Genomic DNA, 71,236 nt, shown 5'->3' on the forward strand with positions numbered 1-71,236 from the left:
TGCTTATATATAATAATTAAGATTTATGTATAGAAAAAATAAGGTTAAGTAAAAAGAAATGAAGTTTTGAGTAAGTAAAGTATTGAATAAGAAAAAAGGAAAAAAAATAGAAAGAGAATAAGAATAATAGGAAATCAGATGATTAACAAGGGGGAGGGGAGGGAAAGAAGTATTAGTAGGAAGAAGAGTTAAGAATGTGTTGTGTTGTTTAGAAGATTTATAAGAGGCTGGTAGTTAACTGAGGAACTGTACAGAATCAAGATGGAGGGATAAAAGTAATGGTTTGGGTGGTGAGGGTATTTGAGATATTTACAAGCCAGTCTCAACACAGTTTTCGTGGAGGTAATACATTGAGGGTAAGTGGGGCACGATGATGTGATGAGCCTGTTTTCCCGACCCGTTTAGTGCTTTCCCTGTCAGCGCTGCGATCTGGAAAATAAACAAAAAACGCACCGGAAGCAGTGGTAGGATACTCTCCATATTTACACAAAAAAAGACGTAAAACATCGAATTATCCCTCAGGATCGGGTGTGCGGAACACACCAATGGGCTTTCTTGAGCCTCCCTAGGAGTAAGGCGCTGCTGTGCCTTTTTTGTGAATCAGCTGGGTGTTGGGGAACCAGGACAAGTCCTCCGATATGCACTAGATCCGAGGACTTTTAGCTGGAGACGCGCTCCACCTCAGTCCCGTTGATATGGATGGCGGTATGACTGCCTCCTCTGGTCTGCCTGAAGTCGACAATAATCTCCTTCGTCTTTTTGGAGTTGAGGATGAGGTTATTGTCGGCACACCAGGTGGTCAGGTGTTGGATCTCATCCCTGTAGGCTGACTCATCGTTGTCGCTGATCAGTCCTACTACCGTGGTATCGTCAGCAAACTTAATAATGGCGTTGGATCCGTACTTTGGGATGCAGTGCGTCGGGTGAAGAGGGAGTAGAGGAGAGGGGGAGAGCACACAGCCCTGTGGCCTCCGGTGTTCAGTGTTATAGTGGAGGAGGTGAGGTTATTGACCCTAACAGACTGTGGTCTGTTAGTGAGGAAGTCCAATGTCCAGTTGCAGAGGGAGGTGGAGATGCCAAGTCCACTGAGTTTGGTGATCAAGCTGGCTGGGATGACGGTGTTAAAGGCAGAGCTGAAATCAATGAACAGCAGCCTGATGTAGGAGTTGTTGTAGTCCAGGTGGGTCAGGGCAGAGTGTAGGGCCGCCGATATGGCGTCCTCTGTAGACCTGTTGGTCCGGTAGGCAAACTGGTGGGGGTCCAGTGTGGGGGGGAGGCAGGCTTTGAGGTGAGCCAAGATCAGCCGCTCAAAGCACTTTGCAATGACAGGGGTGAGTGCCACTGGGCGGAAATCGTTGAGACTCCCTGTGGAGTACACATATATATAAACAGATAAAGTGCAATAGGCTGTTATTGTTCAGAATTTGGAGTTTGGTGGTAAACGCTTCACCACCTCCAGTTTAAATTGCATTTAGAATATTTTGGAGGACCAGGAAACCAAGAAGCAAGAGTTACTCCAGGGATTTACTCCAGGGATTTACTCCAGCTCCAGGGAGTGATTCCGTGTTGGTTTTCAGCGGTCGCGGCAAGGCAGCGACGGGACTCCAATGGCGGCCAGATCTCCCACAATGCAAAGGGAGGGAGAAAGTGCCCGGAGCCGACCAGTTGCCATGGCAGTGCGCATGTGCAAGGCGGCTGGCCGTGCCAGCGGATGAGGAACAGTCGGAGACGCGAGACCTGGCCAAAGATCATAGAGTAGAGCCCGGCGGCCCGGGCACAGATGGTGGGCTGAGACGGAGAGTGACAGAGAGAGATAGAGAGGGAGCCCGCTCAGTTGAACGGCAGGTGTCTCGGTTGCTTGCCAAGCCGGGCAAAATGGCACCGCTTTTAGGTTGCCCGGCAGGACTTTAGGTGGCCATTGGCACCCAGGCAACCGTTAATTTCGAGCCCTGTCCTTTCCCCTACCTTCAGTCACTCCCTCCCTCCCTTCATAAAAAGCAGCATCATTCCCATTGTCCTGACAATTGGACCAGTTTGCATCGTGTGTGTGTGTGTGTGTGTGTGTGTGTGTGTGTGTGTGTGTGTGTGTGTGTGAGATACTTAAACTCCGCGCAAACTGCTCGGCCACCCTGCAACCCGACTCTCAGAGAGGAGTTTGTGAGTGAGGCAGGAGAGGCCGCGGTGCAGGAAGGGGCGTCGCCGTCCTGGCCATGGTGTTGACTGACAGGAGAAGAGACCAATCTGCGCATGTGCAGTTTTTAAGATTTTTAAACTTTAATAACTTTTACAATATACCATCGATCGGAACAAAACGTGTTGCACTTGCAGCACAGGAGAATGGTGAGTAAGGTGGTGAAATATCAGTGCTATCGTGTACCGTTTTTGCTCAAATAGAAAAAAACACGCAACCTGGAAGAGCACAAGATCAGAGTTTTAGTTATGTACATATGGAAGGATAGAAGGAAGATAGATAGATAGATAGATAGATAGATAGATAGATAGATAGATAGATAGATAGATAGACAGATAGATATAGATAGAATTCATAGAAGATAAAATAGAAGATAAATATAGAAGATAGAATTGTAGATGGAAGATGGATATAGAAAGATATAGATAGATATACAGAAGATACATAGATATAGATAGATAGATAGATAGATAGATAGATAGATAGATAGATAGATAGATAGATAGATAGATAGATAGATAGATAGATAAATAGAATAGCAGATAGAAGTTCGTTCATTACATTTATTATCACATGCACCAATTGGTACAATGAGATTTGGGTCACCATACAGCCATATGAATAATAAGAACACAATACAATTTCACAGTGGAATTTAACATGAACATCCCCTCACAGCAAAACAGGGCTCGAAATTAATGAATTGAATTGAATTGAATTGAATTGAATCCTTTATTTGTCATTCAGACCTTTCGGTCTGAACGAAATGTTGTTGCCTGCAGCCATACATGCAATAATAACAACACACAATAAACATAAATTAAAATCCACCACAGTGAGTTCACCAAGCACCTCCTCACTGTGATGGAGGCAAAAGTCTTAGTTACTGTCTCTTCCCTCCTCTTCTCCCTCTGCGCTGAGGCGATACCCCACCGGGCGACGGTAAGTCAGTCCCGCGGTTCAAACACCGCGGCCCGGGGTTGGTCGAAGCTGCCGCCCTCCAGTCCAGCGGACGCAGTTGTTGCCATGGGAGCTCCGGAATACAGGCGTCAATCTGTGACCCGCGAGCTCCCAACGATGCCCGGGTGCCAATGGCCAGCACATCATCGGCCATGGTTGTGCGCATGTGCCGCCCTGCACATGTGCAACGTCACGGAAACTGGTCGGCACCGGGCACTTTCTCCCTCACTTTGCATTGTGGGAGATCTGGCCGCCATTGCTGTCCGGTCGCCGCCTCGCCGCGACCGCTGAAAACCAACACAGAATCACTCCCTGGAGCTGCAGTAACTCCCTGGAGTAACTCTTGCTTCTTGGTTTCCTGGTCCTCCAAAAATATTCCAAATGGAATTTAAACTGGAGTGGACCCTCCACCACCAAACTCCAAACTCTGCAAAATAACAGCTTTATCTGTTTATTTATTGTGTATATATATATGGTCAATAGTATATAGACACACTGAACTTTTAGCTCCTGTTCTGTATTATGTTTACATATTCTGTTGCGCTGCAGCAAGCAAGAATTTCATTGTCCTATCTGGGACACATGACAATAAAACTCTTGACTTGACTTGGACTTAAGCAAAAAAGGCTTCTTGGGGAAAAAAGAGCTACCTTAAATGTAGTTGCGTCTGGTTGGGTAACTATGGTAGGGTGAAGACTATTCCATGCTTTAATTGTGCGGGGGTAACTCCATGGAGCAGCCAGCATCTCTGGATAGAAGAAATTGGGTGACGTTTCGGGTAGAGACCCTTCTTTAGATTTCCTCTGGCTTTAGTGTTTTTAGTTTAATTTAAAGATACAGCCTGATCCTACAGCAGCAAAGGATGCAGTCAGTCTAGCTCTTGCCATCGGCATGTTCCCGCTGATGGGCCTCGTGTACAGTGTTGGACAGAATAATGGCATCAGAGGCTCTCACTTTGTCTCGGTGCAGGTGACAGTAATATGAAGGGGAGAGAGGCAGCCTGGTGGCGGACTGGCGCTGTCCGATGGGCTAGCACGGCCTCACGTCCACCAGGCGATGACCCGGAAGTGCCGGTGCCCCCGGAAGTACTACCGCTCGGGGCAAGATGGCGGAGGACGAGGAGGAGGAGGAGGACTTCACCTACTTCGGGTCGGCGCTGGAGCCGCTGGAGGAGGGTGGGTACCGGGGGCCGGAGACCCCGACACTGAGGCCTGGCCCGGTCGTTGTGCAGCTTCACCGCCGCCGTAGTGGGCCCCGGTCCCACAGCCCGGCCTGTCTGTCTCCCGGCAACGGGGCCCGGGCACCGCTCAAGGCCGGGGATGGGGGGGGGGGGGGGGTGACATGGGACGGGACGGGTGGGAGAGAGGAATGATGTGCAGGGAAGGGAGGGATGGGGCGGGGAGAGGATGAGTGTTATGGTGATGGGGGAGGGGAGCGTATGTGGGGCTCGGGAGAGTGGTTTGACGGAGGGTTGGGGGTGGGAGGATCCTGTTTCCTGGATCCAGAGGGCTGGTAACATAGACAGGAGGATTGAGAGGGTATAAATGCTCCATGAAGCTGGTTTAAAATCATCAATCTGCAGAGCATGAGTATCTGGGATGAAAACAAAACATTGGAAGACTCAGTGCGTCGGTCAGCGTTGGTGGGGATGGAAAGGGTCATCATTTCCTGATGATCTCACATCAGTGCCTTGATCCTAGTCCTCTCCCACACGCCGCCCGACCAGCTGAGCCCAGCACGTGCTTCCTGGACTTGGGGATTTGTGGCCTGGGCTCAGCCTCGGTGACACTGACAGAGATTGGGAGGAGGTGCGGGCAGCTGACCCTGAGGGTGAGGAGAGCAGTTCACAGTGGGTGGGGATTTTGTCTGATAACAAGGACACAATTAGATAACAGCAGGAGGAGACCACTCGGCCCCTCCAGCCGGTTCCATCATTCAATATCATGGCCCATCCTCACTGGATGGACACATCCTGTGATAGTTCCCCATATCCCTCAATTCCTGGATATTTCAAATATTTCTCTCCATCATCAGTGATCCGGCCTCCATCACCCTGAGGAGCAGAACTCCAGAATTCTCCACCGTCTGAGACATTTCTAGGCAGCACAGTTTTAGATTCTTGCTCCAATGTTGTAGCCATGTCCCCTTGTCCCTGTCGCTCCTGGTAATGAAAATGTCCCAATGTCTACCGCCCCTTAGGATCTTGTACGTTTTAGGAAGGTTTCTCATCTAAACGCCAAGGAATATAGGCCCACGCAGTGTTTCCTCTCTGGATGGGACCGCCCTCTCACCCAGGAGTGAGCTTGGAGAAGCTTCTCTGCGCTGCCCCTATAACTGTGCTGTGTTTTTTCAGGGCAGACGACTGTGAAGAAACCAGTTCCGCTGCAGGAGCAGACAGTGAAGGATGAGAGGGGACGGTATCAGCGCTTCCATGGTGCATTCACCGGCGGCTTCTCCGCAGGGTACTTCAACTCCGTGGGATCAAAGGAAGGTGAGGAAATTCCAGTCACATTCCCCAGGGACAGGGGCTGAATTGACCCAATGTGGACGGGTGTTCAGCGGTTAGGAGCAGCTGCCAACTCGTCCCTGGGGCTGCCCTCGCTCTTCCTCATTCATTTACCAGCTGTGGGAGTCGGGTAGTTATTACCCACACCCTCCATCCATGAGAAGGTGGGGCTGAGCTGCCTTTGTGAAATACTGGTGAGGGTGGGCTCCGTGGGAGGGAGAAAGTCTGACTGGTTCTGATTCTGTGGAGGTGATGGGGAGGCCCTCCCCTCCTCCCCCCTCCCCTCCTGCCCACTCCCCTCCCCCCCACCTTCCCACATCCCTCCCCCCACTACCCTCCCCTCCCCTCCCCCCCCCCCACTCTACCCTCCCCTCCCCTCCTCCCTACTCCCCTCCCCTCCTCCCCCCTCCCCCTCCCCTCCTTCCCACATCCTTCCCCTCCTTCCCCCACATCCCTCCTCCCCACCCTCCCCACCCCACCTCCTGCCCTGCCCACTCCCCCACCCCTCCTGCCCATTCCCCCACCCCCTCCTGCCCACTCCCCCCACCCCCTCCTTGCCCCCCCTCCTGCTGACCATGTCCCCCAACTCTGTACCCAGTACCCATGATGGGCGCCATCAACGTTTGTGTCCGCGTCGCGGCAACAGAAGGCGGACAAGCAGATGTTTGCCCCCGAGCACTTCATGGACGAGGAGGTACGTGGGAGGGGGGGTGGGGTGTGGTTGAGCTCGGAGAGGGAACGTGGGTTGGGGGTGGAGAGGAGGCGGGTGGAGAGGGAGGGGAGTGCTGGGGTGGGGTAGGAAGAAGGAACTGGGTGAGATGGTAATTGGGGGAGGGGACATAGGATCTGGAGGGGAAGTGTGGTGGAGGAAAAGAGTGCAGGTGCGGCAGGGATGGAGCGGAAGGGGAGGTGGGGTGAGGAGGGGTACTGGAAGGGGGAAGCAAGGTGGAGGAAAGTGCGGGAAGGGGTTAAGTGGACGCGGTTGTTAGATATGGGATGTGATGGATGGACTGGTCAGATGCGAGAGGGTTGAGAGGGGGCAGGGGGAGGGCATTGTAGGAGGTGGTAGTTGAGGGTGTGGGGGCCGGTGGTGGGTAGGGGGTTGTGTGAGGGGGTGTTGGGAGGTGGGGAGGGGAGGGTGGGAGTGGGCAGGTGAGAGGAGCATCAGGGTGGGATAACTCGGCTGCGTCTGGCTGTTACAGGATCAGGAGGAGCACGGGATAGCGCCGCGAGGGATCGTGACGAGGAGCAGCTTTGCGTCCAAGGCAACGGACGCGGTGCAGGAGAGGGCGCGAGCGCTGGCTAGCGTTGCCGGGCCCATCCCTGGAGCCAGCGCCCTCGGGGACCTCATCACCCTGGCAACGTGAGATTGGTTCTCGTGTGGGGGGGGGGGGGGAATCTTGGAGGTGCCCTCGTCCAGGCAAGGCCCTGGTGTGGTGCCTGTCTGTTGGCGTGTGGTGCCCGGCTGTTGGCGTGGGTGCCCGGCTGTTGGCGTGTGGTGCCCGGCTGTTGGCGTGTGGTGCCCGGCTGTTGGCGTGTGGTGCCCGGCTGTTGGCGTGTGGTGCCCGGCTGTTGGCGTGTGGTGCCCGGCTGTTGGCGTGTGGGTGCCCCGGCTGTTGGCTGTGTGGTGCCCGGAGTCTGTTGGCGTGTGGTGCCCGGCTGTTGGCGTGGTGGTGCCCGGCTGTTGCTGCAGCGTGTGGTGCCATGCTGTTGGCTGAGTGCCCGGCTGTTGGCGTGTGGTGCCAAAAACAATGCTGTTGTCCAGTGCGTCTTGCCCGGCTGTTGGCGTGTGGTGCTGGCACGTCCGGCTGTAACTGAACGTTTCCCAGGAGCGCCGGCCGGCAGGAGGCTGTGGCTGAGCCTCCCGGGAGTCTCTCCTCATAACTAATGACCTCCAATGCAGGCAGTTTCCTGGTGAAGCACCTCCACGCACCCTCAAGCTGCCAGCGACTGTGGTGCAGGGGTGCCTGAGCTGCACTAATCCCCTCCTGTAGCCCCAAAACAATTCACCACTGTCCAGCAAACAGTCCTTATTGCTTGTTTCCCCCACCCCCCTGTACTCCCCCCTGATGGCTAGGTGCTCACACCCCTCCCCCCCACCACCCCCCAGCCCCCCTCACCCCTCCCCCCTCCCTCCCCCCCCTCTCCCCTCCCCCCCCCCCCCCCCCCCCCCCTCCGCACCGTCTCCCCCCCCCCCCCCCCCCCCCCTTTCCCCTCCCCCCCTCCCCCCCCCCCTCCCCCCCCCCCTCACCCCCCCCCCCCCCCCCCCCCCCCCCCCCCCCCCCCCCCCCCTTTCCCCCCCCCCCCCCCCCCCCCCCCCCCCCCCCCCCCCCCCCCCCCCCCCCCCCCCCCCCCCTCCCCCCCCCCCCCCCCCCCCCCCCCCCCCTCCCCCCCCCCCTCCCCCCCCCCCCACCCCCACCTTCATCCCCCCCCCTCACTACCCCTCATCCCCCTCTCCCCCCCCCCCCTCTTCCCTCTCTCTCCCCCCCCCTCTTCCCTCTCCCCCCCCCCCCCCTCTTCGCCAGACCCCACCCCCCCCGTCCTTCTCTCCCCCACCTCCCCCCCCTCCCCCCCTCTTCCCCCCCTCCCCCCCCCCCCCTCCGCCCCTCCCCCCCGCTTCGCCCCTTCTTCTCCCCCCCCTCTCCCCCCCTCTTCCCCCCCCCACCTCTTCTCCCCCCTCTTTCACCCCTCTCTCCCCCCCCCCACCTCTTCCCCCCCCTCTCCCCCCCCACTCCCCCCCCCCCCCTCTTCCCCCCTCTTCCCCCCTCCCCCCCTTCCCCCCTCTTCCCCCCTTTCCCTCTACCCCCCCCCTCTCCCCCTCCCCTCCCCCCCCTCTTCCCCCCCCCACTCTGGCCCCCCCTCCCCCCCCCCCCACCCCCCCTCTCCCCCCCCCCCCCCCCCCCCCCCCCCTCCCCCCCCCCTCTTCCCCCCCCCCCCCCCCCCCCCCCTCCCCCCCCCCTCCCCTTCCCCCCCCCTCCCCCCCCCCCCCCCCCCTCCTTTTTTTCCGGTGCCATGGCTGAGGTGGGAACGTGAAGCCCGTGAGGGAGAGGGTCGAGGACACTGGCCGGCGGCGCTGTGTCACTACAGGGGCACGGTTGAATGTGTGTGCTCCTTCCTGCAGGGTAACGGTGGGTGTACGCCTGCTCCGGCTGATGGGCTGGAAGGAAGGCCAGGGGCTGGGGCCCCGCGTGAAGAGGAAAGCCCAGCGGCAGTACATTGGTGAGGAGCCCATCACCCACCCTGCCGACACCCACCCACCACCCGCCCATCCACCGACCCCCCTACCGCCCGACACCCAACCTATCATCCACCTACCTGACACCCACCCACCCACCGCCCGACGTCCCACCCACCCGACCCCACCCCACCACCCCCCCCACTCTCAGAGAGCAAAGCCCACACACTGACGCTTAGTGTTTGACCTTTCTGTGCACCGGGACACTGCAGCACGGTGAACATTGTTGGTATGAACTGCAGACCTACTCTCGCTAACTCTGCCATCGTTTGCCACACAGAGCCAGCAGTGAGAGTGTACGGCTGTTCCCTGCCAGATGAAGAGCTGCAGCAGCCACAGGTAAGCTGCCATTCTCCATTCTGGTTCTCCCTGTGTAGCCTGGTGCCTGCGCAAAACACAGCTTCAGAAAACGGGACTGGACCGCCCTCGCGGCACGACCCGCACCGGGGCCTAGTGTAGAGGGAAGAGAAACCGTGTACTGTACGTGAGGGGTGGAACCATGTGAGGTGGGGGTGATGGGAAGATGGAGTCAGGGAAGTGGGATGGAGGTGGAACCAGGTCAAAGGGGCAGGACGGCGAGAGTCACACTGCGGAGGGGCAGGACATGCTGATAATTTTTACAAATGTATATTGAAAGATCTTGTGCTCTCTTAACCACAGAGGGGCACAGGGCTCAAATACAGTCATTTAAAGCTGTGGAAAAATACAATGACAGAAAGACAAAAGGGGCTGGAGTAAAGGGGACGTGGATACCCTTGGTAAGCAGTGACAGGATTGGTCAGTCAGCATGGATTTATGAAAGGTAAATCATGCTTGACTCATTTTCTGGAATTTTGTGAAGATGTAACAAGTAGAATGGATAAGGGAGAGCCAGTGGATGTGGTGTATCTGTACTTTCAAAATGCCTTTGACAAGAGATGTTACATTTAATTCCCTCTAAATCGTTAATATATATTGTAAATAACTGGGGTCCCAGCACTGGGCCTTGCTGCACCCACTAGTCACTGACTGACATTCTGAAAAGGACCCGTTAATTCCTACTCTTTGCTTCCTGTCTGCCAACCAGTTCTCTATCCATGTTAATACACTACCCCAATACATGTGCTCTAATTTTGCACACTTTGATGGTAAGAACAGGAAGGCAGATTATTATCTGAATGGTGTCAAATTAGGAAAAGGGGAGGTGCAACGAGACCTGAGTGTCCTTGTACATCAGTCACTGAAGGTAAGCATGCAGGTACAGCAGGTAGTGAAGAAAGCTAATGGCATGTTGGCCTTCATTGTGAGAAGATTTGAGTTTAGGAGCAAGGACGTCCTACTGCTATTGTACAGGGCCCTGGTGAGACCACACCTGGAGTATTGTGTGCAGTTTTGGTCTCCTAATTTGAGGCAGGCCGTTCTTGCTATTGAGGGAGTGTAGCATAGGTTCACCAGGTTAAATCCCGGGATGGTGGGACTGACAACATATGATGAAAGAATGGGTCGAGTGGGCTTGAATTTACTGGAATTTAGTATAAGAGGGGATCTTATAGAAACAAAAACATCTTAAGGGATTGGGCAGGCTAGTTGCATGGAAAATGTTCCCCGTGTTGGGGGAGTCCTGAACCTGGGGTCACAGTTTATGAATACGGAGTAGGCCATTTAGGACTGAGATGAGGAAAATCTTTTTCACCCAGTGAGTTGTGAATCTGTGGAATTCTCTGCCACAGAAGGCTGTGGAGGCCAATTCACTGGATGTTTTCAAGAGTTATATTTAGCTCTTAGGGCTAAAGGAATCAAGGGATATGGGAAAAAAGCAGAACGGTACTGATTTTAGATGATCAGCCATGAAGAGCCGAATGGCCTACTCCTGCACCTATGTTTCTATACCCCAGATGTAGAAGTAACTACTCCATCCAGGGGGGGGGGGGGGGGGGAAGGGGGGGGAGGGAGGGGGGAAGGGGGGGTCCATTCTATGCTACATATGCGTTAACATTTACATTTGCCACAAGCTTCTAATTAATATTAGCAACCTATAATTAGGTTCTTGTAGAGTGCACATGTTTCTTTCTGAATCATTAGGAGAAATTAGCCATAAAACGAAGAAATATTGTACCCGTGTAGTCTTTTCTGGATGAGCATGTACATAAATTAATGTAAAACGGCAACATTTGAACAAAATTATTTGTGTGGGCGGGGGGGGGGGGTGGGGGGTTGTGTGGGCCGCGGGGGGGAGGGTTGTGGGGGGGAGGGGGTTGTGGGGGGGGGGGGGAGAGTGAACTCAGAGAAAAGATGGGGAAGAGCCATGGGGGAGAGGGGGGATCACGGGGAGTTGGGGGTCACGGGGGTGGGGGGAGGAGCCAGCAAGGGGGACCAGAGGGGTAGTGGCTGGAATTGGCGCTGGAGCGATCAGCGGACTCACAGCGGGCGCTTGTCATTGGTCGTTCTCCGCTGGGATCAGAGTCTCCGCTTTCCATTTGTCGAAAGGATCGGCACCATCTCCGACTCCAGCAGGGGGCTGGGTTGGGAGGAGACTTTGAGTGCTGGGCTGGCTGCTTGGGGACTGGGGCGCTGCTTGGGTTCTCCGCTGGGCTGCTGTCTCCGCTTTCCATTTGTCGACATCGGCACCATCTCCGGACTGGGCTGGGTCTCCCACACTGGGCTGGGTTGGGTCTTTGACGCTGGGCTGCTGCTTGGGGCTGGGCTGCTGCTTGGGGCTGGGCTGCTAGTTGGGGCTGGGCTGCTAGTTGGGGCTGGGCTGGGCTGCTTCGGGTCCCTCAAAGTCCGGTTGGAAACCTCTGCCGGCTACCCTCAGCTCCAATAAAGACGCAATGGCGCAGGAAGGGGTGGACCATCCCAGGGAGTGTCAGGGGAAGAGACTAATCCACGCGGCGCTGACTGGCAGGAGAAGAGATCGATCTGTGCACTTATGGTTTTAAGATTTTTAAACCTTGCTAACTTCTACGACATTCAGCCGATCGGAACGAAACTTGGTGCACTTGCAGCAAAGGAGAACGGCGAGTGAATTGGCAAAAAATCATAGCGCTATTGCAAACTGTTTTTGTGCAAATAGAAAGACCGCAGAACCGGAAGATAAGATTTTTAGTTAAGTATAGATAGATATGATACTAGATCAAGTGGGACCCAATGGGTCCCTGTCACATGGCAGGCCTGGTCCCCCACGCAACCTGTTCCACAACGCAATATTGAACCACTAACCCGTAGCCCCCACGGGAGGCATGGTTCCCCAACTCAACCCATTCCTGAATGTAAGATTCCAGCACTCACTCCCCTGCCTTACTCAGCAGTGGACTTAAAAAAAATTCCAATTGCACTTACTCTGCATGCCGCAACAGTTCCAATTGCGACACCATTTTGCCCGCCCCTTCCTGTTGAAGCACTTGCTGTGATATCACATTGAGGTGAAAAGTTCAGAGTGTTCCTGTCTTGCAACTTTGTATTGAAGTGTGTTGGAAGCTGGCAGGAAGGATTTTAACAGTAAAAATCATGTTAAATTTGGCTTTTTTAAAGCTTTAATCATCAATAATGTGAAATGTAGCATCAAATCTGATTATGGCGTGGAGGGCAAAAATATGAGTCAGAATATGTTAACATTTAAACACTAGCATGTAGCGTTTTGAGGAAGATACAAAACATACAGAGACACACATACAAGATGAAACTTTTAGTATATAGATAGAAGATGGTAAAATAGGTGAATGAGGATGTAGATTTGAATTGAATGAATTTTATTAATAATAATAATAATAATGGATGGGATTTATATAGCGCCTTTCTAGATACTCAAGGCACTCTACATCGCATTATTCATTCACTCCTCAGTCACACTCGGTGGTGGTGAGCTACTTCTGTAGCCACAGCTGCCCTGGGGCAGACTGACGGAAGCGTGGCAGCTAATCTGCGCCTACGGCCCTCCGACCACCACCAATCACTCACACACATTCACACGCAGGCAAAGGTGGGTGAAGTGTCTTGCCCAAGGACACAACAACAGTATGCACTCCAAGCGGGATTCGAACCGGCTACCTTCCGGTTGCCAGCCGAACACTTGGCCCATTGCGCCACCTGTCGCCCTATTAACCCAGTATGTATATATACAAGGAATTTGCCGGTGCTTTGCTCGCAAGTAACAACACGATATATAGTAGACAATTAAAAATAAAACATAATTTAAACATGTGAAGAATGAAATAATGAAATTTGTTACGACTTTATAAACTAACGGAAGCAACATGAGGAATATTTTGTGCAGTTGTGGCGGTGCGTGGAGTGGGCTGCCTCTGTTGGTGGAGGCAGAGTTATGGTGGTGTGTAAGGAACATTCAGGGGGAGATGGATATGAATGCAGGCAGATAGGGTGAGTTCGACTGCCGGTTTGGTTGGTCCGGGCATGATGGGCTGACGGCCATCTTCCTGTTCCATGTGCTGCCAGTCCCGGATTGATGCGTGTTCACAGTGTGAGTGGAGCATGTGTTGTGTCGCGTGTGAGTGGGTCATGGACTACCCGTGTTGTGTGTCGCGTGTGGGAAGGTCATGGACTACCCGTGTTGTATGTCGCGTGTGGGAAGGTCATGGACTACCCGTGTTGTATGTCGCGTGTGGGAAGGTCATGGAAACTAGAAATTAGGTGCAGGAGTAGTGTTCGTCGCGTGTGGGACCGTCCATGGACTATGATCATGTGTTGTATGTCTCAGTATCCCGTACCTGCCTCATGGACTACCCCGTGTTGTATGTCGCCACAAGGGTCACATCTAACCCCCGTTGTTAATGTAGCCAATGGGAAGGTCATGGACTACCCTCTGTGGCAGAGAGTGAGTCGTGTGTGCGAGAAAAATGGACTTCTCATCTCGGTTTGTAAAGTGTGTGGGGAGGGTCATGGACTACCCGTGTTGTATTGTCGTGTGTGGGAAACATCATGGACAATCTTCCTGTGTCTAGTATGTCCGCGTGTAAGAATTTTGTAAGTTTCTATAAGACTACCCATGTTGTAAATTCTAGAGAGTACAGGTCATGGACTCCCCGTTGTTGTGTGACCCATGTAGGAGTGTGAGTGTGAGGGAGAGGCCTACCTGCCAGAAGGCCTGACCTTTGCCCCCAGGGACGTGGTGCCCATGGACTTCACCCTGAAGGACGATCGTCACGGACTGGGCTACAGCGGCATCGATCCTCGCCGGGCACTGTGCGGCTCTGCCAGCCTGGACCCAGACACCCTGGTCCCCAACCCTGCCCACCGTCTGTTGGAGCAGGCCCCGGTCACTGGACACACCAGGCCCGGCATCACTGGACAGGTGGGTTGAGGGGACGGCCACACAGTCAGCTGGTGGGATCACTGGCAGCACGGCTGTCTCTGGAGGGCGGGCAGCCACTGGAGGAGGGGGTGGGGGTGCTGGGGTGGAGAAGCGTTTGGGGGAGGGGGTTGGTTGGGGGTGGAGAAGGGTTTTTGTGAAGTGTTGGAGAAGCGTGTTGGGTGAGGGGGTGGAGAAGCGTTTGGGGGGGGGGGGTGCTGGGGTGGAGTGGGTGGGGGGTTCAGGGTTGGGCACTGACCTGTATCCATTGCTGTGCCAGGCGTTTGGTGTGGGTGCGCTGGAGGAGGAGGATGACGACATCTATAGCAGGGACTCGATGTCACGCTACGACTCTGTGCTCAACGAGGAGGAGCCGGGGGATGGGCTGTATGGCTGGACCGCCCCAACCCCCACGCCACGCGGCAGGGGCAGAGGTGAGGGGTGGGCATGGGGAGCGGGGGACAAGGGGAGGGGTGGGCATGGGGAGGGGTGGTCATGGGGAAGGGTGGGCAAGGTGAGGGGTGGGCATAGGGAGGGGTGGGAAAGGTGGGTGGGCATGGGTAGGGGTGGTCATGAGGAGGGGGGACAAGGCATGGGGTGGGCATGGGGAGGGGGGGCAAAGCGTGGGTGGGGCATGATGATGGGTGGGCAAAGAGATGGGTGGGCAAGGGGAGGGTGTGTTGGGGAGGGTAGGCGAGGGTGAGTTCCACGGAGAGGGAGGCTCCAGTGAGGGCAAGGAGAGGGGGTGGTTCTGGTGGGGAGGGGGCGAGACAATGTAGCTCCACTGCTGGATCAGCTCCATGGTTCCAGCGTTCATCACAGCAGGCTATGTTGTTGCAGGTGCCTGTCTCCAGCAGGGATACGTGGGCAAAGAGATGGAAGGCTTCACTCTGAGAGCGGCCACCACCAAGTCCATCACGGTATCTACTCCTTCCCTCCTGTAGCCTGGCGCGGGCAGTAATCAGCTCCTCACAGTGCAGGGATACACCCACTCACTGGCCACCCCTCCTCCACAGACCCCTTTCCCCCACGGACCCCCCTCCGCAGCATCACCCCTTCCCCATGGACAGCCCCTCCCTCAGTGTTACCCCTCCCCCAGCCCCACCCTTCCCCCATGGACAGACTCTCCCCCGTGGACAGCCCCTCCCCCAGCATCACCCCTCCCCCACGGACCCCCATCCACCAGCATCACCTTTCCCCCACGGACCCCCCCCCTCCTCCCCACGTCACCCCCCCCAACCCCCTCCCCCATGCGTCCATGGACCCCCCTTCCCCAGACGGATCCCCCAAGCGTCACCCCTTCCCCCTGAATCCACCCCTACGCTGCCCCTGCCCGCCCGCCCCTCCCCTCCCCTGGGACGAGTGTTGACAGTGGATCACTGGCCCAGTGGGAGACAGACAGTGGGTTACTGGCCAGTGGGTGCTGGCCTGCTGTCCGTGTAATGAGAGACTTGAAGTACGGATGGTGGAGGTCAAGTTCTCACCCATGTTGCTCCCCCAGGTGTATCCTCCCCCCGAGCTGCCCAGGGATTACAGGCCTGTCCACCACTTTGGCCCAGCGGTCACCGTGGGCACTGCCAGCATCGCCCTGGCTGCAGGCTCTCGACCAGTCGGCAGGACAGCTCAACGCCCCCGCCGCAACCCACGGTCGGCACCAGCTCAACGCAACGCAGCGCAGAGAGCTGCTCGGGGAGAGCGCGCTGGCAGGTACCATGGCACTGAGCCAGGGTGGGGGGTCGCGGTCAAGCCAGGCCATCAGGGTCTAGGGGGCTGCAGGGGCATTGAACTGGGGGATCGTGGGAGTGTTGGCATGGGGGCAACATGGGAACAGCCCTGCTGAGCGCGGGAGTAAAGGACATAAAATGCTGAAGTAACTCAGTGGGCAAGCGGCATCTCTGGAGATGATGGAGAGGTGACCCTACACCCGGAGTTACTCCAGCCCTCTGAACTGTTCTGGAGTGTCCTTTTTAGTTTAGAAGTACTGCGTGGAAACAAGTCCTTTGGCCCTCTCAGTTTGCGCTGACCAGTGATCCCCGCACACTAACACTATGCTACACACACCAGGGACAATTAAAAGTTATACCAAGCTGATTAACTTACAAACCTGCATGTCTTTGTAGTGTGGGGGGGAAACCGGAGAAAATCCAGGCAATTCACGGTGAGAACGTACAAACTCCTTACAGACAGCGCCCGTAGTCAGGATTGGACCTGGGCCTCTGGTGCTGTGAGGCAGCAACTCTACCACTGCGCCAGCGTTGCCGCCCCATTAGTGGATCTATTGCATAAAGCAGCGCCTGCAGGTGGGTGTGGAGCGGGAGGGGAGCGATGGGGTCACGGTGGATTCGGGAGGAGAGAGGAGGAAGGTCTATTTAGACTCATCTCTGTATATGTAAGTTCATGGTTGGTTTGTTGCTGATTACGGCGGGGCTGGTGCGTTGTGTGGGGTCTGGGGCCCAGAGCTCCCGCTGATGTGAGCCTGATCTCTGTATCCACAGGTCCTCGCTCGGTGTTTGATCTCCTCACTGTGGAAGACAAGGAGAGGCTCCAGGAAGCACAGCGCGCAGCGGGTCGCCTGACCAGCCCACATCCCTGCCAGCAGCAGACCCTCCCTCTAGCCCTGCCACCTAGCAGTGGCCCGGGGCAGGAGCCCAGTGGGTTCAAACCCTTCCTGAAGGACCCACCGAAGCAGCAGCGCTACGAGCAGTTCGTGCAGAGCCTGAGGGCTGGGCAGAGCGGTGAGATGGCATGCACGGGCACACTGGATCAGGCCATCCACTCCCCCCCGCCCAACCCCTCTAACCCAGCCCCTCTCTCCCAGCCCCAGCCCCAACCCCTCTAACCCATCCCCAGCCCCACCCCCTCTCCCCCACCCCACCCCCCAGCCCCACCCCCTCTAACCCAGCCCCCCTCCCCCATCCCCAGCCCACCCCCTCTCCCCCATCCCCACCCCCTGCCCCCCCCCTCTAACCCAGCCCCTCTCCCCCCAACCCCTCTAACCCAGTCCTCTCCCCACATCCCCGCCCCAACCCCTCTAACCCAGCCCCTCTCCCCCATCCCCACCCCCAGCCCCTCTAACCCAGCCCCTCCCCCCACCCCTCTAACCCAGCCCCTCCGCCCCCCCCCACCCCACCCCCTCTAACCCAGCCCCTCTCCCCACATCCTCACCCCACCCCCTCTATCCCATCCCCTCTCTCCCCTGACCCCCCCCCCCTCTACCCAGCCCCTCTCCTCCCCACCCCCACCCCCCCCTAACCCAGTCTCAACACCCCCAACCCCACCCCCTCTAACCCACCCCCTCTAAACCCAACGCCACTACCCCCGCCCCTCTCTCCCCGGGCCTCCTCTCCTCCCCCCGCCCCTACCCACCCCCACCTCTCTCCCCCCCCGCCCTCTGTCCCATCTCCCCACTGTCACACTGGGCTGTCCCTGGCAGTGCAGGCCCCCACCCCCGCTATGGTTTGGGGCTGCTGTGGACACCGCCTCCATGCCGGGGGAGGGTGACCTGTGGGGCTGGCTGCTGCAGGGTCAGAGCTACTGTGGTGTTCGTACTGGACCTGACCCGTGGGGCATGGGATGTGGGGGGAAACGGGGGGCGGGGGGGGGGGGGTTTGAGCCGCTGTCCCGGCCCTTACCCTGAACTGTTCTCTCTCCAGAGGCACTGGCCGGCTGCCTGGACCCCTGCATGACGGAGTGGGAGCAGGGCCGTGAGCGTGAGGAGTTCGGCCTGGCGGCAGTGCTGTACCGACCCCACAGCACCTCACTGGCCTCCCGCTTCACCCACGCCAAGCTGTCCGACCACACGGACCACGTGGAGGTTCCCCAGCAACAGGAGGTAGAACAGCCGCCACCTTTGCCCTGTGTGTGGGGCATCAGTATCATCCCTCCCTCGTGCTCAAGGGGGCAACCGGGACAACACTAACACCAGCCTGCAGGCGGCGGGCGTGATGGACACAGTCTTGTGGGACCAGACTGGCCTCACCCCTCCCTACTCAGAAAACATTCGGGGCCGGTGTGGGTAACACTCACGTACAGGGCAGCCCAGCCCGGCCCTCTCACCCATAACAATAGGTGCAGTAGTAGGCCATTCGGCCCTTCGAGCCAGCACCGCCATTCACTGTGATCATGGCTGATCATCCACATTCAGTACCCCATTCCTGCCTTCTCACCATATCCCCTGACTCCGCTATCTTTAAGAGCTCTATCTAATTCTCTCTTGAAAGCATCCAGAAAATTGGCCTCTGAGGCAGAGGATTCCACAGATTCACAATTCTCTGGATGAAAACGTTTTTCCTCATCTCCGTTCTATATGGCTTATCCCTTATTCTGAAACCGTGGCCCTTGGTTCTGAACTCTCCCAACATCGGGAACATGTTTCCTGCCTCTAGCGTGTCCAATCCCTTAATAATCTTTAATCTCTTATCCTTCTAAATTCCAGAGTATACAAGCCCAGCCGCGCCATTCTATCAACATATGACAGTCCCGCCATCCCGGGAATTAACCTTGTAAACCTACGCTGCACTCCCTCAATAGCAAGAATGTCCTTCCTCAAATTTGGAGACCAAAACTGCACACAATACTCCAGGTGTGGCCTCACTAGGGCCCTGTACAAATGCAGAAGGACCTCTTTGCTCCCATACTCAACTCCTCTTGTTATGAAGGCCAACATACCATTAGCTTTCTTCATTGCCTGCTGTACCTGCATGCTTACTTTCAGTGAGTGATGAGCAAGGACCCCCAGATCTCGTTGTACTTCCCCATTTCCCAACCTGATCATTCAGATAATAATCTGCCTTCCTGTTTTTGCCACCAAAGTGGATAACCTCACATTTATCCACATTAAACTTCACCTGCCCACTCACCCAACCTATCCAAGTCACCCTGCATCATCATAGCATCTGCAAATTTGCTAATGTTACTTTGAATCCCTTCATCTAAATCATTGATGTATATTGTAAATAGCTGCGGTCCCAGCACTGAGCCTTGCGGTACCCCACTAGTCACTGCCTGCCATTATGAAAGGGACCCGTTAACCCCTACTCTTTGTTGCCTGTCTGCCAACCAATTTTCTATCCATGTCAGCACTCTACCCCTAATACCATATGCCCTAATTTTGCCCACTAATCTCCTATGTGGGACCTTATCAAATGCTTTCTGAAAGTCCAGGTATACTACATCCACTGGCTCTCCCTTGTCCATTTTCCTAGTTATATCCTCAAAATATTCCAGAAGATTTGTCGAGCCTGATTTCCATTTCATAAATCCATGCTGACTCACACCGATCCTGTTACTGCTATCCAAATGTGCGGCTATTTAATCTTTTACAATTGACTCCAGCATCTTCCCCACCACCGATGTCAGGCTAACTGGTCTATAATTCCCTGTTTTCTCTCTCCCACCTTTCTGAAAAAGTGGGATAACATTAGCTACCCTCCAATCCACAGGAACTGATCTTGTATCTATAGAACATTGGAAAATTATCACCAATGCGTCCACGATTTCTAGAGCCACTTCCTTAAGTACCCTGGGATGCAGACCATCAGGCCCTGGGGATTTATCAGCCTTCAATCCCATCAGTCACAGCCCGGGCAACAGGCCCTTCCGCCCAACACACCCACACTGACCAAGGCATCATTTATGTTCACCCTGACCCCCCTCCACTGACCATTCGTACTCCCACCCACATGGACACCCCCTACCCCACTCCGCTGCCCTCTCTCCCCCACCCCCTCCTCCATTGCCCCCTACCCTTGCTCACCGTCCACCGCCCCTTCCTCGTTGCCCCCTCGCCCCCTGGGCTGCTACCCCCCTTCTCTCTCTGCCCCGTCCCCCGCTGTCCGGCAGTGCCCTCATCCTGCCGCCCCCACACTCCCCCCCACACCCCCCCCCCGCCCCCCCATTGCCCCCTCCCCCCCCCTCCCCCACAGTGCCCCCCTCCCCCACAGTGCCCCCTCCCCCACAGTGCCCCCCCTCCCCCACAGTGCCCCCTCCCCCACAGTGCCCCCCTCCCCCACAGTGCCCCCTCCCCCACAGTGCCCCCTCCCCCACAGTGCCCCCTGCCCCCCTCCCCCGCAGTGCCCCCTCCCCCACAGTGCCCCCTCCCCCACAGTGCCCCCTCCCCCACAGTGCCCCCCTCCCCCACAGTGCCCCCCCCCCACAGTGCCCCCCCCCACAGTGCCCCTCCCCCACAGTGCCCGCAGTGCCCCCTTACCCACAGTGCCCCCTCCCCCACAGTGCCCCCTCCCCCACAGTGCCCCCTCCCCCACAGTGCCCCCTCCCCCACAGTGCCCCCTCCCCCACAGTGCCCCCCTCCCCCACAGTGCCCCCCAGTCCCCCCCCCCACAGTGCCCCCAGTGCCCCTCCCCTCCCCCACAGTGCCCCCTCCCCCCACAGTGCCCCCTCCCCCACAGTGCCCCCTCCCCCACAGTGCCCACAGTGCCCCTCCCCCACAGTGCCCCCTCCCCCACAGTGCCCCCTCCCCCACAGTGCCCCTCCCCCACAGTGCCCCACAGTTGCCCCTCCCCCACAGTGCCCCCTCCCCCACAGTGCCCCCAGTGCCCCCCCCCACAGTGCCCAGTGCCCCCCCCCACAGTGCCCCCTCCCCCACAGTGCCCCCTCCCCCACAGTGCCCCCTCCCCCACAGTGCCCCCTCCCCCCCCAGTGCCCCCTCCCCCCCAGTGCCCCCCCCCCCACAGTGCCCGCCCCCCCCCCCCGCAGTTGCCCCCCCCCCCCCCAGTGCCCCCCCTCCCCCCACAGTGCCCCCTCCCCCACAGTGCCCCTCCCCCACAGTGCCCCTCCCCCCACAGTGCCCCCTCCCCCACAGTGCCCCCTCCCCCCAGTGCCCCCCTCCCCCACAGTGCCCCCTCCCCCCAGTGCCCCCCCCCCCCACAGTGCCCCCTCCCCCAGTGCCCCCCTCCCCCACAGTGCCCCCTCCCCCCACAGTTCCCCCCTCCCCCACAGTGCCCCCTCCCCCCCGCAGTGCCCCCTCCCCCCCCCATGCCCCCTCCCCCCACAGTGCCCCCTCCCCCACAGTGCCCCCCCCCCCCACAGTGCCCCTCCCCACAGTGCCCACAGTGCCCCCTCCCCCGCAGTGCCCCCCCCCCCACAGTGCCCCCTCCCCCACAGTGCCCCTCCCCCACAGTGCCCACAGTGCCCCTCCCCCGCAGTGCCCCCCCCCTCCCCCACAGTGCCCCTCCCCCCCTCTCTCCCCACAGTGCCCCCTCCCCCCAGTGCCCCCCCACAGTGCCCCCCCACAGTGCCCACAGTGCCCCCCCCTCCCCCACAGTGCCCACAGTGCCCCCTCTCCCCACAGTGCCCCCTCCCCCACAGTGCCCCCCCCCCCACAGTGCCCACCCCCCCCCCCACAGTGCCCCAGTGCCACAGTGCCCCCTCCCCCACAGTGCCCCCCCCCACAGTGCCCCCTCCCCCACAGTGCCCCTCCCCCACAGTGCCCCCACAGTGCCCCCCTCCCCCACAGTGCCCCCTCCCCCACAGTGCCCCCTCCCCCACAGTGCCCCCTCCCCCACAGTGCCCCCTCCCCCACAGTGCCCCCTCCCCCACAGTGCCCCCTCCCCCACAGTGCCCCCCCCCCCCCCCACAGTGCCCCCTCCCCCCCCCAGTGCCCCCTCCCCCACAGTGCCCCCTCCCCCCACAGTGCCCCCCTCCCCCACAGTGCCCCCTCCCCCCAGTGCCCTCTCCCCCACAGTGCCCCCTCCCCCCACATTCCCCCACAGTGCCCCCCGTGCCCGCAGTGCCCCCTCCCCCACAGTGCCCCCTCCCCCACAGTGCCCCTCCCCCACAGTGCCCCCTCCCCCACAGTGCCCCCTCCCCCACAGTGCCCCCTCCCCCACAGTGCACAGTGCCCCCCTCCCCCACAGTGCCCCTCCCCCACCCCCCCCCCCCCCACAGTGCCCCCTCCCCCACAGTGCCCCCCTCCCCACAGGGTGCCCCACAGTGCCCCCCCCCTCCCCCACAGTGCCCCCTCCCCCACAGTGCCCCCTCCCCCACAGTGCCCCCTCCCCCACAGTGCCCCCTCCCCCACAGTGCCCCCTCCCCCACAGTGCCCCCTCCCCCACAGTGCCCCTCCCCCCCAGTCCCCCCCACAGTGCCCCAGTGCCCACAGTGCCCCCTCCCCCACAGTGCCCCCTCCCCCACAGTGCCCCCCCTCCCCCACAGTGCCCCCTCCCCCCACAGTGCCCCCTCCCCCACAGTGCCCCCTCCCCCACAGTGCCCACAGTGCCCCCTCCCCCCACAGTGCCCCTCCCCCACAGTGCCCTCTCACAGTGCCCTCTCCCCACAGTGCCCCCCCCCCCACAGTGCCCTCTCCCCCACAGTGCCCTCTCCCCCACAGTGCCCCTCCCCCACAGTGCCCTCCCTCCCCCACAGTGCCCCCTCCCCCCACAGTGCCCCTCCCCCACAGTGCCCCCTCCCCCACAGTGCCCCCTCACCCCCACAGTGCCCCCTCCCCCCCAGTGCCCCCTCCCCCACAGTGCCAGTGCCCCAGTGCCCCCCCCCACAGTGCCCCCTCCCCCACAGTGCCCCCTCCCCCACAGTGCCCCTCTCCCCCACAGTGCCCCCTCCCCCACAGTGCCCCCCCCCCCACAGTGCCCCTCCCCCACAGTGCCCCCTCCCCCACAGTGCCCCCCTCCCCCACAGTGCCCCCTCCCCCAGTGCCCCCTCCCCCCACATTGCCCCCTCCCCCACAGTGCCCCCCCCCCCAGTGCCCCCCCCCCACAGTGCCCCCTCCCCCGCATTGCCCCCCCCCCACAGTGTGCCCCCCTCCCCCACAGTGCCCCCTCCCCCACAGTGCCCCCTCCCCCACAGTGCCCCCCCCCCCCAGTGCCCCCTCCCCCACAGTGCCCCCTCCCCCACAGTGCCCCCTCCCCCACCCCCCCTCCCCCACAGTGCCCCCTCCCCCACAGTGCCCCCTCCCCCACAGTGCCCCCTCCCCCACAGTGCCCCCTCCCCCACAGTGCCCCCTCCCCCACAGTGCCCCCCTCCCCCACAGTGCCCCCTCCCCCCCCCTCCCCCACAGTGCCCCCTCCCCCCCAGTGCCCCCTCCCCCTCCCCTGCCCCCACTGACGCTGATCTCTTGGCACAGAGTGACGTCCAGGATAAAGACGCTGCGGTGACAATGAATATGTTTGGGACGCTGACCCGAGACAAGTGTGACTGGCATCCGGAGAAGCTGCTGTGCAAGAGATTCAACGTCCCCGACCCCTACCCTGGGTATGTACCGTGATGCACACGCGTGTGGGATTACTCCCCCTTGGGGTACATACAGTGGACATGGCCATGTGGGGTTAATCACAGATTCACGTTGGAGCAGAGTGTAGGCTCTTGAGCCCATCGTCTAATCATGGCTGATCTATATTTCCCTCTCTACCCCATTAACCATATAACCATATAACAATTACAGCACGGAAACAGGCCATCTCGGCCCTACAAGTCCGTGCCGAACAACTTTTTTCCCTTAGTCCCACCTGCCTGCATTCATACCATAACCCTCCATTCCCTTCTCATCCATATGCCTATCCAATTTATTTTTAAATGATACCAACGAACCTGCCTCCACCACTTCCACTGGAAGCTCATTCCACACCGCTACCACTCTCTGAGTAAAGAAGTTCCCCCTCATGTTACCCCTAAACTTCTGTCCCTTAATTCTGAAGTCATGTCCTCTTCCTTGAATCTTCCCTATTCTCAAAGGGAAAAGCTTGTCCACATCAACTCTGTCTATCCCTCTCATCATTTTAAAGACGGGTTATGGGGAGAAGGCATTCTCCTGCCTTCTCCCCATAACCCGTGACACCCGCACTAACCCCTAGACCTCCACTCTTGAGTACGTACACTGGTGGACACATGGGATTAACTGCATTGCTGTTCTATTTACTCAATCCCTTCAACTCCTGCTTACCTATAACCTGCGATGAGTTCCAGTGGCCAGTTATTACTTCAACCTGTGTACTTGGGATTTGTTTGATTACCTGAGGGAACTGCTTTGCGACACCCAAATGCTTCAGTAACTCAGCAGGTCAGGCACCACCGCTGGAGAACATGAAATGGTGACGCTTCGGGTCAGGGCCTTTTCTTTCGACCCCAGAGATGCTGCCTGACCTGCTGAGTTACTCCAGCACTTTGTATCTTTCTTTGTAAACCTGTATTTGCCTGTATCCATGCTTTGTGACATCTCACATTTGTCATGTTTTATTTCTACAGGTCCACAAATGTTGGACTGCTAAAGGTGAAGCGAGACAAGTATTCTGTGTTCAACTTCCTAACTGTCCCCACAGTTGCTGCACCCAGCGGCACGGTGCAGCGCCCGGGCAAATCCTCCAGTGAGTGTGGGCATTGCACCCTGACAGGCAGCAACATACACGCAGTGTGGAGGGGGGTGGGCACATGGGCCGCAGCATTCACTAAAGCTTCTTTAGCCACGATACAGCAAGCAGCCAAAAGGCCTGTAGACAGTGAGTGGCATGGACTACCTCAGGGCAGTGGGGCTGATGTTTGTGGGATGACAGCATGGCCCCGGGAGGTGGGGGGAGGGAGTCTACTGGGATGGATGCTGCTGGACGTGGGAAGCAAGCTATGAGGGGATGTTGCCCTGAGCAGGGTTGTGTGTTACGGGGTGAGACGGCCAGGAGGAGGTGGATCCAGGTCTCCACAATTGTTGGGGTGAAGATAAAGACCAAGCTGCTCCTTCCCCAGGGTTGGTCAAAGCTGGTGGGTGGGGGGGGGGTCAGGGTGGGGGGGGAGGGGGGGCATGGTGGAGGAGGTTGTGGGTGGGGGGGGGGGGCAGAGTGGAGGGGGTTTGGGCAGTGTGGGGGGGGGGGAGGGAGGTGGTCAGGGTGGAGAGGGCGTGGGTGGGGCTGAGGTGAGGTGGGGCAGGGGGGTGGGTGGGGCGGGGGGGGGTGTGGTGGGATGGAGTGTGAGGGGGCGGGTGTGGTGGGATGGGGTGTGAGAGGGGGTGGGGTGTGGTGGGACGGGGGGAGGTGGGGTGGGGCCGCGGGGTGTGAGGTGGGGGGTGGTGGGATGAGGGTGTGAGGGGTGGGGTGTGGTGGGACGGGGGGAGGTGGGGTGTGGGTGTGGGTGTGAGGAGCTGGGCCAGTTTTACCCACTCCCTGTGTCTGTGCTGTGATCAGCAGGAGTGGAGGGCAAGCGGCGTTCCAGGTGGGACGTGAGTGCAGAGAACATGGAGGAGGATGGAGCGGGCCATGCAATCCCGGCCTCAGTCCCAGCGGACAGCACCACCCCACACGGGGGAGAGGAGCCGCCAGCATGCCTGCCCCATGACAAGGTGCAGCAGATACATGTTGTTACTGGGATGGGAGTCAAGGGTTACGGGGCAAAGGCAGAATAGGGCTGCGAGGGTAAGATACATCAGCCATGGATGGTGGAATGGACACGCTGGGCCGAGTGGTCTGATTCTGCTGCTGTCCAGTGGGCTGTGACTGAGAGAGTTCCTGCCGTAGCCCACCAGCTGTGCAACGTAAGAAATCGCACAAAGTCAGGAGGAGCTCAGCGGGTGAGGCATCATCCGTGGGGGGGGGTGGACGGATGTAGTCTTGTGTCGGGACCCTTCTTCAGACCACCTGTTTACCCCACCTCCACCCCACACCTGTCCCCAGCCATGCCGTCACTCTTGTCCCTGATCTCCCAGCCACTGCTTCCTGTCAGGCCTCTTCCCACCCACACTGCCCGAGCCCTTCTTTCCCCACCCCCCCTCAATCAGTCACGGTTCCTCCACCCCTCCGGCCCCAGCCCCAGACCTCTGGTCTTTGCCGGGCCTGCGGTGTGGGCTTGTTTGCAGTTGTGAGGGTGATAGGCTGACACATTGGGCAGCAATAACGATGCTGCCTTACAGCGCCAGAGACCCAGGTTCGATGGTCGCTGACTATGGCCACTGTCTGTACGGAGTTTGTACGTTCTCCCTGTGACCACGTGGGTTTTCTCCAGTTTCCTCCTACATTTCAAAGACATGCAGGTTTGTAGGTTAATTGGCTTCTGTAAATTGTAAATTGTCCCTATCATGTAGGATAGATCTAGTGTACGGGGATCGCTGGTGGGTGTGGACTGGGTGGGTGAAGAGCTTGTTTCTGCGCTGTATCTCTAAAGTCTCTCAATGAGTATTTCTCCTCTGTATTTACCGAGGAGAAAGACAGTAGGACGGAGGAACTTGGGGCAATCAATGGAAGTGTCTTGAGAGCAGTCAGTGTTACCGTCGAAGAGGTTGTGAAGGTAGACTATACTACAGGACCTGATCAGATATATCCAAGGACAGTGTGGGAAACTAGAGAGGAAATTGCAGAAGCCCGGGTTGATATTTACGAGTCGTCCTTAAATACAGGAGAGCTGCCGGAAGACTGGAGGGGGGCAAATGTTGTGCCTCTAATCAAGAAGGCTGCAGGGAAAATGCTGGGAACTAAAGGCTGGTGAGCTTAACATCTGCATAGAAAGTTACTGATATAGGCATTTGGATGGGCAAGGGCTGATTAGGGATAGTCAGTATGGTTTTGTACGTGGGAGGTCGTGTCACATAAATCTGATTTAGTGTTTTGGAGACGTGACTAAAAAGGTCGATACGGACAGATCTGTAGATGGATTTATACATGGATTTCAGTAAAGCATTCGACAAGGTTCTGCTGAATGGATAGCAAATTAGCTCCATGGAAGGAAGTAGAAGGTGATGGTGGAAGGTTGCTTCTCGGACTGGAGGTGTGACTCGGGGTTGGGTGCTGGGCCCGTTACTGTTTGTCATCGACATCAATGATTTGGATCAGAACATAAAGGGCAAGATTAGCAAGTTTGCTGATGATACAAAAGTGAGTGGTGTTGCAGATTGTGAAGATGGTTGTGAAATATTGTAGCAGGATCTGAATCGATTGGCCAGGTAGGCTGAGGGATGATTGATGGAATACAGAGAAATGTGAGGTGTTGCATTTTGGGACATCTAATAAGAGCAGGACCTACACAGTAAATGGTCGGCCTCTGGGTAATGTTGTAGAGCAGAGGGATCTAGGAGTACAGGTGCGTGGTTCCTTGAAGGTCGAATTGCAGGTAGATAAGGTGGTCAAAAAGTATTTTGGCACTTTGGCTTTCATCATTGAGTACAGAAGTTAGGAGGTCATGTTGCAGTTGTATAAGACGTTGGTGAGACCGCAATTAGAATATTGTGTTCAGTTCTGGGCACCATGTTATAGGGAAAATATTGTCAAGCTTGAAAGGGTTCATAGAAGATTTACGAGGATGTTGCCAGGACAAGAGAGTGTGAGCTATAGGGAGAGGTTGAGTAGGCTGGGTCTCTATTCCTTGGAGCGCAGGAGGATGAGGGGTGATCTTATAGAGGTGTAAAATCATGAGAGGAATAGATCGGGTAAATGCACAGTCTCTTGCCCAGAGTAGGGGAATCGAGGACCAGAGGACATCGGTTCAAGGTGAAGGGGAAAAGATTTAATAGGAATATGAGGGGTAATTTTTACACAAAGGGTGGTGGGTGTATGGAACGAGCTGCCAGAGGCGGTAGTTGAGGCTGGGACTATCCCATCATTTAAGAAACAGACAGGTACATGGATAGAACGGGTTTGGAGGGATATGGACCAAGCGCAGGCAGGTGGGACTAGTGTAGCCGGGACATGTTGGCCGGTGTGGACAAGTTGGGCCAAAGGGCCTGTTTCCACACTGTATCACTCCATGACTCTAAGTGTAAAGTTACCCTCCACTCTCTCCGTGCAGGCTGATACTGAGGAGGAGGACAGCCGGCCAGCCATGGACCTCTTCAAAGCCGTCTTTGCCAGTTCCTCCGAGGAAAGGTCCTCGTCTTCCTCCTCCGAGGATGAGGACGCCAATCAGACGGAGGCCCCTGCGGAGGCTGAAGAGGCAGCACAGCCCAGTCACCAGGCTGCTCCCACCCGCACTCTGCCAGGTATGCCCACACCTCTCACACCTCCACACTCACACTGCTCTTGTCTCGAATGTTCTCATCACCTGCACAGCTACAACAATACATAACAATACACTCCATCTCCCGTGGCGACCAGTGTTCACGGAAAAACCTCCAGTCCCCGTGGACACCGCGTGTTCCCTCTCCAGGGACACGTGGGTACGGATATAGGCCCGGCAAAGGGGCAGGCAGCCAACATTGGTGCGGCTGTCCACTACCCGCTGTCTGGACCCGCCAATGGCCATCTTGGCCAGGCCCAGGAGCAGATGGATCCCCACCCCCGCCCCTCCCCCCTCTGTACCGGGTGTCCAAATATCAGGAGTGTGGGGCTAAAATGTAGCCAATATTTGAGGAACAGCCTCTTCAGATAGTTGAACAGGGGCTGCAACCTCTCACACTGCACGTACAAATGGAACACGGTCTCTTCCTCACCACAGAAGTGACAGGCGGCTGGCGGGACCGTGAACCAGCTCAAGTACCTGTTACAGGCCACGGCCACGTGCAACACTCCCCACCCCAGGCCCCGATGTAAAGGGGGAGGACTCCCTTATAGAGAGACCTCCACTGAGGCCCACTCCCGCCGTCAGGTGGTAACACGAACCGCCAGGGCGTGTCCGGACGGAAGACATGGGCGAGGAAGTGTAGAGTGTGCAGGAGCAGCCTGTAGAGTACGCGCATCTCCATGTCACAGAACGGCACGCTAGGCATCTCGGAAAGGCGGCTCATGTTGTGTGGGGCCGGCTCTCAGGAAGGGACCCGGGGCGTAGGCCTATGAGCAATTCCGATGTAGCGGGGTTAAGCTCGGCCGGAATCACTCCACGCACACACCTCTCCTCGACACCCACCGTGACAGGATGAGGACGGGCCACCCTCGCAGCTACAACACCCCCCTCCCCCTGTGGAGCAGCGCCCTGGCTGAAAGTGACCAGATTCTTGGCTATAAATATATCTTGATAAAAGCCAGGCAATCCTGCCCAGCGTGTCAGCTGATGCCCAGCGTGTCAGCTGATGCCCAGCGTGTCAGCTGATGCCCAGCGTGTCAGCTGATGCCCAGCGTGTCAGCTGATGCCCAGCGTGTCAGCTGATGCCCAGCGTGTCAGCTGATGCCCAGCGTGTCAGCTGATGCCCAGCGTGTCAGCTGATGCCCGCTACCGGGAGCTGTGTGCCCTCCTGAAGGCAGCGACCCTGGCGGAACAAGCCAGTCGCCAGCGCGTGCCATCTAGGAGGACACTCGGAATACATATACCTCCGCAGCGTCCTGAGACGGAGAGCCACCACCTGGGTACGGATGCAAACCAGCGCCTGACCGCCCACCTCCAACACGAGACTACGAACCTCAGCAGAGACCCAATGATTCATATCTGCCCAGAAGAAGTTGACCAACCTCCTCTGGATCATGGTGACAAATAAAGAGGGTGGGACCAGAGTGGCCAGCTGGTACCCCAACATAGAGGCCACCAGCTGGTTTGTGACCAATGCTCTCCCCCGGTAACCATATAACAATTACAGCGAGTCCGTGAACCAGCTCAAGTACCCACAGCCATGTGCACGTAAGAGAGCACGTCAAGGAGGACTGACCAACGCCCTAGCCGGGCAACGACTTTCGCCTCTAGCTCCTGCCCGTCCGCTGGCCAAGCCCCCTCAGTGGGACTCAGGTAGACCCCCTGGTAGAGGAGGTGCGTGGTGCTCCACGCATAAACTGTCAGGGAGTCCACCTCCCACTGACCCCACCAAGAGACCAGAAGATTTCCCCCGTTGATCCTGGCGGAGGATGCAGCCGAGAAAACCTGCTGGCACTCACGCATCCTCCGCAGGTCAACAGGGTTGGTGAACATCAGAAGGACATCATCGGCGTAGGCTGAGAGAACCGCCTCCACCCCCGGCCCCGGTAAAGCCAGGCCTGTCAACCGCCTCTGGAGAAGGCACAGGAATGGCTCTACACAGACGGAATACAGATGGCCGGACATCCCTGACGTACCCCCCTCCTAAAGTGAATGGGGGCCATTGACCATAACAAGGCATTCTGCAGCAGTGTATAAAAGCCGGACTCGGGCCAGGAAGTGCGGTCCAAACGCCTTCTCCTGGTCAAGGGAGAGAAAGGCGACTGACTGTCCAGTCCCCTGGGGTAGATGGATCAGGTCCAGGACCAGATGGATATTGTCCTGGATGGATGGACCGGCCCGGGACTATGTAGGACTGGTCTGGGTCGATCACTTGGGGCAGCACGGGACCCATGCGATTCGCCATTGCCCGTGCAAAAACTTTGTGTTCTGTGCTGAGGAGAGAGACCGGGCGCCAGTTCTTCAACGGGCGGAGATCGCCCTTCTTGGGCAGCAGGATAACGACTGCCCTGCGCCATGAGAAGGGCATCTCCCCAGTCGCCAGGCTCTTGCCCAGGACCGTCATATAGTCATCCCCCAGGACATCCCAGAAGGCTCTAAGAAACTCCACTGTCAGCTCATCCAGCCCTGGAGACTTGCCTCCCCCCACCCCCCTCCTCCCAGAGTTGATGCAGGGTAGCAGTCAGCTCCTCCAGGGTTAAGGGATCATCGAGGGGCTCAGCCACCTTTTTGCCCACTATGAGTAAGCCCTCCCACAGGACCCCCTGTGCATCCCCACTAGATGTACCCGTGGAGAACAGAGTTCTGTAGAAAGACCGAACCGAGGCACCGATGCTCTGGATCTGTGACAGAGGAGCCATCATCTGCAAGCAACTCAATGAGCTGCCTGCAGGCTCCTCCCCACTTCTCCAGAGAGAAGGAAAAGGAGGAGGCACAGTCCAGATCGTGCAACATCTCACACACGTGCCCCGGGACCTCCTAAGCTGCAAGTCCCTCACTGCTCCCTTCTCCTGGTACTCACGCGAGTCCCCACCAGTCCAATCCAGGCGAGACTCCGAGACGAGCAACTCGTTCTCAAGCTGTATGATCTCGGAGCCCCGCCCCTTGGTCGACCCCCTCGCATAGTCCTGGCAAAAAAGACGGATGTAGGTCTTCCCCACATCCCACCACTGCCTTAGAGAAAGGAAACGCCCCTGCCGCTCTCTCCACTTCACCCAGAACTGCCTGAATGAATCCCGGAATCGGCGATCCTCCAGCAGCTTGTTATTAAAATGCCAGTATGCGGACCCTGCCCACGTGCGCGCTGGGATAAAGTCCACTCGCACCAGGCAGTGGTCCGAGCACGGCACCAGTCGCATGGAGGCCGCCGAGACACAAGAGACATCGGCTTTGGAAACGTACAAGCGTTCAATACGGGAATGACCACCCTCCAACCTGTACGAGAAGGCACTAGAGTCAGGATGGAAATTCCGTCACGCATCGACCAGCTCAAAAAGTCTACCAGCTCCCTTATTGCTGCTGGGTCACGCTGAACGCCAGAGCGATATCTCGCCTCGAGGGTACAATTAAAATCTCCCCCAAGGAAAATACACTCCCCACGGTCGATGGTATTCAACAAAATAGTCGCCTCCCGGGTTAGGCATGTCTGCATTGCACTGATCTTGGGGTCGTAGACATTGATAAAGTGCAACAGCATGCCATCCAGGCGCCCACCATCCAGGCTCCCACCATCCAGGCGGCACACCATCCAGGCGCACACCATCCAGGCGCACACCATCCAGGCGCACACCATCCAGGCGCACACCATCCAGGCGCACACCATCCAGGCGCACACCATCCAGGCGCACCACCATCCAGGCGCACACCATCCAGGCGCACACCATCCAGGCGCACACCATCCAGGCGCCCACCATCCAGGCTCACACACCATCCAGGCTCACACCATCCAGGCTCACACCATCCAGGCTCACACCATCCAGGCTCACACACCATCCAGGCTCACACACCATCCAGGCTCACACCAGTTACAGCAACCTTCTGCACCTTGAGAATCTCCGGCTGGAAAGATGGGGCCAACAGGAAAGCCACTCCACTCGAATTGGAGTTAAGATGGCTCATGTAGACTCCCCCCTTCCCACTCCAGGAGCCAGGTGGGTTTTATCGTTAGACCCACCTCTTTCCCCTTTTAAAGGATGGCATAAATGGACTGCATGGGTCCCGTCAGCTCCCACCAGCGGTCAGCAGCCAACTCCGCCATTCCTAGTCACCTCTGGAGTCCTTCAAGAACTTCTGGATTTCCCAGACTACAAGTCGAGACACGGGGCTGCGGGTAGGGCAGTCCGTTAACTCACTGTCGACGGAGTCTGCGTCACCCCCCCTCCTCGCACTCAATGTCCGAGTCTGAGTCCGGACAGTTCCTACTCTCAGCCGCCTCGCTCACCCCCTCACCCCTCCCTGTGACGTGAGCATGCCGGCCACATCACACAGTCCTCCTCCTTCACCATCCCACCGCCATGATCAGTGACGGGGGCAGGTACTGGTACCTCTGACTGTGCCAAGCTACCTGGTAAATGGCCAGTCTCCCGCAGACTCCCACCGCCCTCTGGGACAATGAAGTCGGAGCAAGGCTGGCAGTAAGCGGGCCTGTCTAGAGTCCACAATCCGAAATGACCTTGCCCTCCTCCGCACCCAGGGTACCGCACCAGCACCGTCACCCAGAGAGTCCCCATCCTCCACCACCAGGGGAATCACCTCACTGTGGTCTTCAAGGGCTGATGTTCCTGGAGTCTTCCCTACTTCCTCAGCCAGTGGTGCAGCACACCCCTCATCTGGGAATATAGTCTGGAGACCCACCCCCACACTCAAGTCTCCCCCTTCAGGCTACCCCTGGTCATCCTCTAAGCCAGGGGACGCGTTCTCTGGGGGAACAGCACCCATGGGTTGTGCGTTGGCACCCTCAGGTGCTCCCTGTATTACAGAGGCATCCTCCAGCACAGAGGAAGTGTGCGCTGGGTACTCCACCTCAACGGGGAGTGAGGGCCCCCCTTCAGATTCCCCCCTGGACTTCAGAGCCGTAGTCCGTATCGCAGGACCCATGGCTCCTCCTCTTCCAGCCGCAGGCATGCGGTGGTACAGTGAGCTCCATTGCGGAAGCCTCTGCCTCCGCACTACCGTCTACCTGCTCAACCTCTCCAGCCCCCTGTCGGATCCTTAGGCTTCCCTGGGCGAGGCTCAGAGGCAAGCACGAGTTTATCTACTGCCAGGAGTCCCGTTTGGAGCTGCTTCTTTTCCTTAGCTTTCCTCTCCTTCTGACGCTCCCATCCCTCCCCCTCGTCCGCCCCAAGCATCCGCCACCACAGGTACACGGTGGGGGGTTGGTGGGGGTAAGGGAGCATTGCCTTTCCAGGCCACTGTGGTAGAACTGGGACAATTCCTGCCCCTACCCTGGGATTGTAAGTAAGTAAGTTGTATTTATATAGCACGTCGATTGGCTTCAATCGACTCGCGTTGAAACAAAAGTGCTGTACATAAAATAAATAATAAGTTTCCGTACATCCGTAGAAAAAGATTAAAAAATAAAAATTGCACAACACATTATAGAATTCAACACAAACGTCCCTCCACAACAGAATCAAAATGTTCCACTGTGGGGAAAGGCACCAGACAGTTGTCCTCTTCCTCTGTGATCACCCGAGGTCGGGGCCTATTTGTTGCCTCCGCAGCCAGTCCGATGTTTTCAGGCCCTCTTGCCTTGAAGCTGGAACTCCGGCGTCGGGTGAACACTCCTTGTGTGATTGGACGGTGCACAGGGAGCTTCACTCTGTGTTTGACCCATTTTTTTAAATACACAAGGAAACGTTATTACGCTTTATTTCATAATCACAGCACAAGTGCTGGGAGGATCAGTCCTGCCAAACAGCAACTTACAAACATTTCAATCAATCGTCAAATTACAACAGTATTATCCGTTAACACGACGCACTGGCCCCCCTGCGGTGATGAGCGTTCACAGAAGACCTCCAGAGTCCCCGTGGGCATCGCGTGTTCCCTCTCCGGGGACACGCAGACACAAACCTGGAGCCGGAAGAGGGGCAGACAGCCGATTCGGGTAGGACCCTCGACTGCCCGCTGCCTGGACCTGCGAATGGCCATCTTGGCTTGGCCCAGGAGCAAACGGCAGAGTGAATCCTTCCACAGCGACCGTCACTCCGTACTGGGTGACCAAATATCGAGAGTGGCTTGACGAAGGTTATCAATAGTTTCCAAATCCAATTCTTCCTGTCAGTGCTGTGAATGATCACATCCCAGTAGTTAGTCAGTTTACATAATCACCATATTGGAAAGATCAATAGTGCCAATTCCCAGTTTGCAAACATGTTGAGCTGAAATGCAGCCCCACCAGGGCCACTGCCTGTTCATATTTAACTATGAAAACACACTTCCCACTCACCTTAAAGGTAACAATGACCTAAAAATTCAGATTATTTCAATGAATAACCCACATCTATCTTAATTCCACTTCTTCACAGCCTGCTCTTCTCACCAAAGAGTCTCCCATACTCCCAATTCCTCCGCCTACGCCACATCTGCATCCAAGATGAGATGTTCCATACCAGGACAGATGTCCTCATTCTTTAGGGAATGGTGGTTCCCCTCTCCCGCTTGTGTCTCCTCGGTACCCTGCAGCTCCACCCTTGCTCTCCCTCCTCCCAGTCTCAACAGAGACAGTTTTCCCCTAGTCCTTACCTTTCACCCCATCAGCCGTCGCATGCAACACATAATCCTCCAACATTTTCGCCATCTCCCATCACAAGATATATCTTCCCATCTCCACCTCTTTCCGCCTTCCACAGAGACCATTCCCTCCGCAATTTTCTGGTTAACTCATCCCTTCCCACCCAACCCAGGTACCTTCCCCTGCAATCGCAGAAGATGCAACACCTGCCCCTATACCTCCTCCCTCGACTGCCCAGGGACCCAGACATCCATTCAGGTTAGGCAGAGGTTCAGTTGTACCTCATGCACTGTATCTGCTGTTCAAGCTGTGGACTCTTATACATCAGCGAGACCAAACGTAGACTGGGCGATCGTTTTGCTGAACGCCTTCGCTCAGTCCGCTTCGACATACCCGATCTCCCGGTTGCCAGACACTTTAATTCCCCTTCTCATTCCTACACTGACCTGAGTTACTTCAGATTTGTATGTCTATCCACACTGACCTTTCTGTCCTAGGTCTCCTCCATTGTCAGAGTGAGGCTAATCGCAATTTGGAGGAATAGCATCTTATATTTTGCTTGGGCAGTTTACAACGGTGGTATGAATATTGATTTCACTAACACCAAGTGACCCCTACAGTACCATTATTGCCATCCCTCCCTCACACAAGTCGCACCAGGCTCCCATTCTCACTGAGCAAACAGCTAACGATGGCCTGTTTATTTTATCATCATTACTTTAATCATTCATTAATGTGTTCTATATCTCTCTATATCACTGTCTATATCTCTCGTTCCCCTTTCCCCTGACTAGCTGAAGAAGGGTCTCAACCCAAAATGAGGCTGCCCTGTCTCACTCAGTTACTCCAGCTCTTTGTGTCTATCTTTGAGGAGTGACTCGACTAAAGTTATCGGTACTTAATAAATCAAAATCTTACTGCGATTGCTGCTGTAAACAGCGCATTCCCACATTTAATCAACGGTCTAATTAAGCAGTGTCCAGGAAAGAAACAGAAGTAGTATTCTCCAGATGAACAAGGACTGTGTGTGTCGAAGTGGCAGCTTTTGAAGGCTGGTACAGAGAGTGTTTCACTCTGTGTCTGACCCTGGGGGGACCGTGTAGAGGGAGCTTCACTATGAAATATGTGTTGTTTATCAACCTAATAACTAGTTCCCCAGTGTTTAAGAGGGAACTGCAGATGCTGGAGAATCGAAGGTTACACAGAAAAGCTGGAGAAACTCAGCGGGTGCAGCAGCATCTATGGAGCGAAGAAGGGTTTCGGCCCGAAACGTTGCCTATTTCCTTCGCTCCATAGATGCTGCTGCACCCGCTGAGTTTCTCCAGCTTTTCTGTGTAACTAGTTCCCCAAATTGCAACCAATCACATTGCTGGTGTTGGATGCCTGTGTGAATCAGATCTTGTGGCTGTTTCCTCTCTGACCTGGTCCTGTGCATAGCTCCCTGTGTTGAGCTTGGTCTGTCTCCTGTTGCCAGGTTTGGTGCAGCAGCTGGAAGGAGGAGAGGGTTCCAGCGGGACACAGCCACGACCGCGCAGTCCGCAGACACCCGTGGGTGCCGAGGAGTTTGGGCCACGCCTGCCGCCGGCCCTGGTTCACGGTGAGAATGGGATCCCTGAAAACGCCTCGAAGTGGGGAGCGGCGGGGGGGATCCATTACTCATGTGGATGTGGATGTAGAAATAATGACAAGTAAGCTTGCAGATGACACGAACATTACGATACAATAAAACTTTATCCCAGGAGTGAAACTGATCTGCCAACACTCATAAAACATTAAATTAAAGTGATGAGGGGATAGGATTAGGGATGTGCATGGATGGGGGCGGGGAGGGGAAGGGGAGTCGGTCTACCCCATGACAGAAGGGGGAGTAGTTGTACAGTTTGATAGAAGGATGTCGTGTGGCGTTTTGTGCTGCATCTTGGTGAAAGCAGTGGTGTTGGTGATGCAGAGTGATTTCTTTCAGCTGGTCAATTGGGCTGAGATGGAATTGAATGCTGACAAGAGCAAGGGGATGCATATAGAGAATGTAGCGTAGGTTGGGACCTGTATCATGAATGGGAGCACTGAAGAGTGGGGGGACCTGTGCACAAGTCCAATGTTCCCCAAAACAGTCACATGGATATGTAATCTGGGGAGGATGGCATGCAGGATGGAATGCCCTAATTAACAGGGGCAGCAAACATACTCTGCTGGGAGGTTATGATACAACTTCATAAATCCTCGGATTCCTGGTCTGGTGGACAATGAGAAACATCTCCCCACAAACCCTCGAGTACGGCACGAGAAATATGCAGGAAAATATGCAGAAAGTCTATGAGATTCTGGAATGGGAAGCTAGGAAGTTGGACACGGTAATGCTTGTAATCGCTGAAGTTTACCAGAGTGGGAGGTGATTGAGATATAATGCATTGTGAGGGGTGGATGTGGAGAGGAGGCATTGTCTCAGGAGACAACCATGGGATGGGGCAGACTGCAGGAAAAGTATCCCCCTATCAGAAGTAGTGGAAGCTCGAGGCTGCAGGTTTAGGGTAGGGGGAGAAGAGAGTTGATGTGTATCATTCTCAGCCAGAGACTGGTGAGTAACCAGAACACATTGTGGGAGGGTGGTGGAGGCAGGGTCACCCAAAGTGTCAAAGGCTACAGGCTATGTAATTGTCAGGGATGGCATGGACAGGGTGGGTCGAACGGCCTCTTTCCGTGCTGAACGACTTTATGAGCAAGAGCCAGTATCACTGTTTAAGCACGAGTTCCAGCTACTTGCAGGGTGACCAAAGCTAACTCCTAACTGAGTCCTCGAGAACCAGAGGACAGAGGTTTAAGGTGAAGGAAGAAAGATTTAATAGGAATCTGAGGGGTAACTTTTTCACAGAAAGGGTGGTTGGTGTATAGAACGGGCTGCTAGAGGAAGTCAATTAGACAGGTACATGAATATGACCAATCTAGAGTGATATGGGCCAAACACAGGCAGGTGAGACTAGTGTAGATGGGGCATGTTGGTCGGTATGGGCAAGTGGACCGGAAGGGCCTGTTTCCACTGGATGACACTCTCCTGGCTTTGGCCTGTTGTACCACAGGGGCTGGCTCCGTCACCGTGGAGACCCAGAGTGAGGAGAGGGAGAGGCACAGTGGTGGCGCTGCAAACCGAGAGGAGCGAAGGAGAGAGAAGCACAGCAGTGGCTCGCAGCGGGAGGAACGGGAGCAAAAGAAGCACAAAGACCGACGGAAAGGGAAGAAGCAGAAGAAGGAGTCGGTCAGTGTTGGGCAGGGCCACTGGTGGGGACACTCCCTCAGTACTCACACCGCACGGGGAGGGATGTGGTGCTGGGGGGAGGGTGGTGTGGTGCTGGGGGGAGGTGGTGTGTGTGGTGCTGGGGGGGAGGGTGGTGTGGTGCTGGGGGGGGGGGGGGGGGGAGGTGTGCTGGGGGGAGGGGTGGGGAGGGAGGTGTGCTGGGGGGGGGGGGGGGGGGAGGGAGGTGTGGTGCTCGGGGAGGGAGGTGTGCTGGGGGAGGGTGGTGGTGGTGCTGGGGGGAGGGTGGGGGAGGGAGGTGTGCTGGGAGGAGGGGGGGGGAGGGAGGTATGCTGGGGGGAGGGGTGGGGGGGAGGGAGGTGTGGTGCTGGGGGGAGGGTGGTGTGGTGCTGGGGGGAGGGTGGTGTGGTGCTGGGGGGTGGGGGGGGTGGGGGAGGGGGGCAGTGATGGGTGGGGAGGGAGGTGTGCTGGGGGGGGGAGGTGTGCTGGGGGGGGGGGGAGGGAGGTGTGGTGCTGGGGGAGTGGGCAGTGATGGGGGCTGGGAGAGAGGGGGGCAGTGATGGGGTGCACAGCAGCCAGTGAACCGTTGTTTCTCTGTGTTGCTCTGTAGAAGAAGAAACACAAGAAGCACAAAGTGCGGCGGAGGACAAAGGGCGGCAGCGTGGGGAGGGAGGAGCCGCAGGCCCTGCCCGGCCTGGACCTGCAGCAGCGGTGAGTATGGATGGGGCACAGAACATTCCCCCCCCCCCCCCCACCCCCAGCCCCTGCCCCCAACACCACACTGACTATACCCACGGCTGCTGCCCCTGGACCCCATCCATTTGCCTCCTCGACCCGCTCTCCTCCCCCCTCACACCCCACCCTGATCCCCGATCTCCCATCTCCTCTCTTCCCACTCCCTAGCCCTGACCCCCTGCCATAGCTTACTCCCCCCTCCCCGGGTCAGGCCTCTGACACCCGCGTTGTCTCGGCCAGCAGGATGAAGAACGTTCCATTGATGTTCCACTGAGAGTAGACACTGGTGTGAGGCCGTCCACACCTACAGCCACCAGTGACCAGTGGTGGGGGTCAGCAGCAGTAACCAGCCGTGGAGACAGTGACCAGTGATGAGCTGGCCGTCCACACACCACCCATCACAGCGGCAACACCGGGAATGATGCAGCACCCGACTCCATCTCGGCAAATCCACGGCAGAGGGGCTCAGCTCAGCAACGGAACATGCGACTCTTGGTGGGGATAGGAGGGTTGGGGGAAGGGAGGGTTGGAGCAAGGTGGTCGTCCAGAGGGTTGGGGTGGGTGGGGTGGGAATGTGTAACCTGCATCCTGCTGCGGTCAGTTCCATGCCTGTACACCCCTTCCACCCACTGGGGATAGGCAGGGCGACTACCCCCCCCCCCCCCCCCCCCCCCCCCCCCCCCCCCCCCCCTCCGCTCCCCTCACAATATCAACATCAGCATCATCAGCTCATGGACTGAGTGGCCCCACAGAGATAGGGTCCCCTGCTCCTGGTGTTGGGTCCATGTGCAGGGAACAACCCCCCCGAGTGGTGATGACCAACCCCCCCCCCCCCCCCCCCCCCCCCCCCCCGGGGGCATTTGTACAGTTTTCTGATGGCAGAGTAAAATAAAGTAATAATTCACCAATGATAGGTGCAGCAACACCAGGGGTCACAGTACACCCACCCCCACACCCACTCACAGAGCACACCTACACATGACAATGACCAGTGATGGGCCGGACATCCGGACATCCACACACCACCAGCCGCAGCGGCAACATCGGGAATGATGCAGCACCCGGCTCCATCTCAGGGGAATCCACGGCAGAGGGACTCAGCTCAGCAACGGAACCGGCGACTCTGTAACCGGGAGTGCGTTGGCTGGCTACCTCCCATCCCTTTCTCCCACAAGCTACGTTCCTCCCATCCCTTTCTCCCCAAGCTGGCTGCATCCCATCCCTTACTCCCCCAAGCTGCCTACCTCCCAGTCCCCTTACTCCCCCAAGCTGGCTACCTCCCTTTCCCCTTACTCCCCCAAGCTGCCTACCTCCCATCCCTTACTCCCCCAAGCTGGCAAACTCCCATTCCCCTTACTCTCCAAGCTGGCTACCAGGGCCTCTGAGAGGAATTTTATCAGTGGGTACAAAGTTTCTTTCGGGCCCCCTTTCCTTCTCCATTAGTCATCCTGTTTTGATTCATTACAGTTTTATGTAATGAGCCAAAAGGGTATGGAAGATGAGAGAGGGGTGGAATGGAACGCTCTGTTGATTTTCTGCATTTGAGACCTTATGCTCCTATACTTCCTCCATGATAAATATAAATATAAATAAAAGGATCAGAGAGAAGAAAGCACTTTTGTTTTGAACACCTTTGTGCTGCAATACGGATAAGGAGAAAAAATTCACATTGAAACATCCTTTTATATTTCAATGCAGATCAGATCATCAGAAGACATAATTATTAGTAAAAAGTAAAACAAGGTAGATAGGCTAAGTATTTACTATAAATAAAGAGCTTTTCTGACCTTTTTTTGTGGAAAAATTTGAATCACAGCATGAAAATGTATTGTTCTGGCAATGTTTGACAATACTTAGCCTGGCCAAATCCACAAGACGTTCCTGAGGCATTGTCGATCTTAAATAATTCTTAATCAGCTTGGGTTTGCCAAATGACCTCTCTGCAGAAGCTGATGTTCCTGGAATTGTGAGTAGTATTCTTAAGCTAACACAAACATTTGGAAAGAGATCACCAAGTCTGTACTCTGTCAACAAGTTCAACAGATCTGTGCATTTACAAAATTTGCTTTATGTACTGAGGGTAAATGTTGCATTCCTTTTGCAAAATCATCACCGTTAATGTCAGCAGGATATTGCTCTGATAAAGTTAAAGCTTTTTTCTCCACATCACTTTGACATGGTGAGATATTTCCACAAGAAATCAAGTTTTTCTGCCAACTGTCTAACAGCATTGAAGCGGAGTTAATCCTGCTATAACATTGTCTACCAAAACGTAAAACACACACTTTCTGAACACACCTCTTCTGACGTATCATCTGTGCCATTCATTTCCTCCAAGTCAGCATCATGTGTGCTGTCATCATGCGGCCTTGCCCTCTTGCGCCCAACTCCACCACATCGTAGGGAGAGTTTTATTTCTATCTTTAGGTTTGACCAAACCGATTTTCCTTCATTCCACATGGACTTCCTGTTGTTTCCAAGTGTTGTCGGATCTGTGAGGAGAGTGTCTATGTTTGATGCTTCAACATCCATGTGGCATCTCTAGCGTGGATGACCTTGTTGCAATTATCTATGCCAGCTAATATTTTGTATCACACAGCTGACATTAGCACGCAGGCAAAAGATGTCACATATAATAAAATTCCATGGACTTCATTTCTTGTTTTGCCTGTCAAATTTGCTGCATCACTGACACTTCCGATTTAACCTTCTCCTTGTCAAATTGCAGATTAAAACTAATCATATTATGATCACTACCTCCTTTACCAAATGGTTCCTTTACCTCAAGTTCTCCTATCAAATCTGGTTCATTGGACAACACTAAATCCAGGATTGCCGTTTCTCTGGTCGGCTCCATTACAAGCTGCTCTAAGAATCCATCTCGGAGGCATTCTACAAACTCTCTTTCTTGGGGTCCTGAACCAACCTGATTTTCCCAGTCTACCTGCATATTGAAATCCCCCATCACCACAGTGGCATTACCTTTGTTACATGCCAGTTTTAACTCCTGCTGCAACTTACACCCTATATCCGGGCTACTATTTGGGGGTCTGTAGATAACACCAATTAGTGTCTTCTTGCCTTTACAATTCCTCAACTCAATCCACAGTGACTCTACCTCATCAGTCCCTATGTCTTCCCTCGCAAGGGACTGAATTCCATCCCTCACCAGCAGAGCTACCCCCCCCCCCCCCTCCTCTGCCCACCTGCCTGTCCTTTCTATAGGATGTATAACCCTGAATATTAAGTTCCCAGGCCCGATCCTCCTGCAGCCACGTCTCAGTAATCTCCACAATGTCATATCTACCAACCTCTAACTGAGCCTCAAGCTCATCTACTTTACTTCTTATACTTTAACCATATAACCATATAACAATTACAGCACGGAAACAGGCCATCTCGGCCCTACAAGTCCGTGCTGAACAACTTTTTTTCCCTTAGTCCCACCTGCCTGCACTCATACCATAACCCTCCATTCCCTTCTCATCCATATGCCTATCCAATTTATTTTTTAAATGATACCAACGAACCTGCCTCCACCACTTCCACTGGAAGCTCATTCCACACCTCTACCACTCTCTGAGTAAAGAAGTTCCCCCTCATATTACCCCTAAACTTCTGTCCCTTAATTCTGAAGTCATGTCCTCTTGTTTGAATCTTCCCTATTCTCAAAGGGAAAAGCTTGTCCACATCAACCCTGTCTATCCCTCTCATCATTTTAAAGACCTCTATCAAGTCCCCCCTTAACCTTCTGCGCTCAAGAGAATAAAGACCTAACTTATTCAACCTATTTCTGTAACTTTGCGCATTCATATACAATACTTTTAATTCCTTACGCATCTCACCTTTCACATCGATCCCTATTACACTTGGCCATACTCTCCTATCCCTTTGTGAGCTTCCTTTCCCATTAATTCTGGGATCATTAACTATCCCTTTATTCTTTCTCTTTAACTCCGTCCTTGACTATCCCATTTGACACCCCACCCCCCTCCCTCTTATTTAGTTTAAAACCACCCGTGTAGCAGTGGCAAACATGCCTGCCAGAATGCTGGTCCCCCACCTGTTAAATTGCAATCCGTCCCTTTTGTACAGTTCCCCCTTACTCCAAAACAGATCCCAGTGATCTAAGAATCTAAATCCCTGCCTCCTGCACCAATTCCCCAGCCACGCGTTCAGGTCCGGTATCTCCCTGTTCCTGCTCTCGCCAGCACGAGGGAGTGGAAGCAAACCGGAGATAACAACCCTGGAGGTCCTGCTTTTCAGCATTGTTTGTGCCGACATGCACTACCACTTCTGGCTGTTCACCTTCGCATTGAGGGTTTTCTGCACTCTGTCCGTGACATCCTGGATCCTGGCACCAGGGAGGCAGCACACCATCCTCGAATCCCGTCTGTTGCCGCAGAAACCCCTGTAGGTAGCTCTTACAATGGAGTCTCCAACTACAATGGCGTTGCCTGACGTTGGCCTCTTTGGTTTTGGCTCAACAGCACTTTTTGCTTCGCAAGCCAGTCCGCCGCTCAGTGTAATAACGTCTTCTGTCCCGACAGCTTCTAAGTGGGTGAACCTGTTCACAAGAGGTGTTCAATGATCTGGATGAAGGTGTGGTAAATTGGATTAGTAAGTATGCAGATGATACCAAGATAGGGGGTGTTGTGGATAATGAAGAGGATTTCCAAAATCTACAGAGTGATTTAGGCCATTTGGAAAAATGGGCTGAAAGATGGCAGATGGAGTTTAATGCTGATAAATGTGAGGTGCTACACCTTGGCAGGACAAATCAAAATAGGACGTACATGGTAAATGGTAGGGAATTGAAGAATATAGTTGAACAGAGGGATCTGGGTATAACCGTGCATAGTTCCTTGAAGGTGGAATCTCATATAGATAGGGTGGTAAAGAAAGCTTTTGGTATGCTAGCCTTTATAAATCAGAGCATTGCGTATAGAAGCTGGGATGTAATGTTAAAATTGTACAAGGCATTGGTGAGACCAAATCTGGAGTATGGTGTAAATTTTGGTCGCCCAATTATAGGAAGGATGTCAACAAAATAGAGAGAGTACAGAGGAGATTTACTAGAATGTTGCCTGGGTTTCAACAACTAAGTTACAGAGATTTGAATAAGTGGTCTTTATTCCTGGAGCGCAGAAGGTTTTAAAATGATGAGAGGGATAGACTTGATGTGGACCGCCCTTTGAGAATAGGGAAGATTCGAGGACATGGAATTAAGGGACCTTCTTTACGCAGAGAGTGGTGGCGGTGTGGAATGAGCTCCCAGTGGAAGTGGTGGAGGCAGGTTCATTGGTATCATTTAAAAATAAATTGGATAGGCATATGGATGAGAAGGGAATGGAGGGTTATGGTACGAGTGCAGGCAGGTGGGACTAAGGGGAAAAGAATTTGTTCGGCATGGACTTGTAGGGCCGAGATGGCCTGTTTCCGTGCTGTAATTGTTATATGGTTATATGGTTATAAGAGGTACAACACCCGGGGACCTTTGCATTCCATCAGGGGCGGAAAACCCGGGGGGGCCAGAGGGGACACATTCCCCCCATGTTTTGAGAGGTGAGGGACATCCCCCCCAAGGTTTTGTGATCCCGATTTTAAAATCTCCGCTTTTAGCGCTGGATTGACCTCTGAAGCCTCGCGCTTGTGTGCGAGTGTGCGCAAGCGTGCGTGGCCGCCAAAAAATTGTGGCCCCCGTCCCCTCCATGTATTGATCGTGGGTTCCGCTCTTGCATTCCATGTTTCCTTCCCTTTCTCACTGTCACCCACCTTCTCTCTTCCAGTACCTTCGGTGTTACAGCAAGACGTCGAGGAATGACTCGGTTTCTTGGACGAACCTGAGGTCATCCACTTGTTTCTCCAGTTCCCCAACATGGTCCTTCAGGAGCTCTACCTGGATGCACTTCTCACACTTGTAGCAGCCAGAGGCACCCGCAGTGTCCTTGACCTCCCACACACTGCAAGCATCACACGGAATCAGCTTGCTTGACATCTCCTTCTTTCGTCTCTCCCTCCAGCGTTTGGTGTGGCGTCCTCCCTCAGCCTCCTCGCTGAAGACTCGCACCTTTCTCACAGGGCACTTCCCTCGACAGAGCCACACGCCTTGAGCAAGTCTTGCTTATATCAGGTGCTAAATTGCCACCTATTCCTATTCCAAAACGTCACCTATTCCTTATTCTCCAGACCCGCTGAGTTATTCAGGCATGTTGTGCCTATCTTTGGTATAAATCGGCATCTGCAGCTCCTCCCTATATAGTCGGGATCATATTGACTTCTTGCATCACGGCCTGGTTCAGTAACTCGAATGCCCAGCAACAAAGGTGATTGCAGAGCGGTGGACCCTGCCCATTCCATCACCGGCTCTGACCTCCGCACCACACACTGCCTGGTCCATCACGGTAGACAATAGACAATAGGTGCAGGAGTAGGCCATTCGGCCCTTCGAGCCAGCACCGCTATTCAATATGATCATGGCTGATCATCCCCAATCAGTACCCCATTCCTGCCTTCTCCACATATCCCTTGACTCTGCTATCTTTAAGAGCTCTATCTAGCTCTCTCTCGAAAGCATCCAGAGAACTGGCTTCCACCACCCTCTGAGGCAGAGAATTCAGCAGACTCATAACTCTCTGGGTGAAAAAGTGTTTCCTCGTCTCCGTTCTAAATGGCTTACCCCTTATTCTTAAACCGTGGCCTCTGGTTCTGGACTTCCCCAAAATCGTGAACATATTTCCTGACTCTAGCGTGTCCAAACCCTTAATAATTTTATATCTTTCAATAAGATTCCCTCTCCTTCTAAACTCCAGAGTATATAAGCCCAGCCACTCCATTCTCTCAGCATATGACAGTCCTGCCATCCCAGGAATTAACCTTGTAAACCTATGTTGCACTCCCTCAATAGCAAGAATGTCCTTCCTCAAATTAGGGGACCAAAACTGCACACAATACTCCAGGTGTGGTCTCACTAGGGCCCTGTACAACTGCAGAAGGACCTCTTTATGCTCCTGTACTCAACTCCTCTTGTTATGAAGGCCAACATGCCATTTGCTTTCTTCACTGCCTGCTGTTCCTGCATGCTTACTTTCATTGACTGATGAACAAGGACCCCCAGATCCCATTGTACTTCCCCTTCTCCCAATTTGACACCACTTAGATAATAACATGCCTTCCTGTTTTTGCTACCAAAGTGGATAACTTCACATTTATTCACATTAAACTTCATCTGCCATGCATCTGCCCACTCACCCAACCTGTCCAAGTCACCCTGCATTCTCATAGCATCCTCCTCACAATTCACACTGTCACCCAGCTTTGTGTCATCTGCAAATTTGTTAATGTTACTTTGAATCCCTTCATCTAAATCATTGATGTATATTGTAAATAGCTGCGGTCCCAGAGAAAAGAGAAAAGGCAAAAGAGAAAGAGAAAAAAAGACGCCTAAATGAGGTGCAAATAACGGCCAAGTGGGCAAGGCCCTTTACTCCAGCACTCTGTGAAACGTCACCTATCCATGTTCTCCACAGATGCTGCCTGACCCACTGAGTTACTCCAGCACTCTGTGAAACGTCACCTATCCATGTTCTTCACAGATGCTGCCTGACCCACTGAGTTACTCCAGCACTCTGTGAAACGTCACCTATCCATGTTCTTCACAGATGCTGCCTGACTCGCTGAGTTACTCCAGCACTCTGTAAAACATCACCTAAAACAAAAAACTATACAAAGCTAAAGGCTATAAACTCAACTAAAGACTAAAAACTAAACTAATCCAAGCTGAACTCAACTGAGGGCCTCCTGCAGTTACTGCTTCCAGCACAAGACTTGCCCCTCCACCTATCTGTGTAAGCAGGTGAAGTACATTAGCACCTTTATAATTAATGAGCCGATGAATACCACAGCTCCGTACAAGTGCCCGGGGCAGATTAAATCTCTCCGTCTCCTGAAGTCTGATCACTGCGCAACGACAGAATAAATGCTTGGCTGGAGGAATTTGAAGCTTACGCCGAAAGTCGAAGGCTCTTTCATGGTGAGAATATGCTGGGGCAGAAGGTATAGCGGAGAGCGTTGCTTCTCTTCACCGCGGGACCAGCAGTTTGAGAAATGTTTAAAACACTCCCTGATACCGGAATGAAGGAGGACTATATGAAAGCCGTTGATGCTTTGAACAGTCATTATGTTGTGATGCCAAATGCTAAATTTCAACGCCATTTATTCCGTAAAACAATGCAGGAAGAGGGTGAGTGATGCTCAATTTGTGACGAGACTCAGACAGGTGTCTGTCGGATGCAAATATGTAGCTAATATTGATGAAAACTAGAAATTGGATCAAGTTGTCCAGCATTGCAGATCAGACAAGCTCAGGAGAAGGCTGCTAGAAAAAGGAGGTGAGTTCATCCTTAATGATGCTTTTCGATTGCAGCAGCATGAAATTGAAAGATTCCAAGACTGGACAAGTTAACCATCTGTCCTACGGTAGACCAAGAAGTATGCCCGATTGTGAGATCGAGTGTTACAGGTGTGGCAACAAGGGTCACATAGGGAAAGATGCATGTTGTCCAGCAAAAGGTAGAACATGTAGGAAATGTGGAGAGAAAGATCATTTTGCAAAGAATTGTAAAAGTAAGCTCAGGGACAAGACAAGTGATTACAGCAGACAAGTGATTACAGAAAGGGAAGTCCAGTGAAAAGAAAGACAGACCTTGGCAGAAAAAGAAGGGTCATGTCCGTCACATATAAGGTAATTTCGGAAGTGACAAAGATAGTGATGAACATAGAAACATAGACTATAGGTGCAGGATATTGGTGGTGAGCATGTTGTTAAAAGGAATTATCAGTTTGCATTGAATGAGAGCCATCACGAGAAAGTTGCAGTGACCATTGGAGGTGTTACAGTGCCAGTGATTGTAGATTCTGGTAGCAACAGCAACGTAATTGACAGATCACTTTGGGAATGCTTGAAACAGCAGAAAATCAAGTGCATGTCAAGGAGGTGTAGTAGGAAGTTAAATCCATACACCGCAACTGAACCATTGCAGACCATTGGATGTTTCACGGCTAAAGTAGAAGTCGGAGATAGAAAAACTGAAGCAGAATTTGTGGTGATAGAGGAGAAGGGAGAAGCTCTGCTGAGCAGAAATACAGCTTGAGAGCTGGGAGTGCTTCACATCAGCGTGTATGTAAATGCAGTGCAGGTAAAAAAAGAGAAGAGGTCCTGAGAGAAGAATTTAGGGAGTTTGGTAGAGAGTTAAGGTAACTGCAAAGGTAACAATCTCAGGATTACTGCCTGTGCCACGCGACAGTGAGAATAGGAATGGAGGGAGGTGGAGGATAAATGAGTGGATGAGGGACTGGTGAGGCAGTGGGTATGGATTCATGTTTCTGGATCATTGGGACCTCTTTTGGGGAAGGTGCGACCGTACAGAAAGGACGGGTTGCACTTGAACTCGAGGGGGGCCAATATCCTGGCGGGGAGATTTGCAAAGGCTACTGGGGAGACTTTAAACTAGTATGGTTGGGGGGAGGGACACAAATTGGGAAAGCTAGCAGTCAGTGTGTGAGGCAGGAGGCAGAGAATGGTAGCACTGACCCAAAATGTAGGGGAGAGAGAAGAAAAAGACAATAAACAGAGAATAAGAGAGGGTAGGTTTCTTAAATGTGTATATTTTAATGCTAGGAGCAATGTAAGAAAGGTGGATGAACTTAGAGCCTGGATTGACACCTGGAAGTATGATGTTGTGGCAATCAGTGAAACATGGTTGCAGGAGGGCTGTGATTGGAAACGAAATATTCCAGGATTTCGTTGCTTCAGGTGTGATAGAATTGGAGGGGCAAGAGGTGGAGGTGTTGCATTGCTTATCAGGGAAGATATTACAGCAGTGCTTTGGCAGGATAGATTAGAGGGCTCGTCTAGGGAGGCTATTTGGGTGGAACTGAGAAATGGGAAAGGGGTAGCAACACTTATAGGGGTGTATTATAGACCGGCAAATGGGGAGCGAGAATTGGAAGAGCAAATATGTACGGAGATTGCAGATATTAGTAGTAAGCACAAGGTAGTGATTGTGGGAGATTTCAATTTTCCACACATAGACTGGGAAACACATTCTGTGAATGGGCTGGATGGGTTGGAGTTTGTAAAATGTGTGCAGGATAGTTTTTTGCAGCAATACATAGAAGTACCTACTAGAGAAGGGGCGGTGCTGGACCTCCTGTTAGGAAATGAGATGGGTCAGGTGGCGGAGGTATGCGTTGGGGAACAGTTCAGGACCAGTGATCACAATACCATTAGTTTCAATATAATTATGGAGAGGGTCAGAACTGGACCTAGGGTTGAGATTTTTGATTGGATAAAGGCTAACTTTGAGGAGATGCGAAAGGATTTAAAAGGAGTAAATTGGGACAGTTTGTTTTATGGGAAAGATGTGGAAGAGAAATGGAGGACATTTAAAGGTGAAATTTTAAGAGTACAGAATCTTTATGTTCCTGTTCGGTTGAAAGGAAATAGTAAAAATTGGAAAGAGCCATGGTTTTCAAGGGAAATTGGACACTTGGTTCGGAAAAAGAGTGAGATCTGCAATAATTATAGGCAGCATGGAGTAAATGAGGTGGTTGAGGAGTATAAAGAATGTAAAAAGAATCTTAAGAAAGAAATTAGAAAAGCTAAAAAGAAGATATGAGGTTGCTTTGGCAAGTAAGGTGAAAGTAAATCCAAAGGGTTTCTACAGCTATGTTAATAGCAAAAGGATAACGAGGGATATAATTGGGCCATTAGAGAGTCCGAGTGGACAGCTATCTGCAGAGCCAAAAGAGATGGGGGAGATATTGAACAATTTCTTTTCTTCGGTATTCACCAAGGAGAAGGATATTAAATTATGTGAGGTAAGGGAAACAAGTAGAGTAGTTATGGAAACTATGAGATTCAAAGAAGAGGAAGTACTGACACTTTTGAGAAATATAAAAGTGGATAAGTCTCCAGGTCCGGACAGGATATTCCCTAGGGCATTGAGGGAAGTTAGTGTAGAAATAGCAAGGGCAGTGGATTGGCATACTGCGCATGTTTTTCCATTGTTTAAAAAGGGTTCTAAGAGTAAACCTAGCAATTATAGGCCTGTTTGTTTGTTAGTTTGACTTCAGTGGTGGGCAAATTAATGGAAAAGATACTTAGAGATTATATATATAAGCATCTGGATAAACAGGGTCTGATTAGGAACAGTCAGCATGGATTTGTGCCTGGAAGGTCATGTTTGACTAAGCTTCTTGAATTTTTTGAAGAGGTTACTCGGGAAATTGATGAGGGTAAAGCAGTGGATGTTGTTTATATGGACTTTAGTAAGGCCTTTGACAAGGTTCCTCATGGAAGGTTGGTTAAGAAGGTTCAACTGTTGGGTATAAATGCAGGAATAGCAAGATGGATTCAACAGCGGCTGAATGGGAGAAGCCAGAGGGTAATGGTGGATGGCTGTTTATCGGGTTGGAGGCAGGTTACTAGTGGGGTGCCTCAGGGATCTGTGTTAGGTCCTTTGTTGTTTGTTATGTACATCAATGATCTGGATGAAGGTGTGGTAAATTGGATTAGTAAGTATGCAGATGATACAAAGATAGGGGGTGTTGTGGATAATGAAGAGGATTTCCAAAGTCTACAGAGTGATTTAGGCCATTTGGAAAAATGGGCTGAAAGATGGCAGATGGAGTTTAATGCTGATAAATGTGAGGTGCTACACCTTGGCAGGACAAATCAAGATAGGACGTACATGGTAAATGGTAGGGAATTGAAGAATACAGTTGAACAGAGGGATCTGGGTATAACCGTGCATAGTTCCTTGAAGCTGGAATCTCATATAGATAGGGTGATAAAGAAAGCTTTTGGTATGCTAGCCTTTATAAATCAGAGCATTGAGTATAGAAGCTGGGATGTAATGTTAAAATTGTACAAGGCATTGGTGAGACCAAATCTGGAGTATGGTGTACAATTTTGGTCGCCCAATTATAGGAAGGATGTCAACAAAATAGAGAGAGTACAGAGGAGATTTACTAGAATGTTGCCTGGGTTTCAACAACTAAGTTACAGAGATAGGTTGAATAAGTTAGGGCTTTATTCTCTGGAGCGCAGAAGGTTAAGGGGGGACCTGATAGAGGTCTTTAAAATGATGAGAGGGATAGACAGAGTTGATGTGGACAAGCTTTTCCTTTTGAGAATAGGGAAGATTCAAACAAGAGGACATGACTTCAGAATTAAGGGACAGAAGTTTAGGGGTAATATGAGGGGGAACTTCTTTACGCAGAGAGTGGTGGCGGTGTGGAATGAGCTTCCAGTGGAAGTGGTGGAGGCAGGTTCATTGGTATCATTTAAAAATAAATTGGATAGGCATATGGATGAGAAGGGAATGGAGGGCTATGGTATGAGTTATGGCAGGTGGGACTAAGGGGAAAAAAGTTGTTAGGCACGGACTTGTAGGGCCGAGATTGCCTGTTTCCGTGCTGTAATTGTTATATGGTTATATGGTTATATGATAGACAGAGTTGACGTGGATAAGCTTTTCCCACTGAGAGTAGGGAAGATTCAAACAAGGGGACATGACTTGAGAATTAAGGGACTGAAGTTTAGGGGTAACATGAGGGCAAACTTCTTTACTCAGAGAGTGGTGGCTGTGTGGAATGAGCTTCCAGTGAAGGTGGTGGAGGCAGGTTCGTTTTTATCATTTAAAAATAAATTGGATAGTTATATGGACGGGAAAGGAATGGAGGGTTATGGTCTGAGCGCAGGTATATGGGACTAGGGGAGAATATGTGTTCGGCACGGACTAGGAGGGTCGAGATGGCCTGTTTCCGTGCTGTAATTTTTATATAGTTATATGATAACATGAGATAGGAATTTCACTCAGGAAAGTTGAAAGGCCGGCAAGTGAAGTTAACCATTGATGGAAATGTCAAGCCGATAGCTCAACTGGTGCGGAGAACGCCATTTGGACTTCGTGGAAAAGTAGAAGCTAAAATCAAGGAGTTGATTGAACCAGTTGAACGTTCAACACCATGGGTGGGTCCAGTAGTGATTGTGCCGAAACCCAATGATGACATTAGACTGTGCGTTGACATGAGGAGAGCCAATGAGGCAATAATCAGAGAAAGAGACCCAATCCCTATGGTCGATGAGGTGTTACAAGAGTTATCAACCAGCAAAGTGTTCTCCAAAATTGATCTCAAGTGGGGATATCACCAATTGGAAATACATCCTGAGTGTAGAGAGGTGACAACACTCGTCACTCACTGCAGATTGTACCGATACAAAAGACCGATGTTCGGAATCAATGCTGCCCCGATATCTATCAGTATGAAATCCATAAGTGATTCAAGGTGTACCAGGAGTAACAAACATATCAGATAACATCATCGTCCAAAGCAGTACATTTCCTCATCAGGAGATGGGAAGTATTTTGTTTAAATGCTAATATTACATATAATACGGCACGGATGACTGACGTCTTGAAGTTCATTTTCGAATAGGTCTTTGACAAAAATTAAGTTGTAGTGCCATTAACTGTGCCAAACGTGCCTTCTCATCATATTTGCTGTGGGGAGCGGGACCCACTGTCGGATTTCACCCTCTGATATCCAGATTTATGAAGGGTATCTTAAACTCAAAACCTCCCAGGCCCAGGTACGCAGAGATATGGGATGTTAACACGCAGCTTCGCCGGTGGGCTCCAGCTACATACCTGTCCTTGGTCAAACTCACTCACAAAGTGGTTATGCTCATGGCGCTGGTTTCAGCGCAACGGGTCCAGTCATTGCAAAGCTGCGGCTGGACAGGATGGTTACATCTGCAGGCAAAATAACATTTTATGTTTATGACATACTCAAGCAGAGTAGACCAGGGGCATCAGGTCTCAAACTAGATTTGTTGGCATATCCCATGGACCTTCGGTTGTGTGTGGTCACACATCTACAGCAGTATGATAAGGTCACTAAGAGTCTTAGATACTCTGAATTAGCAATGTTTGTTAGTTACATAAAACCTCATAAGAAGGTATCAGTACAGACCATCTCCAGGTGGTTAAAACAGGTTCTGGCTTGTGCAGGAGTGAACACTGACATTTTCAAATCTCACTCCACCAGGGCTGCAACAACATCTGTAGCAGGGTTATGGACGTTCTGCTGGACCACATCCTAGCGGCTGCAGGATGGTCAAATGAACGGTCTTTCCAAACATGTTATAACAAACCCATTGCCAGGCCGGGAGTATTTGCCAACCCTATGTTAGGTTCTGTTTTATAGTTTCCTCCTGGATGAGAGGGGTTACTATTATTATTATTTGTTCATTAAAAATCATCAGCGTGTCTATATCTATGTCATGTCTGAAAGCATTATTAATGTTCACGTATCCTTGGTCAACTGATGCAGTGTGTGACGCATGGACTCGTCTTCACTGCATGAAATCACAGAGCTTTGAAATCTTCACGTGTCACTCACGTGACTCCGAAGTAAAATAGTAAGATTAAATGAGTACTTACCAGTTTGAAGTTTGACCTTTATTTTGTGACGAGTTACGATGAGGGATTACGTGCCCTTTGCTCCCAACCCTCTCTCATAAAGGTCAGCTGGTAGATCTAGTTTCTCGAATCTTCCTATATTCAGTTCAACAACTGTTATCTGTGATTTCACACCGCTGCTTTGAAGATTACCCGCATGAGGGCTGGCGGGCTCTTCACGTAATCCCTCATCGTAACTCCTCACAAAATAAAGATCAAACTTCAAACTGGTAAGTTCTCGTTTAATCTTACATAGAACATAGAACATAGAAATTAGGTGCAGGAGTAGGCCATTCGGCCCTTCGAGCCTACACCGCCATTCAATATGATCATCCAACTCAGATCCCGTACCTGCCTTCTCTCCATACCCCCTGATCCCCTTAGCCACAAGGGCCACATCTAACTCCCTCTTAAATATAGCCAATGAACTGGCCTCAACTACCCTCTGTGGCAGAGAGTTCCAGAGATTCACCACTCTCTGCGTGAAAAAAGTTCTTCTCATCTCGGTTTTAAAGGATTTCCCCTTTATCCTTAGGCTGTGACCCCAGAATTTACTATTATAAAAGATGAGATAGCCGAACATTTGGATAGCAATATCAGGATCGGTCCAAGTCAGCATGGATTTACGAAGGGGAAATCATGCTTGACTAATCTTCTGAAATTTTTCGAAGATGTAACTAGGAAAATGGACATGGGAGAGCCAGTGGATGGCGTGTACCTGGACTTTCAGAAAGCATTTGATAAAGTCCCACATAGTAGATTAGTGGGCAACATTAGGGCACATGGTATTGGAGGTAGAGTGCTGACATGGATAGGGAAGTGGTTGGCAGACAGGAAACAAAGAGTAGGGATTAACGGGTCCCTTTCAGAATGGCAGGCAGTGACTAGTGGGGTACCGCAAGGCTCGGTGCTGGGACCACAGCTATTTACAATATACATCAATGATTTGGATGAAGGGATTCAAAGTTACATTAGCAAATTTGCAGGTGACAACAAGTCGGGTGGCAGTGTGAACTGTGAGGAGGATGCAGGGTGACTTGGGCAGGTTGGGGGAGTGGGCAGATGCATGGCAGATGAAGTTTAATGCGGATAAATGTGAGGTTATCCACTTTGGTAGCAAAAACAGGAAGGCAGATTACTATCTAAATGGCGTCAAGTTGTGAAAATGGGAAGTACAACGGGATCTGGGGGTCCTTGTACATCAGTCTATGAAAGTAAGTATGCAGGTGCAGCAGGCAGTGAAGAAAGCGAATGGCGTGTTGCATTTATAACAAGATGAATCGACTATAGGAGCAAAGAGGTCCTTCTGCAGTTGTACAGAGCCCTAGTGAGACCACACCTGGAGTATTGTGTGCAGTTTTGGTCCCCAAATATGAGGAAGGACATTCTTGCTATTGAGGGAGTGTAGTGTAGGTTTACAAGGTTAGTTCCCGGGATTGCGGGACTGTCATATGCTGAGAGAATGGAGCGGCTGAGCTTGTACACTCTGGAGTTTAGAAGGATGAGAAGGATTCTCATTGAAACATAAGATCGTTAAGTGTTTGGACATGCTCGAGGCAGGAAAAATGTTCCCGATGTTGGGGGAGACCAGAACCGGGGCAACAGTTTAAGAATAAGAAGTAGGCCATTTAGAACGGAGACATATAACATATAACAATTACAGCATGTAAACAGGTCATCTCGGCCCTTCCAGTCCGTGCCGAACACTTATTTTCCCCTAGTCCCATCTACGTGCACTCAGACCATAACCCTCCATTCCTTTCCCGTCCATATACCTATCCAATATATTTTTAAATGATAAAATCGAACCTGCCTCCACCACTTCCACTGGAAGCTCATTCCACATAGCTACCACACTCTGAGTAAAGAAGTTCCCCCTCATGTTACCCCTAAACTTCTGTCCCTTAATTCTCAAGTCATGTCCTCTTGTTTGAATCTTCCCTACTCTCAATAGGAAAAGCTTATCCACATCAACTCTGTCTATCCCTCTCATCATTTTAAAGACCTCTATCAAGTCCCCCTTAAATTTCTGCGCTCCAAAGAATAAAGACCTAACTTGTTCAACCATTCTCTGTAAGTTAGTTGCTGAAACCCAGGCAACATTCTAGTAAATCTCCTCTGTACTCTCTCTATTTTGTTGACATCTTTCCTATAATTAGGCGACCAAAATTGTGCACCATACTCCATAATTGATGAGGAAACACATTTTCTCACAGAGAGTGGTGATTCTGTGGAATTCTCTGCCTCAGATGGCGGTGGAGGCAGGTTCTCTGGATGTTTTCAAGAGAGAGCTAAATAGGGCTCTTAAAAATAGCGGGGTCAGGGGATATGGGGAGGAGGCAGGAACGGGGTACTGATTGTAGATGATCAGCCATGATCACATTGAATGGCGGTGCTAGCTCGAAGGGCTGAATGGCCCATTCCTGCAGCTATTGTCTATTATCTATTTATTAGCCAGGTATGGAATGGAATGCTATTTATTGACATTCAAACCTAGGTTTGAACAAAATTACATTTACTCCAGTTTTTTACATTACAAAAAAACCCAAGACACACACTTAACACAGTTTACATAAACATCCATCACAGTGAGTCTCCAACACCTCCTCACTGTGATGGAAGGCAAAGTCTTATCTCTTCCCTTTATTCTTCACCCGCGGTCCAACTGCAGCGTCTAGGCTAACTGGGACTCTGATGTTGGAGCCCCCAGTGGGCGATGGTAAGCCCCGTGGCCACTAAACCGCACCGGGCGATGTTAGGCCACGCTCTGTGTCCTTTCAACCCTGTGATTACAGCGGGAGAAGTTGCTGTTGCTGGAGCTGCGAAAAGCCGTGTCCCACCAGGGACCTGGAGCTCCCGATGTTACCGTCCACCGGGCTTGCGGCCGTAGCTTCCGAAGCGGCAAAGTCGGGTCGCAGCCGAGCACCACCACAGCTCTCCCCGCTCCGAAGACGGCCAGCTCCACGATGTCAGGTCCGCAGGCTCCGCGACTGGAACCCTCAGGTTGGTCCCGGCCAGATGCTGCCACAGGCTCCACGATGTTAGGCCCAACGACACCGGAGACCCGACCGGGAAAAAGTCGGGTCCCCGTACAGGGAAGTGACTAACGGTTTCCGCCACATCCCCCCCTCCACCCCCAACATATACACAGCTAAAAAAGAATTAAAATTAAGCTCAAAACATACATTTAACAAGACAAAATAAAAGGCGGACGACTATAGTCGAGCCGCTGCCTTGACAAAGGCCCTATTGAAGTCCATATACACAACATCCACTGCTTTACCCTCATCAATTTCCCGAGTAACATCTTCAAAAAATTCAAGAAGATTAGTCAAACAGTACTCACGCATCTGGAAACCAATAACACATACGCCAGAATCCTGTACATTGACTTCAGCTCAGCGTTTAACACCATTATCCCACAGAGACTTGTGGAGAAACTAACCCTGCTGGGCCTCAACACCACCCTGTGTCAGTGGATCTTGGACTTTCTGACAGAGAGACCGCAGTCAGTCCGTGTTGGCAAGAACACTTCAGGCTCGATCACGCTGAGCACCGGCTCCCCTCTAGGCTGTGTGCTCAGCCCGCTGTTGTTCACATTGCTCACACATGACTGTGCTGCCAGATTCAGGGACAATAAGATCATAACATTCGCGGATGACACAACAGTGGTGGGACTCATCAGTGGAGAGGACGAATCAATGTCCAGGGAGGAAGTAAAACAACTAGTGGACTGGCGCGGCAAAAATAATCTAGAATTAAATGTCGACAAAACGAAGGTGATGGTTGTCGACTTCAGGAGGGCGCAGCCAAAGCATACACCCCTCAACATAACCATATAACCATATAACAATTACAGCACGGAAACAGGCCATCTCGACCCTTCTAGTCCGTGCCGAACACATATTCTCCCCTAGTCCCATATACATGCGCTCAGACCATAACCTTCCATTCCCTTCCCGTCCATATAACTATCCAATTTATTTTTAAATGATAAAAACGAACCTGCCTCCACCACCTTCACTGGAAGCTCATTGCACACAGCCACCACTCTCTGAGTAAAGAAGTTCCCCCTCATGTTACCCCTAAACTTCTGTCCCTTAATTCTCAAGTCATGTCCCCTTGTTTGAATCTTCCCTACTCTCAGTGGGAAAAGCTTTTCCACGTCAACTCTGTCTATCCCTCTCATCATTTTAAAAACCTCTATCAAGTCCCCCCTTAACCTTCTGCGCTCCAAAGAATAAAGCCCTAACTTGTTCAACCTTTCTCTGTAACTTAGTTGCTGAAACCCAGGCAACATTCTAGTAAATCTCCTCTGTACTCTCTCTATTTTGTTGACATCCTTCCTATAATTAGGCGACCAAAATTGTACACCACACTCCAGAATTGGCCTCACCAATGCCTTGTACAATTTTAACATTACATCCCAACTTCTATACTCAGCCACTTGATTCTGCGGCTGGCACGGACACTTTAATAACTGCCACTGGCCACTTTAATAACTGGCACTGGCCACTCAAATCAGCTGCCCCGGACATTTTTATGAGTGGTTTATTGTATTTTAATGTTGTGTTTTACCAGCTTTTAACTATTTATTTATATTGTTCCATCAGGGACTGGATTGTTTTTAGTGTTAGAGTGGTGGCTGTGTGGAATGAGCTTCCAGTGAAGGTGGTGGAGGCAGGTTCGTTTTTATCATTTAAAAATAAATTGGATAGTTATATGGACGGGAAGGGAATGGAGGGTTATGGTCTGAGCGCAGGTATATGGGACTAGGGGAGATTATGTGTTCAGCACGGACTAGAAGGGTCGAGATGGCCTGTTTCCGTGTTGTAATTGTTATATGTTATATGGTTATATGGTTACTGTGTGCAGCGTGGTAGAGATGGCATCCTCTGTAGAACGGTTGGGGCGATAGGCAAACTGGAGGGGGTCTAACGATGAGGGGAGGCTGGCAGTAATGTGGGGTTTCACCAGGCGTTCAAAACACTTCATTATTATTGGGGTCAGGGCGACAGGGGGGTAGTCATTTAGGCAGGCAACCACTGGTTTCTTCGCTATGGGGATTATTATGGAAGTTTTGAGGCATGTGAGGCCAATGGCTTGACTAAGGGAGATGTTAAAGATGTCTGTTAGCACATCTGCTAACTCCTCAGCACATTTCTTGAGCACACGTCCTGGGATGTTATGTGCACCAGATCGATATGTTCCAAGATGGCGGCGCGCACAGTCGCAGCGGCCCCTCGGGAGATAGTCGGAGCATTAAAAAGTGAGTGTGTGTTTTGTCCAGTCTGTCCAAGGTATATGTACTGCAGGAACATGCTCCTAAACATCGGGGCAAACCACGGTAGTAGTACGGGCGCGTTTTGGTGCGATTTAGACCAAATACGCCGCTATGGACTACTACTACCGGCTGCGGAGCCAAACATATCGGCCCCAGATATGACTACGACCGGAGAGAGGAGGCGGGAGAGGAGAGAGAGGAGGAGGAGGAGGAGACGCAAGCGGTGTGAGAGGAGGCAGAAACGGGGTAAAAGAGCAGGCTCTTACACGAGGCGGAGACGGGGGAAAAGAGCAGGCATTCACGCTAGGCTAACAGCCAACCCCACCCGACCTGCAGTGCCCTCGCTTCTCCTCTCTAATGTCCGCTCCCTGGACAACAAACTTGACGAACTGCGTCTTCTCAAGACAACACACAGGGATACAAGAGACTGCTGTGTGTTTGTTTTCACGGAATTATGGCTCCACGGCAATATCCCGGACACGGCAATACAGCTGGAGAGAATGACATTGTTCCGTGCGGACAGAGAGGCAGCTAGCTCTGGTAAGAGCAGAGGTGGAGGCCTGTGCTTGTACATAAACAAGGACTGGTGTGTGAACGCTACGAAAGCCGGGAAACACTGCTCTCCGCTGATAGAATTGCTCATCGTGAAATGTCGGCCTTTCTATCTGCCGAGGGAATTCTCCGTTGTTTTTGTTGTGGCTGTATATGTTGCTCCAAGTGCAAATGTAAATTCTAAGGCCAACGAAGCACTGGGAGCTCTGCATGACGCCATCAGTGAGCTCCAGACCAAATATCCTGATAGCTTCATTGTGGTGGCCGGGGATTTTAATCACACCAGCCTTAAGACTGTGCTCCCAAAATTCAAGCAATATGTGGATTTTGAGACCAGGGGAGAGAACATCTTGGACTTGGTTTACACCAACACCCCAGAGGCTTACAAGGCAGCCCCACGCCCTCACCTGGGCCACTCGGACCACATTTCAGTGTTTTTAACACCAGCCTACAGACCTCTGCAAAAACAAGTCAGAGCGGAGAGAAAACACACCAGGGTCTGGCCAGAGGGAGCAGCCTCGGCACTGCAGGATTGCTTCCTGCACACTGACTGGGATGCGTTCAGGACAGCAGCATCCTATGATGACCTCATCAACATCGAGGAGTACGCAGAGACTGTAACCAGCTACATTGCCAAGTGCACCGAGGATGTCACTATCATGAAAACCTTCACTGCACGTGGAAACGAAAAGCCATGGATGACAGCAGAGGTGCGCTCGCTGCTGAGGGCTCGTGATGCAGCCTACAGAGCCGGTAACACAGCCGCTCTTCGATCTACCAGGACTGCACTGGAAAAAGGAATCAGGGCAGCGAAACGTGCCTACGCGGGGAAAATCCAGGGACACCTCTGTGACACAGGAGACACCAGGAGGATGTGGAAGGGAATCCAAACAAGGGATGCAGCAAACACCACACCCAAGGGGAGAGCCAGCCCTTGCTTACAAACCGACCAGCCAGTCCTGACCATAGACTCAATGGACACAAGGAGAATCCTGTCTCAGGTCAACCCGTGGAGAGCAGTCGGACCCGACAACATCCCAGGACGTGTGCTCAAGGAATGTGCTGAGGTTATGTGCACCATATGCATCAGATTGCACAATTACATGCTGAAAAATGCACGCGCCTTTGGCCTTGGTCTATCGCAATTTCTCACTCCCAACTCTCACCCATGTTGAAAGCCCTGGAATGTTTTTAAGAGAGAGTTAGATTTGGCTCTTCGGGCTAACGGAATCACGGGATATGGGGAGAAAGCAGGAACTGGCTGATTGTGGATGATCAGCCGTGATCATATAGGGGGTGTGCACGTAAGGTCACTGGATCATAGGGCTTGATGCATGGAGCCACTCAATCCATCTGGAAGACATCCGTAACTTCCGGTATATGTTATTAATGCAAGAAACGTGTACTTTCCTACCTGTTAAAAAACGAGCAAATGTTGAATTTTTGCACTGTAAAAAAATTGTGTACGTCGGGGTAAGTGTGAGAGACATGTGCCCAACTTCAGAATTCAAAATGTGAAGCGAAATGAAGGTAAAGAGAAGCAAGAGCTGAAGGGACAACAGCAGCTAAAGTCCTTAGCGATCATTGGCCGTGCAGATATTGGCAAATATTGGGAATTATTGCATTTGCTCACTGCATTTCATCAACTGTAAGGCATTATTTGTGGTTTTTCTTGATTCCTTTGGTATCTAATATGTCACAGAAGTGATAAATCTTGCTGTAAATTTTGCTTCAGAGAAGTTTTCTTTTTGTATGTAAAAACCCACTTGAGAACCATAGGCGATTTTAAAATTATACAGCCAGATTGATCACTTCTGAAACTTTTTAGATGCCAAAGGAATCAAGAAAAAACACAAATACTGCCTTAGTTGATGAAATGCAGTGAGCAAACGGCCAATGTTCGCCAAGCACTCTGTCTGTTGTTGTCCCTTCAGCTCTCACTTCTATCTACCGTCATTTCTCCTCACTTTTGGAATTCTGAAGTAGGCTAAATGTCTCACACGCTTATCCCGATTTCCATAATTATTTACAGTGCAAAAATTGACAATTTTAGCGGGTTTTAACTGGAAACTATGGTAAGTGCCTACCTGCAGTTCATCGCGTGTAATCCACTTGGCGTTGCATAGCAACAGTACGGGTCATGGGTCGTGGCACGACTGCCGTGAAACCTCTCTATTGAATGGTGGTGCTGGCTCGAAGGGCCGAACGGCCTACTCCTGCATCTATTGTCTATGTTTCTATGTAAAAGCTTTCCACTCCATCGTCTATATCTCTCCTGCGACTCTGAGGAAGGGTCTCAACCTCTAAACCAAAGACCTATATATGCTCTGCTATAGGATCTTTGCTCTAAACGCCGCCCATTCCCTCTCTCCAGAGACGATGCCCATCCCGCTGAATTACTGCACTTTCGAGTTCATTTTAAGATACTGTTATTTGTTTTTAAATCTCTGAATGGGCTCGCCCCGTCTTACCTCTCTGAGCTGCTCCACCCATAAGCTCCTGCCCGGTCCCTCAGGTCAGCTGCTCCTGGAGGTACCGAGGTCTAGTCGTAAGGCTCAGAGGGGATAGAGCCTTCTCTGTTGCTGCTCCGGCACTCTGGAACACCCTGCCATTGCACATCAGACAGGCCCCCTCACTGTCCATCTTCAAATCCAGTGTTAAAACACATCAAAAACCATAGCCGTGAGCACTGGCTCACCCCAAGGCTGTGTCCTAAGCCCCCTTCTGTTTAGTCTGCTGACACACGACTGTACTGCCAGACTAGATAACAACTTCATCAACAAGTTCGCTGATGACACAACAGTGGTGGGTCTCATCAGTGACGATGATGAATCGGCGTACAGGATGGAGGTGGAGCTGCTCACAGGTTGGTGCAAATCCCACAACCTCATTCTTAACGTGGGAAAAACTAAGGAGATGGTGGTTGACTTCAGGAGGGCGGGGAAACAACACCATACACCTCTGCACATCGACGGAGCTGATGTGGAAAGGGTCAGCAGCATGAAGTTCCTAGGACTACATCTGTCTGATGACCTGACGTCCATGGCCAACACCACAGCTCTGGTCAAAAGAGCCCAGCAGCGACTTCACCCTCTCCGAAGACTACGTAAAGCAGGCCTCCCCACTACACACCTACGGACTTTTTATAGGGGGACTGTCGAGAGCACATTGACCTACGGCATCACTTCCTGGTTCGGGAGCTGCAAGGCGTACGAACGGCACCAACTAGACAGGATAGTGAAGACCGCCAGCAGGATTATTGGTGCTCCACTCCCCTTCCTGCTGGACATATACAGGAAGAGATGTATCAGCAGAGCCACCTCCATCATCAAAGACCCTTACCACCCATCGCATGACATTTTCTCCATCCTGCCATCTGGGAAGAGGTACAGGAGCATTAGCTGCAAAACCAGCAGGATGCTCCTCAGCTTCTTCCCACAGGCTATAAGACTGCTAAATGGACTTTGCCCCCTGCCAAGTATCGCGCACAAACCCCACACTGCAGCAGAGCCACTGTTGTGCCGCTGCCGGTCGGAACGACTGTTGAATGTTTAGTAGAGTGTTAAATTTGTTCATGATACATGTATTTTTTTCTATTTCTATTTATTTTTCATGCACACTGAATGGACACTGGTTGAGCAACGTTTTTTGTTTCCTCTGGGTATGCGAATACTCAGGAAATGACAATAAAGATATACAATACAATACAATACATTTTGTACTCCCTGGCTTTTGACCATGCCTGAGGCTTTGCTTCTGTTTGTGGTGTTTTTGATGTTTCTTTATTCTACATGTGTCTTTTCCTACTATTTCTTTTGATTATTATTTTTGGTGTGTATTAACTTTTTTGTCAATGATTAGTGATGTACAGCACTTTGTTGCAGCTATGTTTGTTTTTAAAGTGCTCTATAAATAAAATTATTATTATTATTATTATTATTTTGTAGTCTGCACACCCTTGCGGTTTTAGCTCAGGTTTGCAGCCTCTGCAGCTGCTGTGATTGTTTCCCCTTCCCGCCCCCCTCCCCCCACGTGGTGCAGGAGCCGCGGGGGCGGGCTAGCCGCGCCAAGGCAACCGTTGCTAGGGCGGGATGGGCGGCTCCGATTGGCGGAGGGCACAGTGTTTACGAGGGGCGGGGCTACGGCTCGACCTATCTTAGGACGCGGTCACATGCGGTGGGGGGCGGGACTTGGTGCGTTGTGACGTTGCGGCCGGGGGCGGTGGGACCTGCTCCAATTGGCCGCTGGCGCTGCCCGTCAGTGGGGGGGGCGGGACACAGTGGCCGGTCACGTGAGGCGGGTCCGTGCGGCGTGACAGGAGGAGACTTCCCTCACAGCGCCGGGAGCTCAGGTGGGATTAGGCGCCGCCACTCGGCCCGCGTCCTTTTCCCACCCCTTCCTCGCTTCCCGAGGGCGACCCGAGGCGAGCGGGGCGAGGGAAAGTCAAGTCGGGACGCCCTCTGGTCCTCCGACTGTGGCTCCGACCTGGCGTCGGGAGGCCGCGGCGCAACGTTTCTCGTTTCTCTGCCTGCAGCGACCCCTGTCTATTGAAGGGCTCGGTGCAGCGCCTCTAGTCCTCCCAAGTCCAGCGCCCTCTTGGCGTCGGGAGGCCACTGTGCAGCGTCGCTGGTCCAGCGACTGTAGCGCCCCCTGGCGGCGGCGGAAGGCCACGTTCCCCACAGACGCTGTTCGACCTGCTGCGTTATTCCAGCACTCTGACCTTCTTTCCAAAGATCCTATAGCAGAAGTAAGGAGTAAGCTATCTTGCTCCGCTATAGGATATTTGCTTCTTTCCATGATGCATGCCGCCTCCCACGTGACTCAGCGCCAATCACCGGGTGATAGAAACATAGAAAATAGGTGCAGGAGTAGGCCATTCGGCCCTTCAAGCCTGCACCGCCATTCAATTTGATCATGGCTGATCATCCAACTCAGTATCCTGTACCTGCCTTCTCTCCATACCCCCTGATCCCTTTAGCCACAAGGGCCACATCTAACTCCCTCTTAAATATAGACAATGAACTGGCCTCTACTACCTTCTGTGGCAGAGAATTCCAGAGATTCACCACTCTGTGTAAAAAATGTTTTCCTCATCTCGGTCCTAAAAGATTTCCCCCTTATCTTTAACCTTGTTCTGGACTTCCCCAACATCGGGAACAATCTTCCTGCATCTAGCCTGTCCAACCTCTTAAGAATTTTGTAAGTTTCTATAAGATCCCCCCCTCAATCTTCTAAATTCTAACGAGTACAAGCCGAGTCTATCCAGTTTTTCTTCATATGAAAGTCCTACATCCCAGGAATCTGGTGAACCTTCTCTGTACTCCCTCTATGGCAAGAATGTCTTTCCTCAGATTAGGAGACCAAAACTGTACGCAGTACTCCAGGTGTGGTCTCACCAAGACCCTGTACAACTGCAGTTGAACCTCCCTGCTCCTATACTCAAATCCTTTTGCTATGATTGCTAACATACCATTCGCTTTCTTCACTGCCTGCTGCACCTGCATGCCTACTTTCTAATGGCTGGTGTACCATGACACCCAGGTCTCGTTGCATCTCCCCTTTTCCTAATCGGCAACCATTCAGATAATAGTCTACTTTCCTGTTTTTGCCACCAAAGTGGATAACCTCACATTTATCCACATTATCTGCCATGCACTTGCCCACTCACCCAGCCTACCCAAGTCACATTGCAGCCTCCTAGCATCCTCCTCACAGCCAACACTGCCCCCCAGCTTCATGTCATCCGCAAACTTGGAGATGTTGCATTCAGTTCCCTCATCCAGATCATTAATATATATTGTAAATAGCTGGGGTCCCAGCACTGAGCCTTGCGGTACCCCACTAGTCACTGGCTGCCACAGTGAAAAGGACCCGTTTACTCCTACTCTTTACTTCCTGTCTGCCAGCCAGTTCTCTATCCACATCATATACTGAACCCCCAAAACCGTGTGCTTTGCCGGCATCCCCCTCGGATTGGGGTGACGTCAGGGTGCTGGTCGTGCGTGTGGCAGACGTGCGGCTCGACGCTGTGCCCGGATGCTCAGCGCCTCCAGGTCGGTGCGCCCCCCCCCCCCTTCTCTCCCCTCCCTCACCCCCCCCATTCTCACCCCCTCCTGCCCCCCACTTCGAGCACTAGTAATGTTCAGGCGTTAGTAATGTCCTGTTTACCAGCTTGTTGACCCTCTGTGTTCCCTCCTGCAGGGTTTAGGAGCCGTTGCTGTGGACAGAGAGACGGGGACGTGAGCGGCCATAGGGCGCCGGCCGGTGAGACCCAGCATATGCTCAATGTGCGGGCTGAGCTTCGAGGGTCCAAGCTTCGGTGGAGGACCACATGACGGGGCACAATAAAGAGAAGCGTTATGAGTGCGACGTGTGTGGCAAGACCTGGCAGTACCCGAGCCGGCTGGAGACCCACCGGCGGGTTCACACGGGTGAACGCCCCTTCGACTGCTATGACTGTGGCAAGGAATTCAAGGGGGCGCAGGAGCTGAAGATGCACCGGCGGGTGCACACGGGCGAGAAGCCCTATGGCTGCTCCACCTGCGGCAAGACCTTTGCCTGGTTGACGGGGCTACAACGGCACCGGCTGGTGCACAGCAGTGAGCGGCCCTTCACCTGCTCCGACTGCGGCAAAGGCTTCAAGTCGTCCACGATCCTGAAGGTGCACAGGCGGCTGCACACCGGGGAGCGGCCCTATACCTGCAGGGACTGCGGCAAAGGTTTCACCTGCTCCAACAGCCTGCTGGAGCACCAGGGCACCCACACTGGCCAGCGCCCCTACACCTGCACCCAGTGTGGCAAGGGCTTCACCCACTTCTCCAAGCTGCTGTCCCACCAGCAGGTGCACTCCGGCAAGAGGCCCTTTGGCTGCTCCGACTGTGGCATGGACTTCAAAAGGGCACAAGAGCTGAAGATCCACCGGCGGATGCACACGGGCGAGAAGCCCTATCGCTGCTCCATCTGCGACAAGAGATTTGCCTGGTTGTCGGGGCTACGACGGCACCGGCGGGTGCACAGCAGTGAGCGGCCCTTCACCTGCTCCGACTGCGGCAAAGGCTTCAAGTCGTCCACGAACCTGACGGTGCATAGGCGTCTGCACACCGGAGAGCGGCCCTACACCTGTTGCGACTGCGGCAAGGGCTTCACCCGCTCTGACAGCATGCTGGAGCACCAGCGCACCCACACCAGCGAGCGCCCCTACACCTGCGCCCAGTGCGGCAAGGGCTTCTCCAACTCCTCCAACCTGCTGTTCCACCAGCGTGTACACGCCGGCGACCATCCCGTCCCTAGCCCGTTGTGTGTTTAGCGCTTTGCCATGGCCTCCCACGCCCTGTCTCACCAGCGCGTGCACACCAGTGGCCAGCCCTGCGACCGCCCGTACTGCGGTGAGGCTTTTGACAGCTCGCGGGGGTTGTGGCATCTCCGGTGAGCCCATGCTGGTGAGCAGCTGCTCCCACTGCGGCAAGTGTTTCAAGAGCGCACGGGGGCTGCGGGAGCACCAGCGGATTTACACACCGGAGATAGAGCCTTTATGTGCGCTGAGTGTGGCAAGGGTTTCACCCACATGTCCAGTCTGTGGCAGCACCAGCGTACCCACAGCGGTGAGCGCCCCTTCACCTGCCCGCTCTTTGGCAAGGCCTTTGCCCGCTCCTCCAGCCTACTGGCACACCGCCACGTGGATAGGCACTGTTTAAGTAGACATAAAATGCTGGAAGGAATGGGTAATGTTTCAGATCGAGACCCTCTTCAGTCTCGACCAGAAATGTCGCCCATTCCTGCAATGCTGAGTTACTCCAGCACACTGTGAAATGTCACCTATCCGTGTTCTCCACAGATGGTGCCAGACCTGCCGAGTTACTGCAGCATTTCGTGTTATAGTGTGCAAACAGGCCCTTCAGCCCACTTGCCCACACCGTCCAGTATGTCCAAGCTACAATAGTCCCACTTGCCTGCGTTTGGTCCATATCCCTCCAAACCTGTCCTATCCATGTCCCTGTCTTAATTGTTTCTTAAATGTTGGGATAGTCCCAGGCTCAACATCTGGCAGCTTGTTCCATACACCCACCACCCTTAATGCCCCTCAGATTCCCCTCCACCTTGAACCCATGACCTCTGGTTCTCGATTCCCCCACTCTGGGCAAGAGGTTGTAATTGTAATTGTAATTGTAAATCTTTATTGTCATTTCCTGAGTATTCGCATACTCAGAGGAAACAAAAAAAACGTTTCTCAACCAGTGTCCATTCAGTTTTCATTACAAAATAAATAGCAATTAAAATTAAAATACATGTCATGAACAATTTAACCCTCTAATAACATTCAATAACATTCAACAGCCGTTCCGACCGGCAGCGGCACAACAGTGGCTCTGCTGCAGTGTGGGGTGTTTGTGCGCGATACTTGGCAGGGGGGAAAGTTCATTTAACAGTCTTATAGCCTGTGGGAAGAAGCTGAGGAGCATCCTGCTGGTTTTGCAGCTGATGCTCCTGTACCTCTTCCCAGATGGGAGGATGGTGAAAAAGTCATGCGATGGGTGGTAAGGGTCTTTGATGATGGAGATGGCTCTGTTGATGCATCTCTTCTTGTATATGTCCAGCAGGAAGGGGAGTGGAGCACCAATAATCCTGCTTGCGGTCTTCACTATCCTGTCCAGTTGGTGCCGTTCGTACGCCTTGCAGCTCCCGAACCAGGAAGTGATGCCGTATGTCAGTGTGCTCTCGACAGTCCCCCTGTAAAAAGTCCGTAGATGTGTGGTGGGGAGGCCTGCTTTCCGTAGTCTTCGGAGGGGGTGAAGTCGCTGCTGGGCTCTCTTGACCAGAGCTGTGGTGTTGGCCGTGGACGTCAGGTCATCAGACAGGTGTAGTCCTAAGAACTTCATGCTGCTGACCCTTTCCACATCAGCTCCGTCGATGTGCAAAGGTGCATGGTGATGTTTCCCCGCCCTCCTGATTCTGTGCATCTAACTAAATTGTGTTCCATGCAAGATTCCAGCATCTGCAGTTTCTTGTATCTCGCTCACTTCTGAAGAAGAGTCTCGACCGGAAACATCGCCCATTTCTTCTCTCTAGAGATGCTGAGTTACTCCAACATTCTGTATCCACCTGTCACTTGCCAGGCTTTGTCCAGCCCCCATCTCTCTTTTCCAGCTTCCTCCCCCCAACCTCTCCAATCAGTCTGAAGAAGGGTCCTGACTCAAAACGTCGTCTGTTCATTCCCTCTAAAGCGATGGAGGAACTCAGTGGGTCAGGCCGCATCTGTAGAGGGAAGGGAATCTAAGGCGACCACTCCCACCTCTCCTTTTCAACTTTCTCCACCCCCCACACCAAGCAGTCTGAAGAAGGGTCTTGACCTAGAATGTTGCCTGTCCATGCTCTTCGGAGGTGCAAGTTACTCGAGGAGATTGTGGCTCTTTTTGTAAACCAGCATCTGCTGTTCCTTGTATCTAGACTAGGCGTGCATTTCCTCATACACTTGGCCTAAGTTATGGGCCTCGGAGCCTGTCAAGTAAAGGCCTACTGGAGTCAGGCTCCTGTTGCTAGAGAATGCCCAGTCTGTTGTCAAGGAAGGCCTACTGCCAACAGGCTTCTGTTGCGAAGGATGATCTCCTGGTATCAAACTCCCGTTGCTAAGAAACTCACACAGAAACGCTCCCACACTCCAGCACTAATAAATTCAACTTTTTGCCAGCCATGAGTTGCTGTTCCTCCAGTTTGCGTGTCACCTCGCACATCTCACACCAAATGCTTCTAGTAGTTATGGGGACCAGAATAGCACACCACACTACCCAAGTATTGTCCCAGCCACACACACACATACACCGACATCTTACGTACAGCTCTCTCTAACATGATGTCTGTCCTAACTAACTCGTGCACTCAATGCTCTGACTGATGAAGAAGGTGAGCAAGCTTGACAAATTGCTGCTGCTGCTTCTTTATCACCCCGCTGTCTGTCTATCTGTGTGTTATCACTTTCAGAGAATTATGCACACGTACTATTTTCTCTCTCCCTTCTCTCTCTCTCTAAGTTTATAGACAGCAGCAGCAGCAAAATCTGTGATGTACAGGACTTTAAAAGGAAGCCTGACCTTCTGAAATTGCAGCAGGGTCTGGATCAACTGGAAATGTGAGCCAAGGAATAATGGCAGATTGAATTTAACTTGGACAAGTGCAAAGTGGGAAGTTAAATCAGTGCAGCAGCAGCAGGACTTACACTGGAAATGGCAGCAGAACCCCAGAGAATGTTGTAGGAGGACACAGAGACCGCCGAATAGTACGAGTGCATGATTCTCTGAAAGTGATAAACAGGGTGATGAAGAAGCAGTTTGTCAAACTTGTCTTCATCAGTCAGAGCGTTGAGTACGAGACTTGGTACAAGAGCTGTACAAAAAATGTTGGTACATTAAAAAAAGAGGGGGAGAGAGAGGAGGGAGGGAGGATAGGGAGAGGGGAGAGTAGGAGAAAGAGTGAGAGGGAGAGAGAGAATGATTACATACAAAAATGACATACAAAAGCACAGTAATTTGCTTCCAAAAGCACAATTACATACAAAAGCATAATACAGTTTAAAATCAAGAATAGAGAGGTCCCTCTCTCCCTCCCTTCTCTCCCCCTCCCCTCTCTCTCCCCCCAACTTCTCTCCCCTCTCACTTTACCCCCTCTCCCCTCTCTCCCCCTTTCTCCCTCTCTTCCCCACCCTCCTCCCTCTCCCCTCTCTCTCTTCTCCCTCCCTCTCCCCTCTTTACTATCTCCCCCTCTCTCACACAGACAGGTTTAACACTCGCACACACTCTCACGTTTTAAACTCTTCCTGAAATGCGCAGAGTGAAAATGAAAGTAGCAAAGGACATAAATGGAGGTATAAACTGTTTGAAATATTCCCAGCTAGTGAGGAGGGAAACTTGGGATCAATGCGGTGAAATGTCACTCAGGATTATCATACTCCTGCTGCTCACCTTTGCTGGTGAGTGTGAGTGTGTACACCTGCGTGAGAGAGAGAGATGAGATGGTGCAGAGAGGGGCGAGAGAAGAGAGGGAGAGGGAGTGTGAGAGCAAGAGAGAGAGATTGTGAGAGAGCAAGATAGATTAATCTTGTGTGTATGAGATTAAATGGTTTTCATTAAACTGTAAAATTCCACTGCGTAGTCTTTATCCTTTTACGGGGAGAGAGTTCACGGTTCCCTGCTCCCCCTAACAGCTCAAAGGTAGAGAGAAAGAGAAATTTAGTTTTAGAGATACAGCGCGGAAACTGGCCCTTCGGCCCACCGACCAGCGATCGCCCGTTCACACTAGTTTAGAGATACCGTGCGGATAGGGGAGTAAAGGAGGTGGGTGGGGTGTGCAGCAACTGAGTTTTTTATTGAGGGTCAGCGGACGCTGGTCACTGTTCAGTTCTTATATCTGTGATTCGCTCTGCGACCCCGAGCTTGTTCAAACTTCCCCCCTTTCGAACGGATGTAGAGAGGAGATAAAGAGAGAGGTAGGTACCGGAGCGGGAGGGGGGGGGGGGGGGGGGGGGGGAGGAGAGGGGTGATAGAGGGGTGGCTCGAGGGGCTGAATGACCTACACCAGCACAAATTTCCCCTGTTTCTAGGTCTCCACTAGATCTCTCTCGTAGGTCGATACCCCGACCACATTACTAAAAAAACGCTTGAAGCAAAAAAAAAATCTCCATGTTCTAGATGAGTTTGTGCAAATTTGTCTGTGTGATATTGTACCACATTGATGCTGAGCCACATGAGTTGGATATCAATAAATATACTGTGAATTTACAAGGAAATCTTTTAGTCTGGGCTCATGTTTTAATGTCTAGTTTGGAGATACATGGCGCTGTGATTGGATGCTGATCCGAGACAGATTGTGATTGGTCAGATTCCCTGATTGGTCAGTGCATTTCCGCTGCGAGTCAGAGGCGGGACTTCTGGTGATATCCGGGGCCGAGATTGGTCCTGCTCCTTGTCAGTCAGCGACACAAGTCAGCGATTGGTCTAGTCAAAGCCCCGCGTCACATCACAATGGCCACTCACACTTACTGCGTTTCCACTTTGAAGGAAATTACCCAAAATTCTGGAAATTCTGGTTGTCTTCTGGTAATTTTAGGAAAATTAAATAATTTGGGGAAATTTCTCGGCCCGGTCACCCAGTAAGCCTTCCCCCACTGCGCATGTGCGACTGCTGCCCCAACTGCCCACGGCAGATACTG

General features: G+C 52.9%; 2 protein-coding genes across 3 annotated transcripts; both read left to right on the forward strand.

Annotated features, from left to right (window-relative positions):
* The first annotated feature begins 4,191 nt into the window (after window positions 1–4,191).
* On the forward strand, window positions 4,192–39,197 carry gpatch1 (G patch domain containing 1). The gene is given in 21 exon segments (XM_055664903.1): window positions 4,192–4,326; window positions 5,505–5,642; window positions 6,263–6,351; window positions 6,860–7,020; window positions 8,779–8,876; window positions 9,173–9,231; window positions 13,940–14,179; window positions 14,457–14,610; window positions 15,017–15,096; window positions 15,678–15,757; window positions 15,759–15,883; window positions 16,672–16,911; window positions 17,830–18,008; window positions 23,274–23,401; window positions 24,392–24,510; window positions 25,318–25,472; window positions 27,908–28,097; window positions 36,166–36,288; window positions 37,766–37,941; window positions 38,549–38,649; window positions 38,917–39,197. Coding segments are annotated over 21 exon segments (2,736 nt in total). The 5' UTR covers window positions 4,192–4,256; the 3' UTR covers window positions 38,948–39,197.
* Window positions 39,198–63,256: 24,059 nt separating this feature from the next.
* On the forward strand, window positions 63,257–67,339 carry LOC129715064 (zinc finger protein 551-like). 2 transcript variants are annotated; one of them, XM_055664904.1, is made up of 2 exons: window positions 63,257–63,388; window positions 65,239–67,339. In XM_055664904.1, the coding sequence occupies exon 2, from the start codon at window positions 65,369–65,371 to the stop codon at window positions 66,341–66,343; it is 975 nt and encodes a 324-aa protein (XP_055520879.1). In that variant the 5' UTR covers window positions 63,257–63,388; window positions 65,239–65,368; the 3' UTR covers window positions 66,344–67,339. The 2 variants fall into 2 exon arrangements, with proteins under 2 accessions (XP_055520879.1, XP_055520880.1); XM_055664905.1 differs by lacking the exon at window positions 63,257–63,388 and adding an exon at window positions 63,401–63,784.
* The last annotated feature ends 3,897 nt before the right edge of the window (window positions 67,340–71,236 follow it).

The sequence above is a fragment of the Leucoraja erinacea genome, chromosome 50, assembly GCF_028641065.1.
Source record: "Leucoraja erinacea ecotype New England chromosome 50, Leri_hhj_1, whole genome shotgun sequence".
Classification (NCBI taxonomy): Eukaryota; Metazoa; Chordata; class Chondrichthyes; order Rajiformes; family Rajidae; genus Leucoraja; species Leucoraja erinaceus.

Coding starts and splice junctions, on each gene's coding strand:
- LOC129715064 (XM_055664904.1), top strand. CDS start 65,369: ATGACGGGGCACAATAAAGAGAAGCGTTATGAGTGCGACGTGTGTGGC.